The sequence below is a fragment of the Callospermophilus lateralis genome, chromosome 5 (assembly GCF_048772815.1).
Source record: "Callospermophilus lateralis isolate mCalLat2 chromosome 5, mCalLat2.hap1, whole genome shotgun sequence".
Lineage (NCBI taxonomy): Eukaryota > Metazoa > Chordata > Mammalia > Rodentia > Sciuridae > Callospermophilus > Callospermophilus lateralis.
In genome coordinates this window covers 33,859,585-33,931,673 of record NC_135309.1, presented here as the reverse complement: position 1 = coordinate 33,931,673, position 72,089 = coordinate 33,859,585, and the positions used below count along the sequence as shown (strand labels likewise).

General features: G+C 41.2%; 2 protein-coding genes and 2 pseudogenes across 2 annotated transcripts; 2 read left to right on the top strand and 2 right to left on the bottom strand.

Moving 5' to 3' along the window:
* Positions 1-17,087: 17,087 nt before the first annotated feature.
* Positions 17,088-29,203, top strand: Gm2a (ganglioside GM2 activator). The gene is made up of 4 exons (XM_076855750.1): positions 17,088-17,322; positions 22,604-22,765; positions 28,352-28,534; positions 28,853-29,203. Exons 1-4 carry the CDS (start codon positions 17,233-17,235, stop codon positions 29,006-29,008), a joined length of 591 nt encoding a protein of 196 aa, XP_076711865.1. The 5' UTR covers positions 17,088-17,232; the 3' UTR covers positions 29,009-29,203.
* Positions 29,204-30,140: 937 nt separating this feature from the next.
* LOC143400333 (SWI/SNF-related matrix-associated actin-dependent regulator of chromatin subfamily A containing DEAD/H box 1-like) lies at positions 30,141-40,618 on the bottom strand. Its single transcript, XM_076857605.2, has 2 exons — positions 40,100-40,618; positions 30,141-30,335 (listed from the first exon to the last, which is right to left on the bottom strand). The coding sequence occupies exons 1-2, from the start codon at positions 40,616-40,618 to the stop codon at positions 30,141-30,143; spliced, it is 714 nt and encodes a 237-aa protein (XP_076713720.2).
* A 6,900-nt stretch (positions 40,619-47,518) lies between these two features.
* On the top strand, positions 47,519-48,959 carry LOC143400332 (protein Smaug homolog 2 pseudogene; annotated as a pseudogene).
* Positions 48,960-48,962: 3 nt separating this feature from the next.
* Positions 48,963-49,503, bottom strand: LOC143400330 (archaemetzincin-2 pseudogene; annotated as a pseudogene).
* Between the last annotated feature and the right edge of the window lie 22,586 nt (positions 49,504-72,089).

Genomic DNA, 72,089 nt, shown 5'->3' with positions numbered 1-72,089 from the left:
GGTCATACTGATGTTATCCAAGGTCAGTCTTGGGCTCCCATGGAGGGTGGACAGAACATGCTGTCCTGGGGCTGCTAGGAGTCTACTGGAATGAATGGCTCAGGAGAAAGCTACTGAGGGTCTAAAAGACACTTGCTTCCAGAAGGACTGAAGCAGGGACGTCCTGTTCAGGCTCAGCCCTCCTCAGGAGCTCCCAGTCATCTGATATAATATGGTAATTACGGCACGTGGCAGAGTGTAGGGTGCCTGGAGTAGGCGGAAAACCGTTTCCTCTACTTTCCGCCTGGGAGACCCAGCAGCTAGCAGCCGGCAGTGTTGTGGTTACCAGGGCTTTGGGTTACAACACATGTTTGTTTTTAAAAAACGTTGCAATACCTTTTAAATCAGGGCCCTGGACAGGATCCAAGGACAGTAGCAGGGACCAGCCCCCTTGGTGCTTCTTAAAGAAGCAGCTGCTGAGGGAGGGAGACTTGAGAACCTGGATTACTATGGGACTCCAAGTTCAGGCAGAGATTGGAAGCTGGGCAAGGTTGGAAGGAGATCAAGTCTCCAGCTTCCGGTTTCCTTCTCTTCTTTCTTTAAGACACCTTTGAGTCAGGAGCATTTGGGGAAGACGGATAGTCTTCCAAACTGTCTTGGAAGGCAAGGAGCAGGGAGTAGAAGTGCCCAGGAACATGGAGCCAGCTGCTTGGGAGGATGGCAAGTCTTCCAACTAGTTAAAGAGTCAGAGGTCCATCTGGGTAGGTTGAGAGTGCTCCGTGGTAGGAGGTAGGCAAGCAGAGGTAACCTTAGTCAGGAATGTTGGGGGAGGGGATCTGAGAGAATGGAACTCAGATCCACTTTGAAAGGGACTGGGAGGGGTCTCCATTAGGGTCCCTTTCAAAAGCAGAAGTTCTTCCTTAAAGGAGTTAGACTGAGATTTAAGAGAATTTCATTCTTGTGCACTGTTGGTGAGAGGGTAAAATGGTGCAGCCACTATGGAAGACACTCGGAAGTTTCCTCAAAAAAGTTAAACATAGAGCTGTCATAGGCCTCAGCAATCCCTTTTCTGGGTATGCATCCAACAGAATTGAAATCAGGACTTGAAGAGGTAACTGTTCTCCCATGTTCACTGATGCATTATTCACAATAGCCAAGATATGAAAATAACGTAAGCCTCATTGACAGATGAACTGGTAAAGAAAAGATCATATGATAGAATATTATTAAGTCCTAAAGAGGAAGGAAAACCTGCCATTTTCACCAACATGAATGAATTTGGAGGACTGCTGAGAGCCATAGCCGAGTCCGAATGACGCATGGAGTGGTTGAGAGGTGACGCCAGCAAGCCATTGAGATGATAATGGTTATGTTAAGCTGTGTATATTAGACCCCTGCTGTCCACCTCGGCCTGCTACTTTGGAGTTCTCCTGGGGATTCCTGGAGAGTTCCCATTGGTTGGGGAGGTGCCGGAGGAGGGATTTCCGGTTGGTGGTTCCTGGAGGAGCCGCGTGGCATTCGAGAGAGTTCCCCGGGGAGCGTGTGTGGAGTGTGCTGGTGGAGTTCAGAAATAAAGTTTGTTCCTGCTTCAGTGGCTCGTGATTTGTGCCCAGCCAGACTGTGGCAAAGGACATTATGCTGAACAAAGCCAGTCATGATTTCACTGATATGTGTATCTAAAACAGTCAGTCATAGAAGTAGAGGGTAGAATGGTGGTTGCCAGGGTGGGGGGAGGGGAATGAAGAATTGTTTCTGGATGGATATTAAGTTTCTGTTATGTAAGAGGAGCAAGTTACAGAGATCCTAGAGCCATGTCAATAGTACTTTATTGTGTTCTTTAAAAATTATTAGAAGGGTAGATCTTATGTTCAGGGAGCCCTGGAAACCTGGATGAATGTGGGACCCCAATTCCAGGAAGGGCTTAGAAGCTGGGTAAGTTTAGAAGGAGATCAAGTCTCCAGGTCACTCCATTCCCTGCTTCCTTTCTCAAGACACCTTTACTGTCAAACAGTAATCAAAAAACAAAATAGAAACAAAACGTAAGTCACAGGGAAACTTTCAGAGGAGATGGACACGTCTATTACTCTGTGGTGATGGTGTCATGGGTGTGTGCATATGATTGGACTCATCAAATTGTATACACTAGCCATGCACAGTTTAAAAAATATATATCAATTATACCTCATTAAACATTTTTTTTTTGTTTTTGTTTTTGTAAAAATAGACTTTCCTTTTGATCCTCGATTTGCTTTATATTTGCACTGTGACCCTGGATAACTCACATACATTCACTCCTCTCTCCTCATGTCCTCTAATCCATCCTTTGCCAGTACCTGGCATCAAGTTAAGCTCCCACAAAGATTTATTAACATATAAGTGAATGGATTAATTGGTTGGATTGGGTTAGGAAGTTGGATGGAGATCACAGGGCTTTCGAGGTTCCATGGATCTCCTGGGAATTATATTTACAGTGTGTATGTGAGTAATTCCATTCCCCCCTCCCCTCCGGCCCTGGGTAAGAATCTCCATAGCCTTAATCACCATCACCACCACTTCTTGAGGATCTATTATGCCATGCTCAGCTCTTGACATACTTCATTACATTTAATCTTCAGGGAGACTGGATAGGTTACTATTTCCACTGTACTAAAGAAGCAGTTCAAGTTTCCAGAAGGGTAACTTGCTTAGCATCATCTCAGAGATTTGAACCCGGGTCTATCGAATCCTACAACCCTGGCTCTAAATAATCAAGATTACTTGGGCTTCTCAAAGAGATCTGTGCCCCCAGAAGATGAACCGACAGCAACCTCCTATGGCCGGGGTTCTAATTCTCTGGGGACTGTGGGAGCATGAGACCCGGGCAGAGGTGGAGGACAGAGCTGGTGAGCTGGCGCAGGACTGCGCCCACGCCGGCAAGGGATGCTATTTAGAGCCGCTCTGGAGCCCCCAAAGGAGGGTAAGGGGGCGGGTAGGGACGAGCAGTTGTAAGAAGAGCCGGGAGGGGGTGGGGGCCATCTCCTCCCCCAGCCCTGCTGCCTCCAGCTCACCCTGTCGCCTGATGTCTAAATAAGGCTTAGAGGCACACTCTAGGCAGCTAAAAATAAACTCCCGCTCCCCCTCCTGCCCTTGGGCTCTGGCGACCTCCCCAGCCCATCGGGGCTCCCCTTGGCAGGGCCAGCTCCCTGAGCAATAGAGTCGTTCCCGCAGGGACACCGATGGTGGGAAGACCTGGACGAGAAGACAGGACACCAGGGTCCCACCCTTAGCTCTGCCTTTCAAACTGGAGCGAGTCCCCCATTTCCCTCGGAACCTCAGTCTCCCCACATGCACAATGAGGACGCTAGAAGTATGATGTCAGGCTCCGGCTTTTCAGGCTGGGGTCAAACTTCAACAGAGGGTGCCCAGTAGGGTTTTTAGGGTAGGTCAGTTCTATAGACCCATTTTTAATTTTTTAGCTCATGTACAGTATTTCACAAAGATTTGAATTAGGCGCTCACCCTTACAATTTTGGAGAGGTCACACAAAGTCTAGATGCTCAGTTTTTTTTAAAAAAATCCGATTTGGCCACACAGGCTAGCGTGTCTGGCAACGTCAGCCGGAGTTGTGCAGCGGTCTCCCTCTGCTGGCAAAAGGTATGTACTACAGGTGGCAGCAGGCATCTCCCCTTTCTGCCCAGCCCTGTGGTCAACAGTCTTAAGCTGCTGGACTCTTTGCATATCTGAGTGCAGGTAGATTCTGTTTTGCATTGCAGAGTCTGGGACACTAGCAGTGCTGTGCCGGTCGAATTTTTGTTGAATGAGTCAGTGACACAGTGCCCTGTTAGTCTCTGCCTGAATCCAGGTCCCAAAGCCTAAGAAGCGTCAAGGTTCCCATACCCTCAGATCCAATCCAACCATCTGTGGGAGTCATCGGACAACTAAAGTTCTCTTAGGCATTGCCTGGCTCTCCGAAGACATCAGCGGTACCGTTCTTGGGTGGAAAATCCCTGGCAGAAACATTCAGGTCTGTTTAATGTACACAATCCTCATGAACCACGTTGGAAACCAGCAGAGGAGCAGGAAAGAAAAGAGGAGGGAAGAAAGAGAATGGGTTTCTGATCAGCTTCCTTGGATTCACCTAGTTCCTCTTGGGCAACTTATCAGAGCTAGATGCTTTATTGAGTTCAAGAATGCTTAATCTAGATTGGTCCTCAGACATAGTGGAAAACAACCCTCTCACATTCAGTGGGGTGAAAAGGCATAAGGAGAAGAACTGGGAAGAAGTGAAACCTTGCCCTTCCTGTCCCATTTCAGTAAGCAGAGAGGGAAGGAAAAGTTTCCCAGACACCTTCCTTGGGAGGAAATAGTGACTCTGTCTGTATCCCACCCCTGCCACCTAGTGACAGGGACCGTGAGTCTCCTCTGAACTCTTGCTATTGTAGGGGCTGAAAGATGGGATACCTTTCTTCCTCATCATGAGGGGCAAAGCCAACATCCCATAACGAGACAAAAGCATAGTACATATGTTTAATCAAACTTTTATGTGACTTGGGAGCCTTCAGATTGAAGAACTGAAGACCCAGTGGAAACCATCTGCTCTATGCTTAGATTCAATAGAGAATGGACAGCCATGTAGAAATGAGATTGGACAAAAAGAGTGTGACCGATTAGTAATAGATTCAGGTGGGGCAGGGCACCCAGGAAGTCCAGCCTGCTTGGATTCTTCTTGGCCTCTTTATTTGGCATCCCCCCCGACTCCCACCCCCAGGTACATGATCCCTTCTTGAATGAGGGTCTTATGATCTATTGGACAACATAGGTCCAGAGAATTGCTTTACGGCCAGCTCCTACACAAAAAAATGGGGGAATGGTAGAGTAATATTTCTAGATCTTATGGCTGGATTTGGAGGGAAAGGGATTCTGGTTTTTATGATTTATCTAGGAGAAAGAGGAATTTTTAGTTTTGAGGGACCCTGCCTTGGGAGGAAGAGAAGGAGCAGGAGTAGGAGCAGGAGAAAGAAGAGCAGGGAGTCAGAAAGAGACTTTACATCGGAGGCCCTTCCAGTATTCTTCAGTTCAAAGCACCCAGAATGCAAAAGTGTGATACTTTGGGATATCATTTCTGAGCCCCAACAATTCTCAAACTGGTGTTCTGCATGGATCTCAAGGGAGAGCTAGTTAAAAATGCAAATTCTTAGATCTCTACTCTAGACTTGATGAATCATTATCTGCATTTTAATAATCTAGGAGTTTAGCATGCCCAGTATTGCTTCAGAATTGTGGTTCTCAATATTAGTTGCACCTTGGAATCCCCTGGGGGACTTTAAAATATGCTAATTCCTGGGTCCCACCCTAATGTGCAGCCAGGAACTGAGCATTGTTTAGAGCTCACCAGGTGATTCCTCTGGGAATCACACGCTGGTGAAATATTCTAAAATGAGAGTCTTTGGGAATCAAAGCAATGTTTGCTTGCATAGAGGCCTCACATTTTAACCCCTTACACCAAGCTTGGTGGGGAAGATTTTTCCCAAGGAACCTCCCCAGCCCTGCCTGGCCTGCCTGACCAGTTCCAGCGCTGCTCCCTGGGGCATTGTCAGGCCTCCAAGTGCTTTCAGGTTTCAGACTGGTAAGTTGAGAAAGGGAAATTTTTCCTGTCTTCTCTGCAATCCTGCCCAGAGCTGCGGATCTGAGCTAGAAAACCTGAAACTTGGGCCCCCATCTCACCTTTGATTGAGCAAGGCAAGTTCTGTTTCTCTCAGAGCTTCAGTTTCTTTTTCTCTAAAGCAGAATAGACAAAGACTATTCCACTGAAGAAATTTCTAGTTTTCCCTCCACCTTTTTATTTTTCCCCTTGTGGTGCTGGGGATGTAACCCAGGGCCTTATGCGTGCTGGCCAAGTGCTCCACCACTGAGCCACATTTCCAGCCTGCTTCCTGTTTTATACGTATACAGATACATACAGACTCTCAGAGTTAGATGGGACTTTGAAGATGATCTGATTTGACCTTACCTTCTAACAAATGGAAGCACCGAGACCTAGAGAGATTACAGACTTTACCTAGCCAGTCTCAGTGGAACATGCCTGTCATCCCAGCTACTTGGGAGGCATCACAAATCTGAGGCCAACCTCAGCAATTTAGCAAGATCCTGTCTCAAAATAAAAAATAAAAATAGGGGGCTGGGGTTGTGGCTCAGTGGTAGAGCACTCGCCTAGCATGTGTGAGGCACTGGGTTCGATCCTCAGCACCACATAACAATAAATAAAATAAAGGCATTGTGGCTAACTACAACTAAAAAAAAATAATAATAAAAAAAAATAAAAAAATTAAAAAAGGGCTGTAGTTCAGTGGTAGAGTGTCCCTAGGTTTAATCCATGGTATACACACATACATATACATACAAACCACACAAAGACTTTGCCTAAAGTTAGAAACTCCTTTGTGGTGTAGAGAAAACAATTTGACTTTGATGGGAAAGTGTTCATTATCTAGAGCATACCCTTTCATATTATCTGCTTCTAGTTGTATGGGGGCTCTGTGTCTTTCATTGTCTCTGAAATTATTAGATAACGCAGATCAATGAAAACTAGTCTGCCTATAGACATGCAAAGTTTCGATTCCTTCAAGTTTAAATTGTCTTCTTCTATTGTAATGCCAGATTCGTGGGACCCCAATAGACCTCCAGGAGCCGAATCTGATGCAATCACTTGATTGCAAGTGTGATTGCAATCACTTGAGCCTGGACTCATAACCATTTCCAATGCAGCGGTCTGGAGAAGTGAGTCCCGGCCCTTAGTTCAGTGAGGATTTTATAGTTTTTTTTTTTTTTTGGATACTCTATGCATCACAACATCACACAGCAAATCATTTCATACCGTGGGAAAGTCAAACAACTCTTTTTTTTTTTTTAAACATCTTTGTATGTGGTGCTGAGGATCGAACCTGGGCTGCATGCCAGGCGAGCGCGCTACCGCTTGAGCCACATCCCCAGCCCAAACAACTCTTAACATTGATTAGTACATCCACTGGAGGGAACAAGTTGGGTAGGAGTGATTGGTTAGTACAAGAGGGGGATTCATTTGAACTGATTGGTTTAGGCCGAGAGGGGTTGCAAGAGTGTATATGCTAAACTGCAGGGTGGCCGAATCATGTTATCATTCAAACTGCTGGGAGGGTCACCTGTCATTTCAGAGATTGTCCCTGTCTCCTGCTGATTGTTGGTTGCTAGGGGATAGCTATGGGTTCTCACCTAGCGAAACTGAGTCAGGGCCACCTGGCTCCTCCACAGATCTCTCCTGTTATTTGTAGCAGACAACTCAGCAGGGTGGCTATGTGCCTAGGGGCACTCTATAGGTTTTTCCAAGGACAAGGTGATGCCCCCTCCCTCTGGATAGGCCTGGAGGTAGAAGGTGGGTTTTCAAAAATGGAGTCACATCAGTTTTGCAATTTCATGGAAGAGGTCAGTTTTGCCTTCACATTTTTAATTATTCCTGATCTAAGAAATCCGACAAATCAGGTCAGGCCACTTGCCCCCAAAACCAAAAATAAAAGGCAATGATACTTTGGATTTTCCTTGAACTGTTTGTAACATCTTACAGGTTCCCTCATTGAATGAGCTATATAAAATCTTTAATGTGTGTTCATTTTATCTCCAGATAAGAGCTATGATTTTATCTTCTTTTTGAAAACTGACTTTTAATAATGAGAGTAGCCAAGATTTAAAACCAGAGGTCCTGACTGAAGTTGGGCATCAAAGCCTCACAGAGACTAGGTGATAATAAAAGTGGGTGGTGCTCGTGGAGACAGGGTTTGCCTCAAGGGTGGTGGCAGCTCCGTTTTAAGGCTCTTTCAGGCAATGCTGGGACTCTATATTGTAATGGGAAATTACTTTAAAAATTATACAATAAACATAAGTGAAAATTCCTAAGACACAGAAGACAGACAACTGCGTTTGAAGTTTTCATTACATGCAGCCTCTACATCTGAGGTAACGGCACCCTTTGAAATTAGAAGTTCAAAACCGTTTTGGCTCTTGAACTTCCTCGTGGAGAATGGAAACAGAGACCTGAACCCCCCAGCCCTGGCGAGCACCCAGGAAACTGAATCTGGGACATACTTCTAACTAGCATGGCCTCGCTAAGCCTACAGATAAATATTTCCCCTGCTTTGGGTCCCACTGTAACCCCTCAACTTTTATAAAAGCTTTTCATGCCCCTAGGCACCCGAAGATGGAGATTTGACACAGAAAAGGCCTCTTCTCTATTCCTGGGGGCAGAATTTTGAATCAACCTGTTTTCCTTCCCCAGCTTTAGCGGAACTGTCACTAGAGCCCTAGGCAGAGACCTGACTCTGAGGAACCAATTAGTCAGGCATGGCCCCTCTCTCCAAAAACCAAAAAGAAAAGGTAATGGTAACAATATGAAGGGAGCTTTCATTGTGTAGTCACACCAGGAAAACAAGTGACCCATGTGTTCCGTGCTGTCTTTGAAGGGCTGATAATGACTTCATTTTGAGGTTTTATAAAGAGAGAAATGAGGACATTTCATATTTCGCTGGGGGTTCACATAGCTGGAGGCTTTGCACAGCTCCAAAGTAAGTGATCTTGATCAGGTATGGTCTGTCGGTCATTTTCTCTGGATGGGTCGGGTGGGGACTTGTCCATGATAAGTGGCTGTTGCCACTTACATCACAAGATCGTTATCGATCAGACTTTGTTCTTGGAATTCAAGGTGACTCAAAGCAAAGGAGACAGATGCAAGTCTTTAACCCAGTTTTTATTCACTCATTAAACATTTGCAGGCAAAAGTGAAAGAGTCTAAGTCCTTGTTAAAATTCTGCTCTATCTTTTGTTCATTTCTTGATCTTGGGGTGAAGGATATGATTACCTACCTGTCCTCCCACTCCACCCTAAATGATCCCCCCACCACCAAAACTTCTCCCAAGACCTGGTCCTGCCCGCTGCCTGCCAAAAGGGTCTCCCAAAAGTAGCTAACTTTTCCCATGGCCTGGCGCTGCTAAGGCTGCATATAAAACCCAGATCCTCAGGGTGGCACTGTGGCCATTTTGCCCCCTACCCCAAGATGTGCCCCTCCGGTGCTGAATAAAACATTTGTGGTCCATGAGGTTTGCCTTCATTTCTTCTTTTTCTTTTTTTTACTTCCTTCCATATACTTTCATGGGTAATTGGTATGGTGGCCAATCTGGTTTTGCAGGTTTCTTGGCCTTGTGGGGCACATCTTTGCACTGTAACAGGGGTTCATTTGCTGCTTTGACTATACCCTCGTGGCTTTGAAACTTACATATTTTTTTTTCTCCTGATTTTTTCCTCACCTCCTCCCTGATCTTCTTTTCCTAACTTCTCCTTCCTGATCTCCTCCGTAATCTTCTTTTCCCTGATCTTCTTTGATCTTCTTTTCCCTAAACTTCTCCTCCCTTATCTTCTTTTCCCTGATCTCCTCCTTCCTGATCTCTCCTCCCTAATCTCATTTTTCTCTGAATCACCTCTATGAAGCCCCTTGTTCCTGTGGATAGGCAGAATCACAGCCTACCCAGGAAATTGAAACTGTGACATACTTCTAACTAGCATGGCCTCTATAAGTCTACAGATATATTTCCCCTGCTTTTTGTCCCACTGTAACCCCTCAACTTTTATAAAAGATTTTCATACGCTTAAGCAATCCGAAGATGGAGATTTGACACAGAAAAGTCCTCCTCTCTATTCCTGGGGGCAGATTTTGAATCAACCTGTTTTCTTTCCCCATCTTTAGTGGAACTGTCACCAGAGCCCTAGGCAGAGACCTGACTCTCCTGAGTTCCTCCTTTGCTAGCAAAGCAATAGAGCTTCTTTTTCTTTTTTCTCAAAACTGTATCCTTGTTATTGGATTGGCACTGGGGACAAGAACTGAGCTTTCGACAACAGAATGACAGAAGTATATAAGTAGACAGCATTAAATGCTTAAGCCTAAAGGTAGAAGTACTGACCCCTCACTGTCTTCCCTTGTAATTGTCCATGTATGACCCTCAAATAGCATGTTTACCTTTGACTAGACTTCTCTGCTGGGTATTCAAGACCAATTAGGTGACCCCCAAATTAACCTCTTTCCTTCCTATTGTTAAGGTCAGCCAAGACTCCTCAGGGGTTACATTTAGGAACTTGTAGTAGGCTCTTCACTCCTTTGTTCTTTTTGATTTATCTAATTAATTAATTAATTAATTAATTTTTTTAAGAAAGAGTGAGAGAGAGTGAGAAAGAGAGAGAGAGAGAGAGAGAGAGAATTTTAATATTTATTTTTCAGTTTTTGGCGGACACAACATCTTTGTCTGTATGTGGTGCTGAGGATTGAACCTGGGCTGCAGGCATGCCAGGCAAGCGCGCTACCGCTTGAGCCACATCCCCAGCCCCATTTAATTTATTTTTAAATTGTAGATGGACACAATACTTTTATTTTGTTTATTTATTTTTAAGTGGTGCTGAGGATTAAACCTAGTGCCTCACATGTGCAAAGCAAGCACTCTACCGCTGAGCCACCACCCCAGCCCCTCCTTTGTTCTTTTTCCTCTACCAGTTGTGTGACCTGTGGGGATAGTGTTGAGTCCGGGATGCAAAGTAAAGACCACTGACTCCAATTTTAAACCAAATTAAAGCAAGCTTATATTGTGTACACAAAGAGAGCTGGTCAGCGGCTTCCTCACCCAAAATTTCAGGGCCTGAGGATAGCCTAGCTCTCAGGAAAGAAAAGGTTTTTATAGTACAAAAAGTTACAAAGGCGGGTGTGTGTGCCTTGGGCACTTACAGCTAACAGGGATCTGGCCAACGTACAAGGGCATATAGCAGATTAATGATCTACATGGCATGATATTTCAAGTTAGGAGTAAATTCAGATCCCAACATCAGAATTTATGACTCGCCACTGAGGTCTCAGACAGGGTTGTAATCTGGTCAAGGAGAGCCAGGCTTGGGTGAGTTCAGAGCATAGGTAGGAATTCCAAACAAGTTCAGAAATCTCAGTAATTTCTACTAAAACAGAAATGAACTTTTCGTGACTTTGTGATGAGATGGGGGCTCCCAATCTTAAGATAGAATTAGGCTGGGTTCATCATTGCCCTTTCAAATCTTTGTGTCCCTTTCAAGTCTTTGATAGGGTGGAGGAAGAACTCTGAAGGAATTTTGATCCCTCAGGGGACAATCTCCAACTTCCTGGACTCACTCACTCCTTGATCTAACCTGATTCGACTTACCTATTTATACTCTCTATCCAATTCTGGCTTCATTCCCCGCCCCCCCTTCTAATTTAGGAGCTTTTTATTGCTTTTGAGAACAAATTGATGTTAAGCTCCTTAATGAGATAAGCCACTGGCTGTTGAGCAGGTCCATTTCCTTGTGTGACCATTCCTAGGGTTATTCCTCCTTTCTCAGTTGCAAACAGGTTAAATCTTGCTCTAAAGCCTGTTCATAACTCAGGGGGAGTAAACCTTTTTGATAATAGTCTGTTTAGCTATTTCTAAGAGGTCTAAGGTAAGAGGTGAGAACAGAAAAGCTGGTGCTGGTATTCAAGGGGAAATTGACCTCTTGGCTCCCTATGGAGAAGCAGGAGAAGCATACCTGGGGCATTTGAGGCTAAAGCTTGGCTAAGTAACAGCATAACATCTTTCCAGGTGAGGTCAAACATCTGGAATAAGTTCTGAAATATCTCAACATAAAAATATATTGAGTACACCCAAGCAGAAGAACAGTAATGGGAGATTTTAAACTGTCTTGTGAAGGCTAACTATGTGAACAAAGGGAAACCGGATGTTTTCTTACCAATTATCCCATGTCTCTCTTTTAGTCCTACAATCTGAATTGCTAGTGTTTCTGATAATTCTTTTTTTTTTAATCTCTGACAAATCAACTCCCAACTGTAAGATTGTACAGTATTTCAGAAAACCATTCAAAGACCAAATTGTTACAGTAGAACATCATCTTTTTTTAGTCACATTTACATCTATAGGTGACCTATTCAGCCAAGATCATGCCCAAGAAACAATCTATAAGATCAATACAGTATTGCCCCCATCTTAAAGGGCTAGAAACAGATACAAACAAAAACACAGTGACAGATAAACAGAGAGGAACCCCAAACCATGGTCAACAGACGGGAACCTTTAAAACAGACAGACCAGGTAGGGGAAAAATCTCCCCAATTTCCCATCTCCCACTTAGTCGTGGCTCCTACACTAGATGCCTCAGATGTCTCCACAAGGAGACCGGATGCTCCCACAAAGGGGAACCAGAAGTGAAAAATCAAGGGTCACTGTGTGGTGACTTTACTGCATTCAGTTTCCTTTTTTCTCAAAGTAGACAAAAATAAAGCAATCCTTACAGTGCAGGGAGGAAGATGGGAGTTCCCCATAGCAAAAGGGGCTTCAGCAGCTGCTGGGAGTCCCTCAGTCCCTCCGTACTTACAGGAATAGCTCCTCTGGTTTGGTTCGACTTCAGGCACATTCGTTCTTCTCCTTACTTTCCAATAGTCAGCTCTTAAAAAGTTCCCCTTACATTCTCAGCATGGAAGTGCAGTTGTTTGGAGGGCCAGGCCTGCCCAAGAAAGCAGAGTGGAGGCTGGGGTGCCAAAATCTGTAAAGTTCAGCCCCTGTTCCCAAAGCCAATTAATGCCAATTTAATAATGAGGACATGGTTTTGAGAAAAAGGAAAAAGAAGGTTTATTGTTTTTCTAGCAAAGGAGAAACAGGATTACAAGCATGCACCCCACCCAGCTGTTTGTTGTTTTTGATACCAGGGATTGAACCCAGGGGCACCTAACCACTGCCCATATCCCAAACCCTTTTTTATATTTTATTTTGTGACAGGCTCTTGCTAAGTTCCTTAGGACCTTGCTAAATTGCTGATGCTGACTTTGAACTCCTGATACTCCTACCTCAGCCTCCAGTGCTGCTGGGATTACAGGTTTGCACCACTGTGCCTGGCCAGCAGCAGGTTTTAATTTGAACTTTTATAATTTTACAGTTACACCTTCCATCTTATTTGGGTTGTAGTATTGGGAATCAGTGTCATATTGAACCGTCCTGTAGGTAATGGGTTACTATCTCAAATTAACCCAGGTTATTCTGTTAGAAGTTGTACATCTGGCAAAATACTAATGGGAAACAGTTGTGAAGTTTTAGAAGGAAAATACAAAATCAAATAAACAAGTGCAAAAACATATTCAGTATGCATAACACTTCTGAACCAAGTGATGTATATTTTATTTTTTTTGGTAGTATTGGAGATTGAATCCAAGGCACTTTACTAATGAGTTACATCCCAGCCCATCTTATTTTATTTTATTTTTTTTAAAGAGAGAGTGAGAGAGAGAATTTTTTAATATTTATTTTTTAGTTATCGGCGGACACAACATCTTTGTTTGTATGTGGTGCTGAGGATCGAACCCAGGCTGTACGCATGCCAGGCGAGCGCGCTACTGCTTGAGCCACATCCCCAGCCCCCATCTTATTTTTTGAGACAGGTTCTTGCTAAATTGATGAAGCTGACTTTGAACTTGCAAACCTCTTGCCTTAGCCTCCCAGGTCACTAGGAGGAAACAAAAATTTTTTTGAAGTATTTTTTTAGTTGTTGATAGACCTTTATTTTATTTATTTATGTGTGGTGCTGAGAATCCAACCCAGTGCCTTATACATGCCAGGCAAGTGCAATACCACTGAGCCACAGTGCCAGTCCAGGAAACAAATTTTATAATGAAACGAATGTAGCTTTTATATCTGTTTATTTTCTATAAAAACCAATAAATAACTTGTCACTCAATCACATACAAAATCTCTTTAAAATTCCATTAAAAAAAAACTCTTTTGCAACCTTTAAATACATTTTATAATTTACCCCCAAACCTTTAGCTTTTGCATTATATCTCTTTCTATTTTGGGATCACAGTAATCTTTGCAACAAAAATTTATCCACCAGAACTTTACTTGGGTTTCATTTTAGCCTACTTTGAAGCCATCCTAACATTAAGTAGGCCAAGAGTTAAGAGCCTCATCTCTCAGATGAGGCTGGCCTTTGGGCAAATCTTAAAAGTTTTTTTTTTTTTTTTTTTTTTTTACTTCTGAAGCTAATATGCATCTCCTTTCTAAATGTCATGCTATTTAGGAACATAAGAAAACAAGGTTCTCATATATTGTTTCCTGAGCATATATGGATGTCAATTAACATGTTAATGTCTGAAACATGACTCAAACAGAAAGGCTAACAGAGCTCTTAGTTTCCTTTCTTTGCGGAAAAAGTGGCAAAACGTTTCTATGTTCCACATTGCCAACCTTTAAATGAACTAGGTTGTCTTTATTATCTTTTCAAAAATCCATTTAAATTTCCACCCAGTGTAAAGAGTAATTCTCTCTATATAATTCGTTGATAATAGGTTACTTTAATCTAATTATAAAATATTAATTGACACAAATAAATCCCCATCCAAATTAGCTATCCTTATATATGCCTGAAAAAGCCCATCACTACTAATAATTTTAGACTGGAGAATAGCAGCTTAGTAAAGTGCTCTCCTCAACTTTACATTGAAAAAGGCTTATACATTTAAAATACAAAGAAGCCATTAATAAATAATTAGCATCACAGTTACACAGATGTCCTTTATATACTTATTAACTTAATTTTAAATCTTGAAACAAAATTCAGAATTCATGGCTTCATAGGACAACTACAATTAAAAGTCCATAGAGGTTAACAGCATTGACAAAAATCCAAGGATATTAACCTCTTATAAGTCAATGAACACAAACAGACATAGTACCTGATATACAAGTGCATCTCATATGTATAATAACAAAGTGCTTATTCAGTTAAAGCAGATGCAGACCAAATATAAATGGCAGAAATGCCAAAAGTTTCATTGACCATTTTGAGTGTTAGGATTCAGATATAATGTATATTGTAAAGAAGAGAGCACTTATGGGTTACCTTGCTTATATTAAAACTATATAGCTTTAATTATATGAACTTTTGCATATCATTTAGACATTTAACTCTCAGATGTAAACATATCTCTAGTTACATATATTTAGGGTTCAAATATACCATAATAGACTAAAATTAGAGTTATTCATGTAACCAGAGTTTTGAAGTGATCATTTAAAAGACTTTAAAACAGACAGGTACTTAAATCCTAATTCTTTTAAGACTAAGTTTCCTGACTGGGGATGTGGCTCAAGGGGTAGCGCGCTCGCCTGGCATGTGTGCGGCCGGGGTTCGATTCTCAGCACCACGTACAAACAAAGATGTTGTGTCCACCGATAACTAAAAAAAAAATAAATATTAAAAAATTCTCTCTCTCTCTCCTCTCTCACTCTCTCTTAAAAAAAAAAAGACTAAGTTTCCTTAAGTAATGAAAAGTAGTAGACATAAGAAATTATCTTAATAAAATACAAAATCCTTGTTGTGTGAATGAGAAAACTGAGGTAGAGGGGTTATGGTTCCTACCCAGTTTCTTCCAGCAGCAGGCAACAGGCCCAGGATGCAAGTTTTCGTCTATCTGACTCAAGCAAAGCACTCTCAACAAACCTCTGTCCTGTCCCTCCTTCCATCTATGTTATGGTCTTGGTTTTTAGTCACTGGGTATGCTAACTTCTGGAAGCTCTTCATATGGCGGTGCCAGATACACTAATCTGAAAGGAATGTGCTCACTCACTATGCAGTTTTCCAAGGTGGCTGGGAGAATGAACCTTTTACTGCTCAAGGCCGTTGACCTTGATGTGATGATGGAGAGTGTGATGATGGAGAGAATCTGGGACTAAGAGAATGGAATCCGGCAGCTACCAAGATGAAGGAATGATGCTGGAAGTACTTCTTTGCCTAATTCTGGGTGATGCTCTAGGGAGTTTCAGTGCTGACATTATAGCCCCCACCATCCACCAAGGAGCACGCCCACATGGGCATCTCTCATACAATCTACAGGATCAGTTGATTTCAAGTAATGCTTCTGCCATGTACCATTTGGGCAAGTCCTCTTGTCCCTTGGACCTCAGATCGCACTTGTGTGTAATGAAGAGGTTCCGTAAAATGGAAGAGGGGAGAGTTTATCATAACGAGAGGATCATTAGAAAAATCTGGAGCCTAGTTGACAGTAAAGTACAGATGACAAGTTCTTAGTTTTTGGAAAAGTGCCATGGCATTTTAATGTTAACAAGGGAATTGGAAGAGAGTTTCGAACTATTTCCGGAAACTTTTCTAAAATTTAAAATTCATTTCAAAATATGGTTTATTAAAAAAAAATTAGGTGACTTTTAATTTTTACTTACGCACTCATTTACCTAACAATGACTATTATGTGTCAGGCACTGGGTATCCATCAGTGACTAAAATTTATGGTTTTACCTCTTGTGAAGTGTACAATCTAGTGGTTATTTGGTAGAAATAATATTTCTATTGTTTTTACTTAAAGCAAACTTCCACTAGCAGAGTCAGGTTGTTTCATCTCTTAGCTGCGTGACTTCCGCAAAGCTAACCTCACCGCATTCCCTCTGTGCTAAACGGGGCTAAAACCTAGATGCTCTCCATAAGGCCTTAGCCTGCCTTAAAGCGTTTATAATAAAACGACAGTGATTCGTAACGAGAGCAGTTGTTGTCTATGCAGGGAGCATGTCAAGTTTGAGGAGAAGGACTTGGTCGTGATAAAACTGGGTACGTGGGTCCTTAAGATGCCCGGGTGGTGACGGACACATCCCTGCCCCCGCCCCCCCGCTCCGGCCCCCCTAACCGCCCTCAGTTCCTCCGCACCTCACGCTCAGCTCCGTCCCGCCCCGGCTCCCCGTCTCGCCCCGCCCTAGTGCTCAGCTCCGCCCCGCCCCGGCTCCCAGGCTCGCCCCGCCCTAGCGCTCAGCTCCGCCCCGCCCCCGCACTGGGTCCCGCCCCTCCCTCACGCTCGGTGTCTCCTCCCCCCCTCCCCAGCTCTCAGCCCCGCCCCTCTCTGGAGCTCGGCCACGCCCCTTCCTCGCGCTAAGCTCTGTTCGGTTCCTCCTCCGGTTCAACCTCTGCACATTGGAAGGAGGCGGTTTACACTCGCGCTGGGGGGCGGAGCCGGGAAAGATCCTTCCAATTCCTACCCTAATATCTCCCACTGGGCGGAGCTGGACAGGGCAGGGCCAACCTGCTGGTGGCTGAACTCAGCTTTTGCATAGCGAAGCACAGCTTTGCATACCCAATGAAGGCAGGCATTTAAAGGCGCCGCTGGTGCTTCAATCCTTGTAGTTAACTCCGCTCGGATCCACCCTTCGCAATGCATCCCTTGATGCGTGGTCTGCTCCTGATCTTTCTGGGCTTGCTTCTTGCCGGCCCTGCGGCCCGGGCGCGCACAGTCCTAAACCGCGTGAGTTCCCCCTCCTTTTAGGAGGCTGCCTGCAATCTCCTGGCCCTACTGGGTTTGTACGGGTGGGTGGGATATGGGGCTGTGGTCTCACTGTCTCTTAGTGTTTCCTTTTCTGCAAGCAGAGCCTCCCAAAGCGATCAAATATGGGACTCTGTGCAGTGATGGTGTGGTGCTCCATACTCTCTTGGAGGGAGTAATCTCGCTCCCGTCCGTACTCCTGCCCTCTCCTAGCGCCTGAGCTGCACAGACCCGCAGAGTTAAAGCACTGCTCCAGGCCCAGAGATTTGGCCCTGTTACTCTGCTCCATACCCATTATCCCTGCTTCCCGTTTCCCTGTGATGGGGCCTGGTGCCTCATGCCTTCTCTTGCCCAAATTCTCTGAATTCTTCCTGGGGAGTGGGTGGGAGGTCTATACTTGTCCAGACCTGTGACCCCGCTGGTTGTGGGCCACCGAGAGGACAGGCCTTCCCACCTTCCAAACTTCCCCCTTCACTTCTTTTTTATCCCATGCTGCAGACCCCTGGAAAAGGGAAGTTCTGTCATTCTGAGACCTAATTAGTCCCGTTCCATTGCCTCTTTGCTTCACAGCTGTGGACAAGACACGTCTGTGGGAGCAAAGGGACAGGTCAAATGCAGATCACTTCCCAACACCACCTTGGAGGTTTGTTCCAGAGAGAGGAACAGTATGGTGTGGGGGAAAGTGGATAGGACCCATCGGAGGAGGCCTGGCTTCTGATCCCTCTCTGTTCCAATCCATGACTCCCTGAGTCTTGGTTTTTTCATTTGTAGAGTGTGATGTCTGGGTTGTTGTCACGAAAAGGAAACTGCCTTCTCTTGATCTCCTTTGCTCAGAGCAGGAAGACTATTTTGCCTGTTTCTTTTTCTTTTTTAGATGTTGCTAGACCTTTATTCATTTTATTTTATTTTTTTAATATGTGGTGCTGAGAATCTACTGCTCACACATGCTAGGCCAGCACTCGACCCTGAGCCACAAACCCAGCCCCTATTTTGCCTGTTGAATGAAAAGTGAGGACCTTTTGGCCTTATTTACACAAAGCCTTTGCACCTTGTCCCTGAGTGTGGTTGAGAAGCTACTCCGGGCCTCAGGCATGGCCACCCACTGTGGGGTCTGGTAGAGGCTCTGAGCTTGCTCTATATCCCTGTTCTCTTGTATTCCTTGTGTTTGGGTACCATCCCAAACCATTGGGGTCTTAGACTGGCAGTTTTAGGAGGCTCTGAGACATAGAGATCACCCACTTCACTCAGACCTTTAGGGGCTCACTCAAGATCACACAGCAAGTGGCACTTTCAGTTTATATTTTCTTATCATTTATATATTTTCACTGGGCTCATGTGATTCAGAGTCCTGGCAGGATTCTGTGATCAAGGGCCAGATAAAGGTAGTGGGGTGACAAGTCAGTGTTTCAGCCTCTGGAAACCTGAATTCTAGTTCTGGCATTAACCCGACTCAGTGACTCTGGGCTATTAAAAAGTCTATTAAGCACCTTAGCTCTGTGGAGGCACATAGTAGGTGCTTAATAGACTTTTTAATGCTATACAGTGTTATTTATTGTATACAAACTAGGTGTTATGCATTGAGTCTTGTGCTTTTTTTTCTAATACATTTTTAAATTTTGAAATAATTTTAGATTTATAGAAAATATGCAAAGATAGTATAGAGCTTCAATATTCACCTAGTTTTTGTTGTTAGCATCTTATATTATCAGCATACTTTGTCAAAACTATGAAACCAACATAAGTACATTATGCTTAACTAAACTCTAGATTTTATTTGTGTTTCACCAGTTTTCTGTTAATGTCTTCTTCCTGTTCCAGGATCTGGATCAGAACACCACATGGCGTTGTCATGTCTTGCCACTGTCTTGTGGCCTGTGATAGTTTCTCAGTCTTTTCTTGTTTTTTTTTTTTTTTTCCCCCACGAGCTTGAAAGTCTTGATGAGTTTAACTCTGTGCTTTGTGTATACAAATTTCTTACCCTCTCGATAACCCTGCGAGAAGATATAATTATGCCCATTTAATAGCTGAAGAAATTGAACCTTGAGGGATTCACTTACCTTATGGTCTCAGCAGTGAGAGCGGCTGAGGTATGATTTTAACCTATGTCTCTGATTTGCACAAATATTTCTGCCTCCATTGTCAGGTCTTTCCCATCTTCCATATGCTGCCTCTTCCCATGTGTTGGTCTAGGATGGGGATGGCAGATGCCTGGTACTCAGCCTGGCCCTGGGTGGGCATTGCTAATCCATCATATTTACTTTCCCCAGGGAGCCTGGATGCAGCTGCAGAATTCCTCCCCATAGCTGCGGCTAGCCAGGTGGTACCTGAAAAGTACCTTGTTACATCTCCCCCAGGACCTAGAAATAGGGAAGGAGTTTAGGAGAGGGGAGAAGGATCTAAAGGGGTATTCTGGAAACTTCCCTTGGAATCAATCCTCAATGTGAAATCAGATTTCTTTAGAGTTGGGAAAGCAGCCTCAGAGAATAGTGAGTCCTCCTACCTATTTCTTCAGCCCAAATCTTAACTCCAGGCACTTTTTCACTTGATAGTGACCTCCCAAATGATCCCCCCTTTCAGGTTGTCTGTTTACAACTATAAATCAGAGACTGGTGTTTTTCTTCAGTGGGTTTTATTGTACCATGGTCAATTCAGCCTCCTGATTATAACCTATGAAGTCCTATATTAAATGACCTTGCCACCCCTCCAGCCTCAGCCATGTTCCTCCTCCAACACATCTAGCCTGTTGGCTTTGTAGTGAGTGCCTGGTGCAGCTAGGCTTCTTCCTGCCGCAGGGCCTTTGCTATATTCTCTCAGCACACACATGGCTGACTCCTCATCCTTCAGGTCTAGCTTTTTCCCACCACCCTACTTAAGTGGGTCCTTTGTTACTCTCAACGTCACCTTCTGTTCTTTTCCCTTGTGGCACTCAAAAATTTTAGTGCTGTTTATTTATATTAGACTATAAGCTCCACAAGGCAGGGCAGGGGCCATGTCTGATTGTTTACCACTAATTGACACAGTCCTTAGGGCCTGTAGTTGTTGCTCCATACATATTTGTGGAATGAATATTGAAGGAAACATTTGCTGTCACCTATTCCGTCCTGCCTTTCTTAGTCACGGTGGGACTAGTCATTCCAAGGATTAGAAACCCATTCCAAGGAGCTCAAGTAAAGGGAAGTTTAACAGGTAAACACGGAACTCAGGGCAGGAAGTGGAGGCTGGGATGTCTCATGGCTGTCATTTAGTGAGCCAGCGTGAATTTTGGCCTGGTGTTATGAGCTTGACATCCATGCTCGTCCTCTTGCGACAGCCTTGAGAGGGAGATAAAAATGCCTTCACATAAAAGATGTGGAATTTGAGGCTCCAGGGGGTTACTGACCTATGGAATCACATGAGAAATATGGCCGAGCCGTGATTTCGGCCTGGGTCAGCTTGACGGGAGTCTTCCTTTGAAATGCGTCACTCCAAAGTCATGTCCCTCACTGCTTTATACACAGGGTAGTCACTTTGTCTTGTTCCCTTTCCCACAGACCAGCAGAATCCTTCATTCTTTTTTTTTTTTTTTTAGAGAGAGAGAGAGAATTTTTTAATATTTTTTAGTTTTCGGCGGACACAACATCTTTGTATGTGGTGCTGAGGATCGAACCCGGGCCGCACACATGCCAGGCTTGAGCCACATCCCCAGCCCCTGAATCCTTAATTCTTATTTCTTCCTCATCGTCAGTTTGGTCATGAGTCAGGTCTGGATAGGAGAATATCTTTGCCAGTTACTCTTCTAACAGAAGATTTATATCTATAATATCTATATCTATATCTATATATATATCACATATATCCATATATATGAATATTAATATATACTGTATTAATCTTTATATATATAAAAATTTAGGAAAATCAACACCAAAATAAACCCATATAACCCAATCAGTAAATGGGCAAATGAATTAAACAGACATTTCTCAACATTAGATGCTTTGGCCCTAACCCCAAACTCATGACCCAAGAGCACCAAGCCCCATGTCCCAGGGGTGATTCAGCCTTTTGTGTCCTCATTCTAAAATCAGAATCTGTCAATCTTTGGGTTAGGTGTTTCCTCTCTCCCTCTTTGGTGCTGGGGATTGAACCAGATGTTTTCTCTTGTCCAGTCAGTTGTGGGGATGTTGAAGATGGAGGTCAGCTTGGGAGCATGGGATTGGCAGGTTTTCTTTTTAAGACTCAGTGTGGGGGCTGGGGATGTGGCTCAAGCGGTAGCGGGCTCGCCTGGCATGCGTGCGGCCCAGGTTCGATCCTCAGCACCACATACAAACAAAGATGTTGTGTCTGCCGAAAACTAAAAAATAAATATTAAAAAATTCTCTCTCTCTCTCTCTCTCTCTCTCTAAATTCTTTCTTTCTCTCTCTCCTCCTGGGGGATCTGGAGGAAGAATGAGAGAAGTGGCTCTGCAGAGGAACGGAGGGTGACTTAAGTAGGGGGACGTGGCATGAGTGATGGAGTGAGAGTAAGAAAGCGGTACCTGGGGTGGGGCAAGTCTGTTCCCTGGGGATTGTTCATCAACAAGGGGCCCATGGGGGATCTTTGCACATGTTTCCTTGTTCTCTTGAGAGTGGGGCTTGGGGGTGCTGTTATGTTTCCCATGTGCTTTGTGTTCTCTGTTGTTCCTGGCCCTGGATTGAGCATGGGTTATGATGTGAATAGGGTCCTGGGTATGGACTTTAGAGGTGAGTCTTCTAGGAGCTTGTCATCTACTGGGATCCCAAGGCTGGCTAGAGAGGAGTGGGCAGCAGGGAGGGGGCAGATTGGAGAAGGTATCTGCCAAAAGACAGATAAGGTCTATTTTGAAGTTCAAGGTCTTTTATATTGTGCCCTATAATGTTCAATATACTATATAAGGGCTATACTCTTTTATTATAGTCCTCCCTATAAAATGGGTAGGACAAATGTAATCCCAAATTTAAGAAGGAGAGTTGCAGATAGGCTCAAAGAGGGGAGGTGCCTCATACAAGGTCATACCATCGGTGGACTCACACTATCAGCAGCCTGTTCTGTCAATTCTTCTGACCTGAGATGGTTCCATTATTTTTTTGAGTTTAAATATTTTATGGGATTCATGTGTGTAATTAAATAACAAGTAGCAATGACAATCTTTCATTTCAAATGCATACATATCGCTCAGTGTTTCTCATAGGTTGATTCATAAAAACCAAAATAATCTGTCAACTTCACTTTTTTCCTCTTTCTTTCTTACCTGACTGTCCCTAGCCCCCCCAGCTTGGTAGCTTTTCCTGGGATAACTGTGATGAAGGGAAGGACCCTGCTGTGATCAAAAGCCTGATGTTGGAACCTGACCCCATTGTCGTTCCTGGGAATGTGACTGTCAGTGTGGAGGGCAAGACCAGTGTCCCCCTCACTACACCTCAGAAGGTGAGTTGGGGTGGGTGGGGAGAGGGAGGTGGTGTGGGCAGCCATCCGAGGCCCTGAGAGGCACTTGCTCAGGGAACTGAAGAATTTTCGAATCCAGCGATCCAAGAGCAGCACATGAGGCACAGATCCAGTGACGCTTATTAAGCTTTGTGAAATCTCAGGATCACAGGATTGCAGGGAATCCCTGATGTCAGCCCAACGACTTCCTGAAGGGGGCATGGGTGATTGATCCATTCTCTGGATGTGATGGTCCACTCTGGTTGGCAATTGCGTTTTGTTGTTTTTGTTAATTACAAAGTAGTGACATATAAAGTTATAAAACCATGTTAGAAACTGCAGATGGTTAAAGGTCAGGAAATAATACAATCAATAAGTTGGGTGGCATCAATTAAAAAACTTCTGCACAGAAAAGGAGACAAGAATGTGAAGAAAGAGTCTACTGGATAAGAGAATATCTTTGCCAGCTACTCTTCCAACAGAAGATTAATATCCATAATATATATATGAATCTCAGGAAAATCAACACCAGACTAAACCCAAATAACCCGATCAATAAATGGGCAAATGAACTAAATAGACATTTCTCAAAAGAAGAAATACAATTGGCCAACAAATATAAAAAGAAATGTTCAGCATCCTTAATCAGCAGGGAAATGCAAATCTAAACTACACTGAGACTTCATTTTACTCCAGATAGAGTGGCAATTGTCAAGAATACAAATAGCCAGGTGTGGTGGTGCATGCCTGTAATCCCAGTGACTGGGGAGGCTGAGGCAGGAGGATTGTGAGTTCAAAGCCAGCCTCAGCAACTTAGTGAGACCCTAAGAAACTCAGTGAGACCCTGTCTCAAAATAACATACTAAAAAGGGCTGGTGTGGTGGTGTGTCTCAGTGGTTGAGTGCCCCTGAGTTCAATCCTCAGTACCAAAAAAAAAAAAAGAAATAATGCTGATGAGGATGTGGGGAAAAGGAACATTACTTTGTTTGTGGGACTGTAAATTAGTATAACTGTTATGAAAATCAATACGATGTTTCCTCAAAAGACTAGGCATAGAGCCACCATATGACCCAGGTACACCACTCTTTAGTATTTATCCAAAATAAGTAAAGTCAGCATACTTTAGTGAGTGATACAAGCATACCTGTGTTTATAGCAACACAATTAACAATAACCAAATTATGGAACCATTCTAGCTGTCTGTCAAATGGATAAAGAAAATGTGGTATGTATACACAAGGGAGTTTTTTTTTTTTTTTTTTTTGCATTGAGGAGATGCTCTACCATTAAGTTATATCTCTAGCCCTGTCTATCTATGTGTCCTTCTCTGTTTATTTAGAGATAGGTCTTGCTAAGTTGCCAAGGCTGGCCTTGAACTTGTGATTTTCCTGCCTCAGCTCCTGACCTGCTGGGATTACAGATGTGGGCCATGGTGCCCGGCTGCCCTGTTTTCTATTATTTTACTAGTCATAAATTTGGACCAAGACAATGATGCCTAGCCTGTGAAGGAAACAGAGGTCATTTTTTTTTTTTTTTTTTGAAACCACAGGAAACTTTGACTCAGATGTAGGTCTCCTTGCAATCGTGAGATCCACATAACCTCACTGTCAAGGTGGAGAAACAAGTCCTCAAGAGGGGAGAGGGCTTGTGAAGGGACCCAGCAGGTACTTGCCAACTTAGGGCTGGAACCCAGGATTCATCAGTGCCTCTGTGTCATGGAAGTGCCAGTGAAGTTGTGGAACAGAGAGGTTGATGATACCTTCTCATCCAGCCCTGCTTGCTTCTCTGAGCAAATAGATTGAGAACTAGAAATGAGTCATAGAACTAGAAATGACCCAGCTACACCACTCCTTAGTATTTATCCAAAATAAGTAAAGTCAGCATACTATAGTGAGTGATACAAGCATACCTGGGTTTATAGCAACACAATTAACAGTAACCAAATTATGGAACCATTCTAGCTGTAATCTCCAAGTGGTAGGCATGGCTGTGACCTCAGATCTGGCTGTTGACTTAAGTTCAGTAACTTGTGCTGCTTGTCTCCAGGGCCTTGCTGGTTTGGGGTGGGGGTAGGAAAGGTGTAAGGGAAGCACTGCTCCTTCTGGCGAGTGCAGCCCCCTAGGCTGCCAGCTTGGTGGGAGGAGCCCAGGCAGGATCTGCTTCCCCGACCCCTCAGCTGGGTGTTCTTGTTCAAGGCATAATTGGCTCAAGCATTTTCACTGGGGTATTGGAGAAACAAGGAGACAGTGTCAGCCGAGGGAGAAGTCAGGCAGGCAGGAGATAGGTGTGTCCCATTCCCCTGCCCCACTCTACTGGGGATTAAATCCAGAGGCTCGAAAATGCCAGGCAAACACTCTACCACTAAGTGACATCCTCAGCTCACTTTTTTTTTTTTTTTTTTTTTTTTTTTAATGATTTCCATTTAATTTTATTTTGAGTCAGGATCTTGCTAAGTTGCCCAGGCTGGCTTTGAACTTGCAATCCTTGTGCCTCACTCTTCTGAGTAGCTGGGGTTATAGGCCTAAGCTGCCGTGCCTGGCAGGAGACAGCTTTTGCATTCCAGGCATGATGCTAAGTGCTGGGCAGCTATTGTCCCACTTAGGGAGACCTTGTGAGAGAGACTGGAACTATAAAATACCCCACTTTTGAAGGTGAGGGAATGGAAACTGAGAGAAGTAGAGTAACTTCCCCAAAGGCATCCTACTAGAAAGGGGGAGAACTAACCTTCCAACTCAGGACCTCTGTCTGGCTCTTCCTGGTCAGAGGAGTAGGAGCAGGCTTGTCAGAGAGGAGGGAGGGCTGGTGGAAGGGCTACTATGTAACTAGGGGTTTAGATAATGGATGTGTCATAGAGCAGTTAAGGCCAGCAAAGGAATTCAGTTTGAACTTGTCCATACAGGTTACAGGGTGTTCTGACTTGTACATTCTTGCTGGGCCTGGAGGAGAGGAGCCAATATTCTGATACTTGGAGCAGTTGGAAGGCTTAAGTTGGTAGCCTGAGAACCAGCCTGAGCCTAGCAGACTGTGAAGAAATAAGTACCTCTCCAGCATCTGTCTCTTAGAAACAAAATCACCCCGAAGCAAGCCTGGGATTCATGAGTTGCTGGAATGTCAGAGTGGAAAGGGATTCTAAAAATGAGGCTTCCTGCCATAAATCTACAAAAAGTTGGATGTTTAAGAGCTAACTTCCTGCTGCCTCTTCCTTACCATTTCCCTTGATAGCTTTGGTGGAGCATGAATGTGGGGACAACTCATTTTGGCACTGGTGGAGCTCATGTAGAATTCATGCTCGATGTGTGCAAGGTACAGCTGGGCTGACCGCTTCTGGGTGAGCTCTGTCCTCTGGAACGGGAGCAGGACCATGACAGCACTGAGGTGTGAGACACATTCTAGATCTTCTCATTCAGCTTCTCTCAGGTTTCTAGGATCCTTTTGTGGCTTCCCCAACTGAGTCTGGAGAGCCTGCCACTTCTGCAGATAGTTTCATCTGTTGTAACCCAGCTGTGATTAAGACCTTATCATTATTATTTTTGATTATATGACAACAGAATGCATTATGATTCATATTACACATAGAGCACAATTTTTCATTTCTCTGTTTGTACACAAAGTAGAGTCACATCCTTCTTGTCTTCTTACATGTACTTAGGGTAATGATGACCCTCACATTCCACCATCTTTACTACCTTTATGCTCTTTCCCTTCCCTTTTCCCCTTTGCCCTATCTAAAATTCATTTAATCTCTCCCCCCGCCCCGCATATTATGGATCAGCATCCTTAAATCAGAGAAATTCTTCAGTATTTGGTTTTTTGGGATTGGGTACTTTCACTTAGCATTATATTCTCCAGCTTCATCCATTTACCTGCAAATGCTATGATTTTATTCTCTTTTAATGCTCAGTAATATTCCATTGTGTATATATATACCACATTTTTTCTATTCATCTACTGAAGGGCATCTAGGTTGGTTCCACAGTTTAGCTACTGTGAATTGTGCTGCTATAAACATTGATGTGGCTGTATCCCTGTAATGCTGATTTTAAGTTCTTTGGGTATAGACTGAGGAGAGGGATAGCTGGGTCAAATGGTGGTTCCATTTCAAGTTTTCAAAGGATTCTCCATACTGCTTTTCATATTGGCTGCACTAATTTGCAGTTCCACCAGCAATGTATGAGTGTACCTTTTCCCCCACATCCTCACCAACACTTATTACTGTTTGTGTGCATAATAGCTGCCATTCTGACTGGAGTGAGATGAAATCTTAAGAGTAGTTTTGACTTGAATTTCTCTAATTGTTGAATATTTTTTAATGTACTTGTTGATTGATTATATATCATCTTCTGAGAAGTATCTGTTCAGTTCCTTGGCTCATTTATTGATTGGGTTATTTGTGGGTTTTTTTTTTTTTTTTGGTATTAAGATTTTTTGAGTTCTTTATATATTCTAGAGATTAGTGCTTTATCTGATGTGTGTATGATACGAATTTATTCCCAATTAGTAGGCTCTCTATTCACCTGATTGTTTCTTTTGCTGTGAAGAAGCTTTTTAGTTTAAATCCATCCCATTTATTGATTCTTGATATTAATCTTGCACTATACGAGTCTTATTGAGGAAGTGGAGATTTGGGCCTACTTTTTCTTCTAATAGACACAATGTCTCTGTTTTAATTCCTAGGTTCTTGATCCACTTTGAGTTGAGTTTTGGGCATGGTGTGAGATAGAGGTTTAATTTTATTTTGTTGCATATGGATTTCCAATTTTCTCAGCACCATTTCTGTCACAAGTATAGCTGATAGGCTTCACCTTGATCACCAACTCCAGTCATTGCTTAAAGCTGTCTGAAGTCCTGTGTAGAAGAGTTCTGCAGACAAGATGGCCTTAGAAGGAGCCAGGAAACAATGCCACAGTGAAGCCAGTTAGTGCAATTTCAGTGCAAGTGTTAGTTTTAATCGATGGGTAGTGACAACCTCAAGAATTCTAAAATTGAGCCATGCTCAGTAGAACATGCCTTTAATCCCAGCCATTCAGGAGGCTTGGGGTAGGACAATTGCAAGTTTGAGGACAGTCTCAGCAACTTAGTGAGACTTGGTCTCAAAAAATAACAAGGGCTGGGGTATAGTTCAGTGGTAGAGCATCCTTAGGTTCAATTCCCAGTACTGGAAAAAAAAATTAACATTCAATTTTTAATGCCTACCATGAGCACAGGAAAGGATATTGTGCTGGGGCACGTACCACAATATTGTCCTTCTGGGATCAGGCGTGGTGGTGTACACCTGTAATCCCAACAACTTAGGAGGCTGAAGCAGGAGGATTGTAAGTTCAAAGCCAGCCTCAGCAACTTAGCAAGGCCCTAAGCAACTTAGTGAGACCCTGTCTGTAGACAAAATATTAAAAGGGATGGGGATGTGGCTCAGCAGTTAAATGCCCCTGGGTTTACTCTCTAGGACCAAAAAAAAAAAAAAAAAAAAATCCTGTCCAGTTAAATATTCTATGATTAAAACTTAATACTGACCTCTAAAGAGGTTGGGGAGCTGGTGTGTTTGGCACCAGATTTACCCCTTGTAACCTTTTTCAAATCCTTTCTCATCAGGTAGAATTAACGGTGGAGAAGGAAGTGGCTGGCTTCTGGGTCAAGATTCCATGTGTGGAGCAGCTTGGCAGCTGTACCTATGAAGACTTCTGTGATGTGCTTAACACTGTAATTCCCCCTGGGGAACCCTGCCCAGAGCCCCTGCACACCTATGGACTTCCCTGTCACTGTCCCTTCAAGGAAGTACGTACTTAACAAGGTTGGGTGGTGGGGAGCGTTACTTCTGAGGCTGGAGTAAAGAGGGGGTTTGGAGAGGAGAGTCTTTGCATTCTCCTCTTAGATGTGTCGGTGTGGGGATATGTAAGGTTGCTTATCTTGGGTGAAGTGGAGGACTTGAACTTAGCTGTGACCTCCAGGTCCTTCCGATGCTATGGTAATCTCTGAGATTGTGGGGACCCAGGAGAATGGGAGAAGGAGTTCATGGCAGTCCTCGAGGTGGCTCCAGGAAGGAGAGTCCTATCATTGGGTTCCCCTGACCCGTGCTCCACTTCTTTCTCACAGGGCACCTACTTGCTGCCCAAGAGTGATTTCACAGTGCCTGACCTGGAGCTTCCCAGCTGGCTCAGCACCGGGAACTACCGCATCGAGAGCGTCCTGAGCAGTGGCGGGAAGCGTTTGGGCTGTGTCAAGATCTCTGCATCTCTAAAGGGCAAATAAAGTGGCAGCAGCCACAGCAGAATGAAGGGATAGAAGGAAGGGCTTTGTCTTCCTTCGTCTTATTTGCCAAGGCCCAATTCTGACTCTCTGCCGTGTCTTCAAGCTCTTTTCTGTGATGATTCTGCTGCCCTCACTGAATATCCTTATGTGCCACTTACATTTCAAGCTGGGACAAGCAGCTCTGAACTAAGGGAGGGTGAGTGTGGCAGTTCCCAAGAGCCCAGGATGTCTGTGGGCTAGCCACATCATTCTCCTCCCCATCCAGATAACTTTGCAAGAGCTTCTTTTATTTCCAAGGAAAGGAAACCAACATGTTTGGGGACTTTTAAGTTCAGACTGACCCAGTCTTGGCCTCCAGAAGTACCTTTTTAACTTTCTCTTTTCTTTTTGTCACTAACTGAAAAGCAGAGTTCAGGGTATTAACATTTTTCATCCTACTCCAAGCCCCTCCTATAGGAAAGGGGCTGAAGTAGTTGATCTCCATCTGTTCCTCCATTAACTTCTATAATTAATTTTGCATTCTTTTCTAGGTTTGCCTGACACTGGGGCACAGTGTATCCTGGAGAGGCAGGGTGTATGTGGTTGAGGTTTCCTTGCAGGAGTTATTTTAGGAATGCTGAGTTTTTTACAATCAGTCACCAATTCTGGTGGCTTCAGGGCCAAGCAAGAGACATCCGTGAGCAAGAAGGAGCACTAGAAGCATGCTGCTTCTAGGTGTGACCTTTGGATAAAGGTAATACATGCCATGGATGCAATAAGCATTCCTCATACTATACAAAATAAACAAACAAGTAAATAAATAACTACACTGATACAAGGCAGCTGAGCTCCAGTCTGCAGTTGGAAATATGATATAATGGAGGATGTACTTCAGTCCATAAGGGGCAATTGCATTCTAGCTGATGAGTGCCATATAAAAATGTTCTGGGTCCAGAAATGCCAGATAGTCACATTTTTTTCCCCCCTAGAGAGGCCAAAAATGCAGATTTTTAAATATGAAATTTTACAGTTTTTATGTATTGGCAACTACTTGTTCTTTTTTATATACTGTTGGGGCCAAAGGGGCCAAATGTACTTGTCTGGGGAAATCTGGCCCATGGAGGGCCAGTTTGCAACCTCCAAGATAAGACTGTCAAGACAACTCTACTAGCACCATTTCTCCCTCCATAGGGCCAAATCCATAGTGGCTGGCCCCAAGGAAATCTGCCAGTGCTGGAAGAGGTCTAGGTGGCCTCTCAGCAGTGACCTGCATGGATCTTGAGCCTTCAGTTGAGGGACTGATGCTGAAGAATTGAGCACTCTGGCAGCTGCCTTGTGCAGCAGAGATCTGATGAAGAGAAGGTGGATTCTAGGTCAGGCTGCCTGGATTTGTCCACTACCCTGTTGTGCTGTGATAGCTTTCTGAACCATGGACAGCCCCACATGCCAGGCTTATTTGAAGCCTGAATTGGCAATAAATCTTTTTTAACTTGCTAAGAGTTCCTCCTTTGTCTCGGCCGTATGTTTCTTTGGGTATATCTGGGGATTTCAGATGCTTGCTTGCTGTGGGCTGTTTCTGCTGGAAGGTTGAGCTGAGTTGAGGCATCACTGGGGACTAGTGATTCTGCTGTTGTCTGGAGCCCTCGTTTCCCGCTGTTAATCCCTGCGCAGCTTCCTAGGAATGCTGTTTTTCCTTCCCGTCACATCATGACCTCAGCAATCTTTCCCCCTGTCCTTGGATCTTTCTCAGTTGTTTACTGGTCCACATTACTGGGATCTCATTGGCTCAGGTAAGATTTGTGTTTGCCTTGCTCGTGGCTCAGATGCTCCCTTGGGGTTTCTTGGGGGTGAGAAGTGAGAGGTGGCTTCTCAAATCATAAGACAAAGTGGACTTTTTAATAAATGTTGCTTCGCCTACTCAAAAGTCATTTGGAAAAAGTTGAAATTAGATCCATACTTTATAGCAGTGCAGGGTTGGACTCCCAAATGGACCTGGCTCTGTACGAAAATGAAACCATACAAATACTAAATGAAAACACCTGAAAAATCCAGTGGCACTAGAAGGTTGGTAAGTAAGTCTGACTACATAAAGAGAGGAAAAAAAATATTTGGCAAAAAACACCATAAAGTCAAAAAGACTTGGAGAAAATATTTGCAGTGTATGTTCTAGACAGAAGGTTAATATTCCTACTACAAAAAAACTAAAAATTAAGGAGCAAAGTAATTTTTTTAAAAACCTGATAGAAAAAAAATGATCACACTCAAATATATAAAAATGAACCATAAACAATGAAAAACATATCTAAACTCATGGGTAGAGAAATCCGAGCTAAAATGATACTGGGAGGGGGCTGGGGATGGAGCTCAGTAGAAGAGCACTTGCTGGGCAAGTTCAAGCCCCTTGGTTCAGTCCCCAGCACCATGTAATACCATTTAGTATCTGTTATTGGGCTGCTGAAAGCTAAGAAAGTATTTTAGCATGTCCTGTTAAGCAAGGCTGTAGAGAAGCAGGCCTTCTCATTGCTGGTGGAAATGCAAGTGGAAACCACCTACCACAGTTAAGATCTTGAATGTCCCTCAAAGGCCTGTGTTTTAAAGACTTAATCATCAGCCTGTGGCACTATTGGGAGGTGGTGGAACCTTTAGTAGGTGGGTCCTAGTGGACAGGAGCCAGGTTGTGTGCCCTTGAAAGGGCTATTGGGACCCTGGTTGCTTTCTGCTTCCTGGCTGCTAGGAGGTGAGCAGCTTTCTCTACCACATACTCCCTCCATGACATACTGCCTTGTCATAGACCCAAAGGAATGTGACCAAGTGACCATGGAATGAAACCTCTGAAGTGATGAGACAAACCTTTCCTCCTTAGAGTTGATTATTTTAGCTGTTTTTCACAATGATGAAAAACTGACTAGCATAACTCCTTCTGTAGGGGAATTTGTATGTTACTTCCAGAACCCCCTGGGATATCAAAATTTGTAGACGTTCAAGTCCCTTATATAACATCCTCTTGCATTTTTAAAAAATCATCCTGGGGATTGAATCTGGGGCCTTGAGCATGTTGAACAACTGCTCTGTCATTGCCCTATATCCCAAGTCTTTTTAAAAAACTTTATTTTGAGATAGGATCTTGCAATTCTGCTTCAACCTCCTGAATAGCTGGAAGTATAGGTATGCACCACCACGTTGGCTTGCTCTTCCATATTTTATTGTATTTATTTTTAGTTTTTAAATTTAACATGTGAAGACATTAAAATGATAGGGTAGCACAGTTTTTTTGATACATGTGTACATTGTGTAATGTTTAAGTCAGGTTAAACATTTATCACTTATTTATTTTTGTAGTTGTAGGTGGACAGCATGCCCTTATTTTATTTGGTCATTTTTATGTGGTGCTGAGGATCCAACCCAGGGCCTCACATATGCTAGGCAAGTGCTCTACCACTGAGCCCAGCCCCAGCCCCCATTTATCACTTGTTTATGGTGAAAACATTCAAACTCCTAGCTTTTTGAAATATACAGTGTGTTATCACTAGCTATACTCATCTATTTATATAACAACATAACTGAAGTTCTTATTCCTCTGATTTTTTTTTACCCACTGATCAATCTCTCCACATCCCTTCCTCTCTCTTTCTCTTCCCCAGCTTTGAGTAAACATTCTATTCCCAAGCAATCAACTTTTTTTTCTACATTCCTATGAAATCAACTTTTTTCCTCACAATTGAGATCATGTAGTACTTGTCTTTCTGTGCCTTCCCTGCATATTTTAAATAATCTCTAGATTGCTCATATTGCCTAATACATGTAAATACTACGTAAAAAGTTGTTATCATATATTATTTAGGGAATAATAACAAGAAAATCTGTATATGTTCAGTACAGACAAAATTTTCTTTTTTTTTTTTTTTGAAGAAAAATGTAGATATGCAATTGAATCCATAGATATGGAACCCATGCACATGGAGGGATTGTACTGATAAAATTACAAAAACATCCTTTGACCCAACTTCTGGGAATTTTTTCTGAAGATATAACTCCAACCATAAAAAGTACATATGCATGCAGTTATTCATTATCATGGTGTGAGCACAAGTAGTAAAAACAACATAAATGTCCCTATATAAGGGACTCAATAAATCTTGACAGGTCATTTTAGTTGCAAAGAAGGAGAAAGATCTTCATGAGTTCTTTTCAAGATACATTGTTAACTGCAAAAACCAAAGTGTAATAAGTATATGTTATGTTTTGTGTAAGAAAGACAAGGATATAAGACAAGATACATGAATCTGCTCATCTGTGCAAAGTAAACAAGCACAGATTACCCAGAAATGAATGAGATTATTTACCTATGGAGGGTGGGTGGGAATAGAGGGGAAAGAAGGTGGTGTGTGTGTGTGTGTGTGTGTGTGTATGAGTGAGAGAGAGAGAGAGAGAGAGAGAGAGAGAGAGAGAGAGAGAGAGATATCAGGGTATAAAGGAAGAAGAAGAGGGGCCCTACTCAGTATATCTGTATAACTGTGAGTCTTAGAGCCATAGTAATGTTTCCATATATTACTATGCATTTTTATATAGCATTCATGTGTGCTAAGTATTATATGTAGAGAAGATTTAAAACATACAGGAAAGGCACAGAAAGATAAGTACCACAAATCTCATTCACATGGAATATAGAAAAAATCAAACAGGTTTTGAGAAGAGTTCAAAATGAAATTCAGTAATGAATGAATGAGCTGTATTTCAAGTGAATAATACAACCAGACCGGCGGGGGAAGGAAAAAATAACTCAAGTTACAGCATTGTGGTGGGCTGCCATACAGGAACTGCACACACATATTGAGTCTGGTTAGTCAATTTGTTTTTCACAGCTGTAGGGGTTAGTGGTTTGGAAACTATGTTATGTGTACATGAGGAATGAGAAGATAAATATATTGTGGATAAGGGGCATCTTGAAAGGATTCAAGAACCAACTTGCTTTTGATGGCTAAATCTTGGGCAACAAAATTTGAACAACCAAATAATGACAAAATGTGTTCTACTCCATTAAATAAAAATACACAAGAGACTCCTGTATGCAGTGGAATCTCTGTGAAATGTAGAAGGAATGGTAGCAATGGAAAAAAGATCAGTAGGCAACACCATAGGAATAATTTTTATAAGAATTATAAGAAACATTTTTGGGTGCCAAATTAGTGGATACAAGTGTGATAGGAAACCTGATTTGCTTGGTTTAAAAATATTTCCTCACAGGATACTCACCAATGGCCAAAGGAAAACTCATCTATTTATGGTAAGGAAACCTGGCACATACCACCTTAACCAAGTGACCAAGTTAAAATTACCAGTAATAAGACATATTGACCTCGTGTATCTCCTGATATGATAGACGAGGGCAGAATGTCACTTCTGTGGATTCTTGTCGATAATGCATAATCTCAATCTAATCATGAGAAAAGATCAGACACAAAATAACTGTTAACTACTTTTCAAAAGTGTCAGGGCCATGAACAAGAAGACTGAAGAACAATCACAGACTGAAAGAAAATAAAGAAATATAACATATGGATGCATTATGAGTTCCTGATTTGAATTTTGGATTAGAAAAAAGGACCAGAAGTAGCATTTCACTGATGTTAATTAGATGATCTGAACAGTTGTACTGTGGTTATAGAAAGTGTGAACATGAGTGCCAGGTGAAGGGTACACGGAAACTTTTATTTTTGCCATCCCTTGTAAGTTTAAAGTTTTCAAAGCAAAAAGGGTGTAAAAATACATCATGGAAGTTCTGTTTTGAGGGGGATGGGGAACACGGTGTGAGCCAGCTTTTACGTAACTTCAGTTCAGGAAGGGAGATAATATAACTGATGTGTTATAACAATAGAGGCTCAGGGGCTATGGAGCCTGGGTCAGTGGGTGAGGTCAGAGAGGGTTATCCTGAGGAAGTGGTGGTTGAGATCTGAAAAAGGGGAATCAAGTAGGTGAAGGGAGGGGAAAAAGGGTTTTGAACTGGAATAGCAGAGGTGGAGGCCCTGTGTCACGGGAAGCATGGTGCCTTGGGGGAACTGGACACAGGCCAGTGTGATTGGAAGGAGAAGGTGCTACTGGTTTAAGAGGCCGGGAAGATAAGCACAGACACTTCACCCAGAGCCTTTTGGTTCATGGTTGATTCTTCCTGACCAGCAAGTCCAACTTCCTGTTTGAGGTCACTTGAGAAATTTCCCTTGACAGAGCCATATTATCAGAGCAATTCCACTTCTAAATGGGGTTTGTGTGCCACAGAGATGGTTTTTCTTTCCTTTTTTTTTTTTTTTTTTTTTGGTAATACCGGGGATTTAACCTAGGAGCTCACTCATGCTAAGCAAGTACTCTACCATTGATCTAGCTATCTATCTATCTACCTACCTACCTATCTATCTATGTATCTATGTATATATAAAATATAACTCAAGTCAATCCACTTGAAGAAAATTTCTATGACATTTTATAGTCTGTATTTTTTAAAAATTTCTTTATTTCTTGGTGGTGCTGGGGATAAAACCCAGGGCCTCCTGCATGCTAGGTAAGTGCTATACCACTGAGTTATAATCCCCAGACCCTGTTCCACACATCCTTCAAAATCATTCAGTTATATGGATATGACTTATTAAGAAAAGCAAAACAAAACAACAACATGGAACCATCCTCCATATTTTAAACAGTTTTATTGAGATACAATTGATATACAGTAAGCCACAGGTATTTCAAGTGTTGTCCAAGTTGGTAAGTTTTGACTTATGTACACGTCTGTAAAACCATCTCCACAACTGAGATAGTGAACAGAGTAACCATCACAACCAAAGGTTTCTTCATATCCCTTTGGAACACTGCCTTCTCACCGTCTGCTTTCTGTTATTACAGATAATTTTTCATTTTCTGAAATTTTCTATAAGCAGAATCACATAGTGTGTACTCCTTTATTGATCTAGATTATGTCACTCAGCATAATTATTTTGAGATTAATTCATTTTATTGTGTGTAACATGTTTGTTTCTGTACATTGCTGAGTAGTATTCCATTGTGTGGTCATACATCACGATTTGTTTATCCACTCCCCGGTTGATAGAGTTTAGATTGCTTTCCACTTTTTACTATTATAAATAAAGCTACCACAAACACTTGCATACAGGTATTTTAATGGGCATATATTGTTCTCTTTTAAAGATGAAGATCTTGGAATGGAATAATTGGATCAAATGACAAATATATGTTCAACTGTTTTTGTGTATGTTACTGAACCTGGGGTGCTTTACCACTGAGCTACATACCCAGACCTTTTTATTTTTATTTTATTTTTTAAAATTTTGACACAGAATCTTGCTAAATTGCTGATGCTGGTCTTGAACTTGGGATCCTCCTGCCTCAGCTTCTTGAGTGGCTAGGATTATCAGTGTGTGTCATAGTACCTGGCTTATGTTTAATGTTTAAAGAAACCATAAGCAGTTTATCAAAGTGGTTGCACCATTTTCCACTAGCAATTGCAACATATAGAGTTTCAGTTATTCTGCATCTTTACCCACACTAGCATGGTCGGTTTTTAGAATTTAAGTTTGTCTCATCAATGATGGTTTTAATTTGAATTTCTCTTAATGGCTAATGATGTAAAATATTTTTTTTTAAATTTTCTTATTTGTTTTCATTAGTTATAAATGATAATGAAATACATTTTGACCTATCATACATAAATGGAGCATAATTTCTCCTTTTTCTGGTTGTACATGATATAGATTCACACTGGTTGTGTAGTTATATGTGCACATAAGGTAAAGTTATGTGAAACATTTTTAAGAATATGCTTCTTGGGCTGGGGTTGTGGCTCAGAAGAGGGGCGCATACCTAGCATGCATGAGGCACTGGGTTCGATCCTCAGCACTACATAATGTAAAATAAAGACATCGTGTCCACCTATAACTAAAAAATAAATATATATATATTTTAAAAAGAACATGCTTCTATATCACCCATATATTTTCTTTGGTGCATTTTAAAAAGTTGAGTTGTGGGCTGGGGATGTATATCAGTGGCAGGGTATTGCTCAGCATAGGTGGCCCTGAGTTTTGATCCCTAGTATTGCAAAACAAAACAAAACAAAACAAAACAAAAAGTTGTTTTCCTATTGTTAGAGCTAAGGAATTTAAAAATATATTCTGGATGATTCTTTCATTAGATAACATGCTTTGTGAAGATGTTCTTTGATTATGGCTTTTCCTTTCATGCTTTTGGTAGTACTTTAAGAAAAGAAGTTTTAATTTTGATAAAGTGAACTTTAGCAGTTTATTTTATGACTGTGCTTTTGCCATCACAGCTAAGCAATTTTTGCTTCAATGAAGGTCACAGAAATTTTTGCTATTTTTCTTAAGATTTCATGGCTTTAGATGTTAGTTTAGGTTTGGTTTCATCTGGAGTTGATTTTTGTGTATGATATATGATATTGATCCAAATTATTTTTATGTGGATAATCTGTTGCCCACATGTATATAGAGTTAATTTCTGGGCTCTATTCTGGGCCATTGATTCTTTGTCTACGTTGGAATCAATACCATGGGGTTTTTTTCTTTGGTTTGCAGTGCTGGGGTCTAACCCAGGGCCTGGTGTATGCTAGGTAAGCACCCTATCACCAAGCTACACCCTCAACCCCTGCATAGTTTTTTTTTTTATTTTTAAAATTTGTTCTTTTAGATAAACATGACAGTAGCATATATTTTGAAACACTATCCATATGTGAAATATAACTTTTTATAATTAATATTCCATTCTTGTGGTTGTACATGATATGGAGTTATACTGGTCGTGTATTCGAGTATGAACATAGGAAACTTATTCTACTATCTTTTCTATTCCCATCTCCTCTCCCTTCCCTTCATTCCCCTTTTTCTAAACGAAAGTACTATTTTTTTTTAATCCTCCTCCCTTTTTGTGAGTTAGCATCTGCACAGCAGAAAGAACATTTGGCCTTTGTTTTTTTTTTTGGGGGGGGGAATTGGCTTATTTTACTTAGCATGATATTCTCCAGTCCCATCTATTTACTGGCAAATGCCATAATTTCATTTTTTATGGCCGAGTACTATTCCATTGTGGAGATATATATATATATATATATATAAATTATTGCATCTTTGTTATAATTTTTGAAATGAGAACTCCTCCAACTTTGTTCTTTTTTCCAAGATATTTTGGTTATTCTGGGTCATTTTCATTTACATATAAATTTTTGAATTAGCTTATACAAAAGAACCTTCTTACATTTTTTATTTTTTATTTTTTTTTTATTTTTCAACTGAGATTTATTCTTTTATGGTCAATATTTTAAATATTCCATCAAGTTTATTTGCTGGAAGCTCTTTCCTTATTATTTCTTTCCAACACTTACAAAAAGCCTCTGTAACTACTAGCAATTACATCAGTTTTGATTTTAGAAAAAATTACATGAGCAGGCAAGTAATACTGTTGGCAAGGAAAAATGTAGACTACAGATGTCACAGAAGTTTCATTTAGCTAACAATAAAGTATCAAAATGATTTGGGGGAGGGAATCCAGTACGTTCATATTAAAAATAACAGAAAAGATGGTAGTAATTTAATTTACTTTAGTGTTCTTCAAACTGGTAGGCACAAGCCAAGCTTTTTCAGACATGTTTTGTTTGGACTAAACAGCATTTTAGTTTGTCTTTCTTTAAACTGGTTAGTACTAAAAGGAATAAAATGCATGCCATAAGAGAGATAACCTCTAAATCTGCTAAGTAAAAGGAGCCAGTAAAAACTATCACATAATATATGATCACTTTATATGAAATGTCCAGAAGGGGCAAATCAATAAAGATCAGACCAAAAGAAAAAAAAAAACCAAAGTGGAGTAGGGTTTAGGATGTAGTTCAGTAGTTGAGTGCATGGACTCTGCGTCTGAACATATACAAGGCCCTGCGTTCAATCCCCAGCACCTCATACACACACACACACACATAAAAGTGATTTCCCAGGGCTGTGGGAGAGGGGAAGGAGTGACTGCTTATGGGTAGGAGGCTTCTGTTTGAAATGATTAAAATGTTCTAAAATTGTAGTGATTCATTGCACAACTTGGTAAACAAACACACAAAAAAACCCCCACCAAATTATACAAAATGATCTTTAGAGAATACAAAGTATATCTCAATAAAACTGTTAAAATGGTGACAGCACTAAATAAAAATCAAATCTTTTAACTTTAGTTGAAAAACATGACTATCTAGTAACAATAGTTATCACTCATAGCTCACATGGCCATATCCTGCTACAGATAAGAAGTAATTACCCCTTTTAGAAAAAGCACATATTCCACAGTATGCTAATGCCTACCACTTCAAAGATACCTGCCTAGCCTATACAGATATAGTAACTTTTAGCCTCAAATTACAAGAAGGGAATTGGTGCAACAGATGAAAAGATAAAAAAATTGAGAATTTGCAATTATACCATACTCCCCTTCAACTAATAATTGGCAGAGCTACTTGTTTACTAATAAATTATTTACTAATATTTAGACATTTATTCCCTATCTGATACATAATCAATTGGTCAATTTTTATTTCTCTTATAACAAGAGATACCAACTACAGATCAAACTTTATGCAGTCAACTATAACTACTTGTTTCTACAGTTAAATCAGTATTTCTCAGCAAAGGTGTGAATACCAGGATAATCCTTTCTTATAGAAGACTCTTCAGTACTGTAGGGTATTTAACATTATTGGCTTCAGGGCACTAAATGGCAATACCAACCATTTATTATTATGGGGGTGGGGGTGGGGGTGGGTTCTGATCTTTTCTAGTGGGAGGTTCTATTCAAGCACAACTAACAACTTACAACCTACCTAGGCTAGAAAGGTCTACATTATTTTAATAGTTATAGGTGAATAATCACACCTATTAACGAGTTAAGAATCATTTCTGGTATTCACCTTTATTAAATAAAATGATAACTAATCATTTCTTCAAAGATAAAGTATCTTTAGCAAACTAACCACCAACCACTAACTATAACGTTGGACTCAGGAGAGATTTCATCACAACTACAGCTATAATAGCTAATTACTATAAAAGATATAACCTTAAGTAAATCATCGTCACTTCTTTGTGGAAAAAGTTCCTTCAAGGTCTGAAGTTCAGCATCTTTAAGGTCTTCCAATTCTGAAATATCATCATTTCTTTGGGCCACGGTAGGAAGGCCCTGGGACTCTTCATATTCAGATGGCTCAGACACTACACTCACTGTGTCTTTGTTGGATTTCTTCTCTTGAATGGTACTGGAGCAATTTGGGGAAACAACATCTTCACTATCAGAAGACGAATCAATGTACTGTATTCCTCTTTGATTCTTGAAATACGATATACTTGCTTTCCTTTCATTATCTGGAGTTTCTGGAACGCTAGAATCTTCTGTTTTTTCAGTTAGATCTGAATCAGGGGTGTTTGCCCTGCTAACTTCCCCTTCAGCCTTCTCTTCTTCAGCACCAAGAGAAACTGGTGAAGAAGGTCCGGGCTGGGAGGGCTGGGGGGTTGCTTCGGGAGCTTCCTCAATCTTACTCCTTTTCTCAAAGCGAAAACGGTCCACATTGAAAAGATTCATTTGGGTGGAAACCACCACGCTGAGGGCAGGGGACTTTAAATGAACCATTGCCTTGCAGCCTCGGTGCGATGTAACAAAGGTTGAAAAGAAAGAAACAATTCCCGGCGGGAGGCGACGGTAGCCGGTAGCCGGGCTGGGACCTTCCAAAACAGCACCCTTCTTACATTTTTGATTGGAATCAGATTGAAGCTATAGATGAACATGGTGAAAACTGACATCTTAACAACCATCCTCCTTCTCGATGATGAGAAGGGTGTCTCTTCCCATTTATTTAGGCTTTGACTTCTTTTAGCATTGCTTGTAGACCTATTGTATTTTGATGCAGTTCACTTTATTGTGCTTTGTGGAGTTTGCCATTTCTTGCACATTGAAGGTTTGGGGTAACCCTGCGTCAAGCCAAGTCGATTGCTGCTCTTTTTTTTTTTTAAGACAATGTGAGGAAATTTGAATATTGATATAGTTGATATTATTAAAAATAATACTCAGTTTCCTTTTGGCATGTTAATTGCACTGCAGTTATGTTTATTGAAAGAGTCAATTCCATTTACAGATAAACACTGAAATATTTATGGATAAAATAAAAAGTATTTATAGCAATAATTACTATTTAAATTAATGCATTTAAAGCAGATCTGTTTTGACTCCTGGCTCTGTTATCTTCTTCTTCTTTTTTAAAAAAATTTTATTTGTTCTACTTAGTTGTATATGACAGCAGAAGGCATTTCAATTCATCATACACAAAGGGAGAGCAATATTTCAATTCTCTGGTTGTACACGGCATAGAGATGCACCATTTGTACAATCATACATTTTCCTATCCTCATAACCCCTCCCCATTTCTAGTCTCTGGCACATTTTGGCAATGGTTGCATTCTTTCAACCTTTTCCAATAATTATTATATCTTTTATGGTGCTGTGCAACTGGAGATCTTTTATATTATTATTTTAATTGTTCTGGTACATCATGACTTAAATGATAAACGTGTGTGTGTGACTGTTCAATTTACCAGCCATTCCTCTTTCTCTCCCTCTTTGGGGACCTCTCTATTCTCTGAGATACAACCGTGTTGAAACTGGACCAGTTGTTATCCTCACAACAGCCTCTAAGTGTTTAAGTGAAAGGCCGAATTAAACATCTCTCACTTTAAATGAAAAGCTAGATATGATTAAGCTTAGTAGAAGCCCTGCTGAAAACCAAAATAAGCCCAAAGATAGGCCTCATGCCCAATGGTTAGCCAAATTGTAAATGCAAAGAAATTCTTGAAGGAAATTAAAAGTTCTACACTAGCTTTATTGGTGATAGGAAAAAGTTTTTGGTGGTCTGGATAGAAAATCAACCCAGTCAGAGCAATCCCTTAAAAAACTTAATCCACAGCGGGACCCTAATTTCCTTCAGTTCTACAAATTTTGAGAGGGGCAAGAAAGCTGCAGAAGAAGTCTGAAATCGGCAGAGGTTGGTTCGTGAGGTTTAAGAAGCCATAGGAAGGAAAATGTATTTTTTAAAAAAATTTTTAGTTGTAGATGGGCCCAATACTTTTATTTCATTTATTTTTTATTTTTATGTGGTGCTGAGGATAAAACCCAGTGCCTCACACATGCTAGGCAAGTGCTCCACCACTGAACTACAACCCCAGCCCGAAAATTATTTTTTTCCCCATAGCTGGAAAACATACTGGAGAATCCTGGAACCATCCACAAAACCAAAGAGGAGAAAATCCCCCATCAGAATCAAGACTTCAGAGACTGACACTGAGATTCAGTGCTACCAGGAGTCTATCTTTAATCTCTGTAAATTTTTTTAATAAGATATCATTTTGTGGATGAGGCTTCTCTACATTACAAGAAAAGATAACTAATGAAAGCCCTATAGTTAAGATCTAAGGAGATGAAAATCCTTTCTTCCACCCTCAATTAAAAATTATTAGTGACTAAAATTCCATTGTGTCTATGTACTGCATTTTCTATTGTCTGTTGATGAATATATAGACTGGTTCCATAACTTGACTATTGTGAATTGAACTGTTATAAGCATGATTATTTAGCCATAAAGAAGAATAAAATTATGTTATTTGCAGGAAGATGGGTGGAACTGGATAGATCATGTTAAGTGAATGTTAAGTGAATGTTAAGTGAAATAAGCCAGACTTAGATCAAAGACCATCCCTCATATGAGGAAGCTAGAGAGAAAAGAGGAAAAAAGGGGATTTTATAAAAATAGAAGGGAAACTAGTAGAATAGAGGAAGGGAATCAGGAGAAGGGAGGTGGAGAGGGAAATGGGAGAGGAAACCAGGGAAAGAAACTGATGAAATCATGTTATGTGCATGTATAAATATGTCAAGCTTGTCATGAGGCATAATTATGATATAGCAATATTTTGTATTATTATTTTTTAAATGGGAAGGGCTCATTGAACAAGCCTGCATTACCATGTGTCCCTACAGTGGGGTTATGAAGCACAGAGACAGGACTCTAGGAATACTTAAAGTAAGAAATGGGTTCTCTTTGGCCTGGGGGTGTAGGTCAGTGGTAGGGCATTTGCATAATGTGCATAAGGCCCTGGGTTCAATCCCTCGCATTGCAAAAAGAAAGAAAAGATTTTTTTTTCTGAGGTAGGTTCAGGGTTCTCACAAGAAGAGACATTTAAAAAGTGTTCTGGGCACTTGCATGTGCGAACACCGAGTTGCCTATAGACATGCTGATGTGTGGCAGTCACCACCGCTAGCTCACTCCTGATTCCCTTATATAAACCTGGTGTTTCCAGGGTGGACTGGCACGACAGAGGCAGCGTGAGCAGCGGCATCCAACACCAAGCTGAAGAGCAGTGAAATAGGGCCATGTGATATCTTCTGGAATACATTCTTTTGATTTTTTTTTTCCTGATTGGCAGCAGCAATGAAAATTCTCAATTCTCAATGATGAAGAGATTGTTCAGTGGATAGAATCAAGGAGAGAATATACACAAATGGGCTTTATGCCATACTGATTATAAAATAATGCCACGTGTGTACTCGGAATGAATGAGTGCATGAGGTTGTAGGCTTTTGTGTTGGAATCCTTCATTCATTCAGTAGCGTTTTTGACATTCTGCACTTTCCCTGAGTGGAGGAGCATATCTGATAAAAAACAGACTCTACCACCTCCCTAAAAGGGCAGGCCTCATCTTCAATTCAATTTCACACATACGTAGTAACACCTATGGATATGGTTTTGTAGGGGGAGCAAAAAGGAAGATGTCTTCATCTTGCCAGGTCCCATGATCTCATCTGTCAGCCTTTCAATCCCATTCCACTCCCAAACATATAAATAAGGTACCATGCAGAGCGGCAGAATGTTTAGGAAGCAGCATTGAAATGTTAACCAAATGTGTGTGCATACCTGTATGGGCGCGCACACACCTGTGTAGGGACTACATAGGGTAGCTTTAAAAGAAAAGGGAATATTTGAGGGATACAGTAAATAACAATTTCTGAATCTTTCCCCTTCTCTAGCCTGTCTGGTGAACTTCTGTGTGTTTTAGAAGAGAGTTTTTTGAGACATAAATTGAATCAGTTCTCATAGATTTACCATTGGTATAAGGATGAAATACAGTTTCATAGGCGCTTAAAATGTACTAAAAAGTACTTAATTGGTTTGACTTTTGCCACAGTTTAAGAAAACCATCATCTTGTATCAAAGTAGTAAACAACAGCCTACTTTCAGGTCCACTAAATTTCATCAGAGTCCTAACTGTGCATACAGAACAAGCTTGTTAATAGAGTCCCTACTTAAAGAAAAAGGGGGTTTTCTTTTCATGCTGAAACTCCTCTCTGGGATCAGTGATTTTTCATCAGTTCCCCTTTCTTCACCAGTTTTCTCAAGGAAAGAAGACACATTATCAGAAGCCAAGAAGAACATAACATGACCCACACCATTTCAAACCTAAGAGCTAGATGTAGGAGTTAAGACCACCAGGCAATACTGAGTGGTTACTATGTAAGTGAGGACTCTGCTTTTTGGTGGAATAAAAGAAAAACATTATGATAAAATTTCTCCTGGACATTTTCTCAATGACTACCTCTCCCCGTAAAAAGTGTTTTTGGCTAAGCCAGTATTCAGTGAGTCACAAAACCAAAAGGCTGTTGGGGAGCAGCAGAATTCATTAGGTAGTATGAACATTACTACTTCAGAATGCAGATGTTAAGCTGTCAAGAATTTTGGTGCACACTGTATGTGATTAATGAAAAAAACACTGATACACAGGCTGTGCCATATGATTATGATATTAAAAAGATGTAAGTTTCTCCAAGGGTAAGTAATGTAATCTGTTAGGAATAAGGCTAAAGTATTGAGAATATAAATCTCCCTGAAGAAGTGTTCAGGGTTCGTGTTGAGTTTTGAATTCCATTTTAAAATGTGTTAATCATTATGACATAACCTACTTCCAGGGAACGAATAGAGCTTAGGAAACAATGTCTCAGAAAATCATTGAAAATAATTTATTTTTATATTTTTTAAAATTTCATCTAATGATGAGTAATTGAGATACTAAGCATAAAAGTGACTTACAACCACTGAGCCTTGTAATATTATTATAAGTCAGTTTGGATCAATTAGATTCAATTAGTCCCTAATTTTAAAATTCAGCAAATAGCAATAACTAGGTTAATTCTATAGTTTAAAATGATCTTTGCTTTTAAAAGTATTATCAACTAAAATACTCTATATTAAATGACAATGGTATATACATTTTTTTACTTTTTGTTCCTAGAGATATCTTGATTATGTATTAATACAGCTTGAAAATAATATATTTAAATAACATTTCATTATAATAAAGCAAAATGATGCCATTAAATATTTTCATATCCACATTCAAAGACATTCCTCTAGTTTTTTTTGTTTATAGTGTTTTTCATTTTGCATATAGTTAGCATGTAGGAAAGTTTTTTTTATATTCAGATTGCACAACTAAAACCTAGACTTCAGTTACATAAACAGAGGACAATTTTGTAACATCGTATGGTCCTTAAAGACAGAAGTCCAAGGGTCTCCTTGCCTGAAGCACCCAGATTGAAAACAGCCAGGCCTCTGCAGAGGCCAGGCCTGACTGAATTCTCACAGTTCAGGGGAGAGAGAATGTGTTTTTTAGGCAATACTGAATAGTTTGACAATATAATCTCCTAAGTAAATCAAAATAATATTAGAGTATGAAAACCTTATTTTAGCTGTGTGCGGTGGCACATACTTGCAATCCCAGTGTCTCGGGAAGCTGAGGCAGGAGGGTCATGAGTTCAAAGACAGCCTCGAGGGGCTGGGGATGTGGCTCAAGCGGTAGCGCGCTCGTCTGGCATGCGTGCAGCCCAGGTTCGATCCTCAGCACCACATACAAACAAAGATGCTGTGTCCGCTGAAAACTAAAAAATAAATATTAAAATTCTCTCTCTCTCAAAGAAAAAAATTAACTTAAAAAAAAAAGACAGCCTCAGCAACTTAGTGAGGCATTAAGCAACTTAGTGAGACTCTGTCTCTAAATAAAATATTAAAAAAAGGGATGGGGAGGTGGCTCAGTGGTTAGGCACCCTTGGATTCAAACCCTGGTACCAAAAACAAACAACCTCCTCATTTCTACATTAATATCTGTATTTTAGTATCTGAATAGCTTAATTACAAGTGTCCATATTTTTGAACACTAGAGGGGAGTATATATAAAAGAAAGAAGAAAGGAAAGTCAGCATTGACATTATCGCCTTCCTCAGAGTCTTGTACAACATTAGGTTTCATCAAACTGCTTATTTCTTAAGTGGAGTGATTAGAATGCATTTAAATAGTGTCCAGCATCCCCTTTTGAATGTCATTTTTCAAAAATTTGAAAGGACAAATGGCAAAAAAGACAGAATATTTAAGCAGGAAAAAGTGGGCAATGCTGTAAGTAGTGACATATTCTGCCCTCGTCTTAGTTTACATAGAAGAAAGTAGAATTATACCTGATTTAGGAGACACCATTCTACATAGTTAGATATCCCTGTGTCTAAAGAAAAACAATAGATACTTTCAAATCAGAGCCAGACTTTTCCTGATGGTGAAACCCTGAGATTCTCAGGCCAAATTTTTGTTTTCTATAGACAGAAAGTCTCCAGAATTTCTTTATGGGAGAGACAACTCGGAAGCCACTGGATGGGGAATTAGAAAGGTGAAGATTTCATGAGTTAATATATATACTTTTGAAACTCAGAACTCTGACACATGGTAGGAATTCTCTGTATTCATTCTTTTTTTTTTTTTTTTAGAATGTGCAAATATTTATTTTAATTGCTCCTCTCTGAAGGTACTTATTTTTGAAGAACAGCAAGGCATTTTATTATGCACTCTTTCCATTCCTTAAAGGCTTCTACAGGTTTTGGTAAACACACATTATTTTCATCACTATGTTTCAGAGCTGTTCTTGGTGTGTCTGCAGACGCATCATCAATCCCCTTTACCAGTGCTTTGTGTCTTTCTGCAATATTGAAGCCAATGGCACACTGTATCTTGCCTAAATAGATAGGGCAAAGGTTTAGAGGATAGAGGTCAGCTTTCTCCAAGTGCTTGGGGCCTTGCATTAGGCATGCGAGCCACTGGAAGAGTTGCAGTTCAGATATGTGTCCAATCGCATGGGTTAAAGTCTTATAGGGGGTGGCGGCGGCGGTGGTCGGTGCGGGAGGAGGGAGGGGAGCTCGCGGGCCAGAGAGGGCTCGTCGGAGGCGGCGGGGGCGGAGGCCGAGGCGGACCAAGACCTCCCCCCATGTGGAGAGGCGTGGCTGGACCAAGACCTCCCCGCTATGTGAGCAGGCTCCCTCCTCCCCTAACCACCCATTGCCACCACGCCAGGGAACGTCCTCAAGCCCTGGCCCTCAGGGGAGAGCTAACAGGAGTCCAGAGCCGAGACCATGTGACGGCGCTGGCCCTTGCCACCGCCGTCCCCCCCACCCTGGCCCCAGGCCTGGCACCATGATGTTCCGAGACCAGGTGGGCATCCTCGCTGGCTGGTTCAAGGGCTGGAATGAGTGTGAGCAGACAGTGATCCTGTTGTCGCTTCTGAAGCGGGTCACCCGTACCGTACCCAAGCCCGCTTCCTGCAGCTCTGCCTGGAGCACTGGCTGGCGGACTGTAATGACATCCGCCTGCTGGAGTCGGAGGCCAACAGTGCTGCCATCGTCAGCCAGTGGTAGCAGGAGTCCAAAGAGAAGGTGGTGTCCCTCCTGCTGTCCCACCTGCCTCTGCTTCAACCAGGCAACACGGAGGCCAAGTCGGAGTACATGAGGCTGCTGCAGAAAGTGCTGGCTTACTCGATTGAGAGCAATGCCTTCATCGAGGAGAGCCGCCAGCTGCTCTCCTATGCCCTCATCCACCCAGCCACCACACTGGAGGACCGCAATGCGCTGGCCGTCTGGCTGAGCCACCTGGAAGAGCGGCTGGCTAGTGGCTTCCATACCGGCCAGAACCCTCCTACCACTCTCGCCAGGGCTCAGATGAGTGTGTGTGTGTGTGTGTGGGGGGGGGGGGGGACTGCAGAGCTGGGCCCTGGAGAGGCAGGGCCAGGCTGGCGGGACAAGCCACACCGGGAAAATGGACATGTGCCCTTCCACCCATCCACCTCGGTGCCGCCAGCCATCAACAGTATTGGGAGCAATGCAAATACAGGTCTCCCCTGCCAAATCCACCCTAGCCCACTGAAGCCTCCATGTCACTCATCCCTACCAGCCCCCAGGCCCCTGGTGAGTGGCCAAGTCCAGAGGAGCTCTGTGCTCGGGCTGCTTTCACCACACCCAACCACTCACCCCTCTCGCCCCAGAGCAGCGTGGCCTCCTCTGGCAGTGAGCAGACGGAGGAGCAGGGCTCCAGTTGGAACACTTGCCAGGAGGACGGCAGTGGTATGAAGGACGTGCCCTCGTGGCTCAAGAGCCTCCATTTGCACAAATATGCAGCCCTCTTCTCACAGATGAGCTACGAGGAGATGATGACACTGACTGAGCAACACCTGGAGTCACAGAATGTCACCAAAGGTGCCTGCCACAAGATAGCCCTGAGTATCCAGAAGCTGCGTGAGAGGCAGAGTGTCCTCAAGTCCCTAGAGAAGGATGTCCTAGAAGGTGGGAATCTGCGGAATGCTCTACAGGAGCTGCAGCAGATCATCATCACCCCCCATCAAGGTCTACAGTGTCCTTCAGGCTACTGTGGCTGCTACCACTACCACCCCTACTGCCAAGGATGGGGGCCGGGGCGGGGGGGGAGCCGCTGCTGCCAGGTGCTGAGCCTCCCCTAGCCCACCCTGGCACGGACAAGGGCACTGTCTTTGGACGAAATTCTAGGAACCTCTTGGATAAGATCAATCATTGTTATTTCCACAACACAGAAGGCATCTTCAAGTTTCTTTTTTTTTTTAAGAACTTCAGGATATGCCCTGTATAAATTTATAAATTGCGTGTGTGATGGTTCACTCTAAGAACACTGTGTGGCAGAAACAGAATCCGGTTCTAGGAGTTTCATAGTCAGTACACACACACACACACACACACACACACACACAGAATGTTTCATAGTAGCCCTTGAGCCATTTAATATATTCTTCATTGATAACTCTGGTGTTTCCTAGAGATTCAATGGCCAGTATATAAATACCATGCTTCTCTGGAGAGGGTATCTTTCTGTAGGGATTACTGAAAAACTGTTCAAAGTCTTGGGAGCCTCAGAATGGGAGGGGATCCAATATGATTGTGAGTGCAAAGTAGTAGGTCCAAAGAGATCACTTAATTGCTGTTCCCTAGCATCTAATTTCTCATAGTGTGAGACAAGCACTGACTGGGTTCTTAGAGATGAGAGCCGTTTTTAGTGTCTGTTCAGAGTGACGTAATACTTGCTTGTTCATAAACAAAGGCTCCCAGTGAAATTTTTATATTACCAGGACAGGCTTGTCTGGAATGTGCTGTGGAGGGTGACTTCACCCCTGACAGGTCTCGATGCTGCTGCCCCAGCTGTATTCACTCTTATTGAAAGATTCTTTGATCATTTCAAAGGATAATACTATGGATTGGGTTTAACAGGTTGGGTTTAAGGAGGATAATAGATTATGAAATCAAAGTAGGGAAAACAAGAGCTCCCTCTAGCAAACTCACACATCACTGCATACATAATAGTCAGAACCCACATGAAATGTGCCTATTATATGTTCATTCTCTGCAGATAGTGGCTATGCAGTGACAAGTGAGAGGTGATAGTTTTGGACCTTTAGATCTTTCAGATGATAAGTTTAAAGTTGGAAAAAATCCAATTATTTATTAATTCATTTAATGAGCACCTGAGGCATGTCAGCCACTGCTCACGAAAGTTAGATGCAGGAGAAAACAAAACAGAGGTCACCAACCTCCAGGAGCTGAAATTCTAGAGGTGGAAAACCATACTTAACATGTGAAATAAGTTGTTCAGAGTATCAGAAGCTGATAAGCATCTTTTTCCATCACACAGTCCAATTATAACTGATTAAATAACTACATCTAAATAACTATATTGAAGTTACTAATCATAAAAATATATTCATAATAATTACACTTGTTGCTGGATAGATTTTAGTTTTGTTACTAACTATTCAAGTATTTCAAGCAGCTACTACTAAGTTCAAATCCACCTTACTCTCTGAATTCAGATAACTGAAGTCTGGAAAACTACAAAATACAACTTTAAAATAATACAAAACTTTAAGTATTATTGGTGCAGGGCTTATGCAAAGATAAAGAACAGAATATTATAAAAATTGAACTTAATTACAATGAAAAAGCACAAAAGAAAAACAAATACCACAATGGTGACTGACATAGTGATCTGGTCATAGCCAATTTTTAATTTTTAATATCGACTCCAAGTTAATAAAAGGTCACTATTAATTTATATAAAAATATTTATGGTCTAAAGTATAGCATTGCCAATAAAGGAGTTAAAATTCTGACTATAACAGTTTATAGTTTCTATATATGATACATATCATATATATATATTCAGATTAAAAGTGTCAAGTGACAAATTAATAGTAAAATTTATATTTACAAGTTAGAGTCTAGAAAACATCAAACTTTGTAGTTTATAAAGCTTTGGTTCTTCAGAACTAAATCAAAGGCATGTTTAGTCACATATGCAGTATTATCCAAAAAAGATAGATGTTGGACAGCTGCAAGATATCATAGGTTAAACATGCTATATAAATACTTTGTTCTCAGAACAACTCTCATTCATATTAGATAAACGGCCAATGTTTCTAGAGTCAGTCATAGAATATAACTAGCATGTTCAAACCTAGGATGATGTCAACACCAAAGTAGACAACAATTGCATTGAATTATTTATCATGTACCATCCTTTATCATTCATAAATTTCAGTTTCATGCTGAGATTTTTACCTGAACAGGCCCTGCAATCAAAACTTCCAAACAACCAAATAAAAACTTTATCTCCAGATCTGCCAGATCTCTTAATCTACTTGTTTGTGTATTACTTATGATTTTCTTTTTCTTTTCTTTTAGGCTTACTTACAACCATGCAGTTTTAAAGAGTTAGAAATCCAAAAGCAATTTCATGTAGCAAAAATTTAGGTTCCAGTGGGGCCACACTCCCTCCAGGGGTACAGGGGAAAATCTGTTTTCTTGACTTTCCCAGTACTTAGAAATGTTTTGCTTGCACCCCTTGTAACTTATTATTTTTGGTTCCTTTGTGAACTACTGTTTCCCTAAAGAAGAGGGATAAACAGACTCCTTGAGTTACATCTTTTTGATTCTATCCAAGAACCAGAGGACCTTAAAGTTTCCCCATAAATCTATTTGATCTACTTGTTCTCCAAACTTAGATTTGTGAGCAAAGCAGAAACAAGGTCATCCTAGTTAATTGCCATTTATTCTGTCCAAAATAGTGAGTGGACTGACACATGATACCAAAAGGACCTATGGTCCATAGACACAGATCTTGACTTTCTCTTAATCTCAGCCTGGAGAAGACAATGAGTATGCTACTGTGCTGCTGTAGGTTTTTCTCATCTCCCACTTTAAAACCTCAAAAACTATAAGCACATTTGTAATAAAAGAAACAGGCCAGATTTGTTCATTTTTATAAAGTGCCACAATGTTGCAAATGAAAACACAATCTGTAAACAAGTCAAGTAAAAGAATAATAAACCAACAGTGAACATTTATGTGGGAGGACTTAGCACTATGTGACCAGCATTTTCCTTTCCTGGATGGGTTGAGGCTCTGTTGGTCACTTCCAAGAGATCTGGCTACATCAAAGTGGCTGTAGATGGTAGCCCCATCCTGAAAGTTGTAAAAATGTAGCAAAATGTGTCCTCATGCATAGACATGCCTTCTTGCAACCCCATGGGTGGAGCTACACTCACCTGATCCTTTGTGATATTACCCCCTTGCCCTGTTTGGCATATGAGTGCGCTACTGGCATAGAATACTTTGTGGAAACGCCCTTTGTGTGTCCCCTTCTCTTGCATTGCCTTTAAGTGTGGTCTTCCTAGACATCAGTCAACTTGCTAACAGCAGACATCATTAAGCTAGACTCAGCCCCTTGAAACCTGACCCTTTACCTCATTTGAAAGGCTTCTCCTCCACAGAAGGGGCTCAGCAGCTTGCTCCCTCTCTCTTTCTGCCAAACCATAAGGTTGGAGAAGCCGTCACAGGACCCCCAAAGAAAAAAGGTATCTCTGTCTTTTGTGTAGTTGTTTTGGGTGGCCCAGTTCCCCTGGAGTGACCCTGAGTGGTTTAGTCGCTGGGAATTTGACACATTTAGACTTGAATTTCAGGGCAGAACCCCTCCATCTGTCAACCACGTGTGAAGCAACAATCCTAGAGCAGTCTTGCAAACCGGCAAGTTTTCTGCCCTGCGGCATCTGTTTCCATGGCCACTCTAAGGACCTTAGTAATAAATGTTCTGTTTGAAGAGCAGCCTACAGTTTGAATTTGCAATGGGCAAAACAGACCTTGGTGATAAATGGGCCATTTAAAAAAAATTTAAATATCTTTATTTTATTTGTTTATTTATTTATTTTATGTGGTGCTGAGGATTGAACCCAGGGCCTCGCACTTGCTAGGCAAGCTCTACAGCTGAGCCCCAGCCCCAGCCCTAAATGAGCCATTTTAACAGACCTAAATTTGGTAAACGTGGCGTTCAGTTCATAGAGGGAGTGGGGTGAAGGAAAGGTAGGGGAGACTACTCAAAGGATTACAAATTAGGGAGGAGAAACTCTAGAAGCCAATCATCCAAAACAATCCTCAGTCTCCTCCCCCTTGGCTTCGGAAACAGAGTTACATTTTGGAATTTGATTTGAATGCCCAGCCCCTTCTCTCTGCACTGCCTGCATTACCACCTTGGATGTTACAGCTGTCCTAGCACAACTGGAGCTGCGCACACCCTCATCAAGAACCGCACCAGGAGTCCATTCAGTAGAACAGCGTCCTGGGTCTCCAACACCGGCTCTGGGACGCCACCAGCAGCCAGCCCTGCTCAGGGGAGACCCTCTCCCACGCCTGTCCGGCCCCGCCCCCGCCAGGTGCCGCCGCAGAATTGTGCAGCCTCAACCCAGACATCCCCTTTGATTTTAATCTGGATCATTGGGTGGGGTGAGGGTGGAGTTTAGGAAGCTGTGGGAGTGGGTTGGTGGGAGGGAAGCATCAAAAAAGTTCCTGTTCCAAAGAGCCAGGAGGAAAAGTAGCAAGACCCCATCTCCGGGGTAGACTCGCTTCCCTGTCCCCCGCTGCCCAGTTCCCCAAGTTCAATGTCTAGTAGTGACAGAATGAAAGGGAGGAGGGAAGGAAGGACAGGCAGGGGGCGGGGTACGAAGATCCAGAGTTACTGGGAGGGGCATTCGGAGATGAACTGGGAGGAATGTTTTAGGAACTGTGAAAATGAGAACGTCCCAGGCCCTCTCCACATCCCATAAGCTGGATTCTCCTGTTGGCAGTCCAGGTCGCCTTCCTTCCACTGGGGCTCCAGAGGTTGGGAGGACATCCTGAGCGGAGACTCTACACAATGTCTTCCATGTCCTGGCCCAGGACCCAGAACCCCGTCGCCTTCACTCCAGCTTAGGGAGGCTTCCAGGTTTCTTGCGGAAAATTCTTAAAGGGAGCAAGGGCGGGAGAGAAACTCCTTCCAGAAGGCTGTCTGGTTCCCCATGTCTTCCTCTGCTGACACCTCCCACCCCCGCAGGGAACCCCTTCTTCCCAAGCTACACGCGCTCAGATATAGACACGCTAACTTCACCCTCCCACCATCCCAGGACCATTCATTAAAACTCTAGTTGATTTTTTTTTTTTTTTTTCTGATTGAAAAAAGGAAGTGCAGCAACTCTTCTCAGGAGTCTCCTGAGCAAAGAACATCCATCTGCAGACGTTTTTCAGCAATTTCCCAGGAGCTGGGAAATCTGGAGGTCTCAACCAAAAACAGACCAGAAAGCCCTAGGAGAGGTATATTCCTGCTTCTCTCACTTCCTTAGGTTCTTTGACCACGTCCTTCCAGTTGCCTGGGACTAATTCGGGATCCTCCACGATGATCTGATCATTTCTCTCATCTTGGTTTTAGAGGGTCCTGCGCATCCCAGTCTCTGATGCTGCTAGAGCAGCTTTCACCCTGGTGCCCCCACGTTTTTGGGTGCTCCAGGGCGGATGGCCAGCAGCCGCACTCGCACTCTGGAGGTGTGCTCACCTGCTCAGATGCTGCCTTCCTCACGGGGCTGCGGACTGGCCGGCCGCGTACCTGCCCCTTCTGCCGCTGCCGGCATCTCCAGCTTTCTCATGTGATCTCCGGGTGGTGGGGATGGCGCAGGTTAGCCCCCACTGAGTGTGAGGAGGCTGAAATATCGATGATGGTCCAGACAGAGGACAGGAACTAAGTTGATGGCAGCCAAGAAGCAGGGAAAGAGGAACCCTGGACAAGATATAGTCCAAGACCACACACCCAATGACCTGCTTCCTCCAGCCGCGTCCCACCAACCACCGTTGGCACCCAGCTGCCCATTCATTTATTGATCATTCAAATGGACTCATCCAATAATGAGGTCAGTCTCATGACCCAATCTTCACCTCTGCACATTGCTACCTTGCCAACACATGAACTTTTCAGGGGTATTCTTAGATCCAAACTATAATATTAGGTAATGCTATTGAATGTGTTTTTTTAATTGATTTTTTTGGTTGAAATTTACATCGTTATCACCTAATTAATCATCACTTCAAGTTTATCTTTTGATAAGAAGAGGAAAAGCAAGATAAACATCTTCATGAGAACTATTCTACCCCCTCAATAAATAGGAAACTTTTGGCAATATAATGACATATAATTAAGCAAAGATATTCCCCCCCAAAAAGATAGTGCTGAGCAAAAGAAATGCTAAACAATGCAAAAGTTTCTTCCCCAGAAAGATATTTGTACTATTTTCTTTTGCACTTACCATGAAGTAGTGACTTTGTACAATTGATACATATTAAAATAGAAATTTTAAAGTTATTAAAATTGTAAATTTAAAAATTACTCCAGAACTTCCCATTCAAATGCAACCTTTCTGAACACCAGTTAGATGTCATCCCAAATGAATATCATAATTGTACCTATGTATAGAAGGCAAAATGGAGAACTGAACCAGACTCTGCAAACTGTTTTCATGAAATATATAGATTTTATGGATTTTAATTACACATTAATAAAATTGTTACATTTTATGTATGCTTGAAGAATAGATGATGGAAAGAGAAATATGTTATTTTCTGAAAATTGAATCATACCATAAATATTGATATCACACATCAAATTCCATAATTCCTGAATTCAGAAAAAATAAAATGGAACGAAACAGTGTTGTCAAACTTCAAATGTTTTATAGATACTAGATTATCAATACTTTAAATCCCCCCTGTAATTAAGAATAAAGACTTAAAATGCTGAGATAGGTCTAGTGTTAAGTTTCATTCTCAGTAAAATTAAATCTTGATACTGAAAATGAAGAAATTAACACATTTACTCTTTTCCTCTGTCCCTAGATCATAGTTTTTGTAGCTACTTCTATTTGTAAAACTTTTGAAAATTTACATTCTCTTCTCTGATAATTTCTACATTTGTCTTGTTTTTGTATATGCATAGATTCAGTGCACACTCCAATCCTTTGGCCATGTAAGATGCTTTTTAAATCATTTATTAGTTGGCTGGATTTACAGTCAAGGTATTTTTTTGGATGCATTTTTACATGAGACTCATGGGCACTGAATTGTTTTGGCTCTTTCAATTTTATGATGATTCCCTTATGTCCATTTTGGTTGAAAAGGACACTGGAAACTCAGAACAATGTGCAATCAGGTATACAAAGATGCATTCATCAGAATTCTTGGCCTATAGAACTTTTAAATTGAGCAGTCAACACATACTGCACCCAATACAATAATAACTCACCTCAGGATGTTAGGTGAGTTTTCCAGACAGAAAGAATAGATAGGACAAAAGTCCAGAAGTGAGAAAAATTATGTGGCGAGACCACTGAGAACTGAGATGGTGCTGGAGCCCCTGATAAGACAGAGCAGGATGGAAGAAGGGTCTGCAGCAGCTGTCCCTGACCAGGGCTTAAAGGACCTGAAGACAGAATGTTATTCCTGAGAAATTATATAATGTAATTGGATCCATCAATTTCACCCTGTCCCTTCTACATGTATTCCAGGTTGGTTCTGGTCAAGGTTCTACTGTCTTTTGGCATTGAAAATTGGGTTCATATTCTTTCTTGACATTACCATTTATTTTTGAATTGGTATCATACAAAGTTGTTAATCTATTTACTTCAGAAATAGCATTTATTAAATTCTTGCATCATTTGGTATTTTTTTTTCAAATTTATCATCTTTGAATTAATTATAACTTGGTCTTGTTCCTTCCTCTTACTTTATATGAATTTATATGTCCAATATTAAATTTTTAAGTTCCATTCTATTTCTTTCTGATTCTAATTTATTCATTCAATTATGAATTTTACTACAGGGGAAATCACTTTGATACACTCTTAATATTGGTGTCATAGGATGAAGAGTAAACCCACTTCACCTACTGACCCCTCACCCTGCCCCCCATCCAATGTCAACTTCCTAATCCCTGAAAGATATGAATATGTGACCTTGCATGGTAAAAGAGACTTTGAAAATGGGATTAAGTTGATAATTTTGAATGAAAGATTTTCCTGGATTATCTGGGTTCAGCCAAGGTCATCATAATGGCCTTCATGAGAGGCAGCTAAGAGGCTGCTGGACAGAGTGGAGCTGTGACATGAGCAGGTGTTGGACTGATGCCTTTTGAAGATGCAGAACAACAGCTAGGAAGGCAGGCAGCTCTGGAACCTGGAAAAAAAGTAACGGGAAAGATCCTCCAGTAGAGCTTCCAGACAGGGCAGCCTGCTAACACAGGGAGGGCTGAGATCCAGGGAGGGCTTTTGACCTTCACAATAAATTTGTATTTTAGGTTTCCATAAAATTATAGGAGACAAATGTGATAAGAATAACCTTTTTTTCCCCTTAGATCTAGGCTTATGTGAGTCATTTTAATCTTGGGTGAGATTTTTTTTTGTCCTGTATTAAAATTGTAGATGATTGAGATAGTAATATGCTTAGTACATTCTAACCTGTTCATGAAGGCACTGGTGCTTATTTCTTGGAGTTATAATTTCTTTGATCCCTGATCACCAGTCCCTTCCTGATGCTCAGGAATAATTTACTCACCATGACCTCCATCTTCAGACAAGAATTCTACAGCAATCATCCACCATAATTTGCTTATTCATTCTTTTATGTAGGAAAATAAAAATTCCAACTCCTAAAAAGCAAACATCATGTTACAAATATCATCCTTGTAAATGTCCCTATTCAATGTGAAATTGTAGAGTTGTAGGTTATGTATTTTACTTTATGAAACATTGGGGAATTTTCTCTAATACATTAATAGAACAATACTTCATTTAGTTCATGAAGATTCCTTATTCCCTTATATCTAAATCACTATTTGGTAGAGTTTGACCTATAAGTTTTAACAATTTGCTACATGAAAAATAGTATTTTAAAATTTTTATTTCTGTAAAACTTACAAAGCTGAATATTTGTTGATAAATGTGCCTGTCAGTTAGTGTTAAGAGAATACCCAGAGTAATGGGATTATTATGGGTAAAGAAGATGGAAGAAGGCTGGGTCATGGTAATTATTAAGATTTAAAAATAAAAATATGTTCAACTTAAAAGATTAAGTAGAATGTACATGGCATGGAAGGTTCAATACAGCTCCCTCAGAGCTGATAATCTGTATGGGATCTAAATGTTTCCAGAAGACAGACTGGAAAGTCTAGGTGCGGTGAAGCCCAGGGTTATCATCTCCCTACCAACATGGACCTGATGAGGAAGCGTGGCAGAAGAGACAAACCTTGCAGTGAAGATACAGGAGGCTGTTGCCAGCAGCAGGGGAAATAAAGTAACTGCTGGGGGTGTATGAATGGGGTAGATGATCTCAAACCCACACCTGCATTCCAACATGCCTCTCACCTAGGTTTCTATATAATGTAAACAGTACTAATGAGATAAAGCCTTTACAAAGCCTTTGGGCCCAGGTTCTGAGCCTGACCCTTTCTGACACAGCCATATCCTTACCATTTCTGCCCAGGTTGCATAATGTGATATCTCTAGACATAGAAGAATTTCCTTTGTATAATCCACACTGGCTCTTTAATTTTGGTATCAAGTGCAATGTTGGAGAGTTCAAATTAATGACAGAAAGTTCAAATTAATGACAAATATATGACACTCTATAAATGGTGCCTTCTGAGTGATGGGCTTTAGCAATTCTGCTGTACTGTGAATATTGCCTGGGTCCTTGGAATGTGCTGATGTCATCATAGGTCATAATACACTGCTGAGGCTTTAGTGAGAGCTGGTCTCTTAACAACCTTGATGTTGGATTGAGCACTGCTCAAGATAGCAATTTGGCAAAATAGATAGACTTTCCTCATATTTGTTGTTTTTTTAAGGTATAGATTTCATTCTCAGTTATCATCAACTAACTCCTCTAGAAAGTTACCTGGTCTGCGTAGCCCCCGAGAGTTGCACCATGAAGAGAAGGTAAAAGAGAAGACAACAAGAAAACACCTTTATCACCTGGACATCAAAAAGTCAAGGGGTATGTGTTGGCATCTTGTATGGGCATAAAGTAGCCAGGAACTGCCTTCTAAGGAAGAGAGAAGGGAGCATTGCTAGATTGTGATGGATGATATGAGGAAAGGAGAAAGCCCAAGACAGGTGACTGAAGAAGTTACAAAGGGTTGTTTGTAGAGTTCTGAGGTCTTCCTGAGGGCCCAGTTTGTCTGAGAGTGAAGAGAAGATTGAGATGATCCAGGTCTTGTATGTGTGGCTTTGGGCCCAGGCCTCACACACCAAATCACTGTGTGTCACAGACATAGTGGCTGGTCCAGAAAAACTTGCGTGGGAAATGGGTAAGTAAATGTTACAAATTTTTTATAGTACTTTTTCCTGCTAATAAAGATGAAAGTGTGTCTCATAGAAATGAGGGAAACATTGAAAAACATTTAAACCCTTAAGAACTGGTTGTGCATAGATGAAGATAAAGTCATAGAGAATGTGTATGCTCAGGGGCTGGGGATTGGCTCAGTGGTAGAGTGCTTGCCTAGCATGTATGAGGCTGTGGGTTTGATCCTCAGTATCACATAAAGATAAGTAAATAAAGGTATTGTGTCCATCTACAACTAAAACATTAAAAAACAATAAAAAAGAATGCATATACTCAGAAGTGAAAAGTAATTGTTCTGTTTCAGTCTATGAAGATACAAATGTGGGACTCCTATGTGAAATGGAAAGAGTAAAAAAACAGATACACACAAAACCAAAACAAAACACTATTATGATTGAGGTGATCAGTTTTGGCAATTTATGGGAAAAGAGACAGTTACGATCAATATAGAGATTAAGAGTAAACAAATCACTGCTAAAAATCACCAGTGTTCAATGATGGTTGTGGGAATTTCGAGACCAATCCTAACATTTCAAATTATATCTCTGAGGATAATCTGTATTTCCAACAATGTTTGGGTCTTGTGTGTTCTGATGGTCCCTTGTACAGAAACCTGGAGAGTGAAGTTGTCCTTATTCACCTTCAGTAAAATCAATTCAAGATGTTATTGAGTATAAGCTTGACATGTCCAGCACATACACCTATTCATAACCACTTGTATGTGTGTGTGTGTGTGTGTGTGTGTATCACACACATACCTACATATATATATATATATACAGCACATAAATAAGTCAGGGGATGATATTTATTTACATCTAAGATAATTGTACATGTATGGTATACCTGGAAGATTCTTTGCTCTATAAAAAAACTTAAGAAGTCTTGGAAGATGGCAGATAGGAGCTAGGCAGCAATTTCCCATCCCCGTCACAACATAGAAAAAGACAGTGAAGAAACAATAGCTCTGAGAGGTGGGTGAAAAAAATAAATGTGCTAAGACCTAATATCACAAAGTCTGAGACAAGGAGAGACTTGAAGATTGGTTACCAGAGTAGAAAATAAGGGCAGAGTTCCCCAACCCGGAATCTAGACCAGGCTGGGGAAGGGCAGTGAGACCACAGAGAGAAAGAGCAAGAGGGAGCAGAAAAGCACATGAGCTCACCCGCTTAGCAACACTTGGAAAGAAAAGGAGAAACAAATGTGTCTGGGACAGTGGTCCTTGGAGCAGATCAAGCTCTATAAAACCAAATTTGAACAGAAATCCCTGCCGGGCACTGTAGGGAGTCTACATTTTGGGGAGCCCACAGTTGATCAATTATCCCCTTAAATCAACAGTGCATCTTCTACCTCCAGACAAGCAGCCCTGCAGTGGATTCTCATTTTTCAGCTAGAGAGAGGGCAGATGGCACAGTAGAGGATAGCTGCAGCCCAAGTCAGGCACGGCCTAGGACAAAAACAGTTGTAGACAGCTTCTCATGAGATGGATGAAAGGAATTTCACTAAAATTCAATATTAAATACTCAAAATGGCTTAGGGAGTCAGAAATTTGGATACAATAAACAGAAAAAAAGAATACTTTGGAGCCTGCCCAGGTACTACACTGCACCAAAAAGCAGCAATAGTGGCACTGATTCACCAGAGGGAGGGAGAACACAGATTTGGTATGGAAAAACCTGAGATCAAAAATGCTGCCTAAACATAGCTGATCCAGAGGCACACTGTACACTGGTGCTTGAAAAGCACTCTCTCACCGTGAGGATCTGAGGTTGGAATCATCTTGGGGCAATCTTGCTGCAACAGTGGCCCAGGAGACAGATCAGAGCAAGCTCTGTCACAATATCCCAGCAGGTGCCACCTGGTGGCCTAAGCTGTGCCTAGAAGAACATGAGTGAAAGAGGAGCAGAGAAACTAGGTTAATTCATGTGGGAAGGGGAGCCCAGCTTGCCTCTCCTTTGAGTTGGCTGATGTGACCTGCTGAAGTAGACTGGGAGTCCAAGCTGATGGAGTGAATTCACTCAGGGACTAATCTCAGGAAGGCTGTGCTTGGGGACAGCAATGAGTGGAAGATTGGCCCCCATGTCTCACGAAGGATTTCCTTGGAGGCTGCTGAGAACAAGACCCACATCAGAGATCAGCTCTGTCCTTCCCTAGAGGCAGGTGGATCTAATGTCTCCAAAGCAGACACCATCCAACAAAGCTTGATTAGACCTGAGGCCTGATTAGCCCCCAGCCCCACCTGCTGGAAGTCCCCTCCCAGATCCCACAGAAGCAGCACCCTGAGAGTGCACCAAACTGGCCTGAATGAACAGAATGCCAACTGACAGTCCATCCCAACTCACCCCGCCTCATACTGGTGAGAAGGGAAGCTGAGTCTGACATCAAACAGCTTCAATATTAGGCTGCTCCAACTGGCAGCTCAGAGAGCAGCACAAACACAGGAAGGGACCAACAACCCCACCCCAGCTCTATCAGTGTATGACTCAAGAAGGACTGGAAAGGAAGAGTATTGGACATGGGCATGACCACCCAATCTGGGCAACTATTGTGACCATCTCTGTGCAGGTGATTCCTTCATTCTTTAGACTTTTTTTTCTCTGTGTTTGTTCGTGTGTGAATTCTTCTGTGCTGATTGGTTCAGGGACATCCTTGCCTTGTCTTTTGAGGGTTCAGGTATTTTGCATTGTAGGTCTTGGTTTGATTTTGTGTTATTTTTACTAGTTCATTTCTGTTGTCTCTTTCTTATCTTCTCTTGCTAATGACTAAATTCTATTTCTTTCCATAGCATTTGCACCAATTTGCAGTCCCACCAGCAATGTATGAGTACACCTTTGTCCCTATATCTTCATGAACATTTATTGTTACTGTATTTTTAAAAAAATATTTTTTGGTTGTTTATGGGCCTTTATTTATTTATTATTTATATGCAGTGCTGAGACCCAAACTCAGTGCCTCACACATGTGAGGCAAGTGCTCTACCACTGAGCCACAACTCCAGCCCATTACGGTATTCCTGATTATTTTCAATCCGACTACAGTGAAATGAAATCTGAATGTATTTTAAATTTGCATATCACTAATTGCTAGAGATGTTGAACATTTTTTCACATATTTGTTGACCATTTGTATTTCTTCTTCTGAGAAGTGACTGTTTAGTTCCTTTGTGTGCTGGTTACTTTTACTCATCATTTTGTGTGATAATTCATCCATGCCAACTGGGACTCTAGGGTGTTCATTCTCATTACTTCCTGTGCTACATGAATAAAAAATACCACATTCATTACACTTATACGTGTTTTGAAAACTCACATTTTTCTTTACACACATTGATCTTCACATCTTCCTATTCTTTGATTTTTTTCATTAGAATTCACAAGTGCACAAATTGCTCTAGTCTCAGATATTTCATTAATTACAGTGAACAGATAAACCACTTAAAAATGCACAACACACAGAAGTACGAACACCAACTGCACACACAGAAACAAGTCCTCCATCACAGGACAAGAAATCAATGCACATAGATATGTGTCAAACCAACAGACACAAACTGTTTATTCTCACCCAAACTATACTCCTCCCATATTCCCATTTGTAAACACATTAAAGCAGGATCCAATTTTAACCTACATGCTATGCACTCACTCACGCCAAGCTCACTCATTCACCACACACCATCTGACTGTGATGTATGCATAACATACGTGCCAGATGCATTAATGAGAGATCTTGATAATCTTGGACAGTTAAATACTGGCTGGGGTGCTTGGTTAGCATAGTAAACAACGACATAATATTTAATGTCTTCAAAAACCAAATTTTACCAAATGTTTGATTTGAGGCTGTCAATCTGTAGGATGTGACATGGAGAGAATGGAATTTTAGCAATGAGGGAAAGGTGAATAGTTCCCAATCTTCACCAAGGTTGGTGGGTATGAGGAGTCTTGAGGGCAGGGTTCAGGTGGAAGCACAGAGTATTGGAACCTATGTTCCCTGTTCGAGCCAGAGGTAACTGTATAGAATAAAATAAGAATGTATGTGTGTATGTGGTGGTGCTGAGTGGTTGGAGAAGGATGGGGATGTGAGCAGCTGTTTTAGCTGCAAGTTCTCATCCCTAATGGAGTTTGCCTAGGTATTTTGGTTCTTCTGGGTATGCAACTGTGTCCTGGAAACCAAGAACAGGAGTGTGTGAGCCTGCAGGCTCCATGTCAGCAGAATTTTCAGAGCAAAATTTAGCAAAATAATGGAAATCAACCATTCTTCTACTTCATGCACTCTGACACCATGAGGAATAGAGCTTTAGTGGATGGCATGGCGTCCAAAACAAATGAAGGAAGTCTAGGGCAAACCCCAATGTGCAATGAGAATATAGTGCTCATATAGGTTTGCTCTTGGGAAGGATATACAATTTGTTTTCTATAAAGTTGTGAACCATATCTATTCTTAGGTCTAGCACATGATATTCAGATATTTTTTGTTTGAATATATGAATGCACTAAATTTCTACTATAGCTTCAAGATCTTTTTCTAAGACATTATATTTCTATATCTATATCTATCTCTATCTATCTATCTCTCTCTCTCACAATACCTTTATTTTATTTTTATGTGGTGCTGAGGATTGAACCCAGTGCCTCATGCATGCTAGATGAGCACTCTACCACTGAGCCCCGACTCCAGCCCCAAATCCATGATCTTTATTCCCTTCTCTAGGAGTTTCAAACTTACGCACGTATTATCCAAATTCTGCATACTCATTGGAAGACTATGTTCTGGACCTTGAGGATAAAAGTTCATTCTCTGATTTGGATAACTTCTCCTATGACTCCTCTTTCTACACACACACACTTGCAGAACAGCAAAGTCTAGGTCAATAGAGTAGGAATCTGAACACATCTGAAGAAACCGAGCTCAACATCTCTGCTCACTTCCTGAAAGAAAGGCATAGTTTGGACCCAATCTTAATCTTCACCTCCTGTGTACTTTTTTTGGGGGGGGATTCTGGGTCTCTGTTTTTGTCCCATGAACAGGATCTCAAAATGAATAACTTCCTATTTTTTTGGGCGGGGGGAAATGGGAGTTTCTCTGTGGCTACATTCTGTGAAGAAAATGTTGAATATCAGAGGAGAAGAGGTGAATTCATGAGAAATGTCATTTCAACTTGTATTGTCAACAAGACCTAAAAGCAAAGAACAAACATGAAATTAAAACATGACTAGTATTAGCCTAGTATGTCTGGCATGTAAAAATGTAGAACTCTGAATTGTCAGTCAACCATCCTTAAGATGATACTATAAATAAAGACCTGTGAAAAGGAGTTAATGATATAAAACTACAGAACACATAATTTTAATTAAATATTAATTCTTCAATCAAAACAAACAATATATTTTAAGTTGTAGGCAGACATATTAACCCACAATTTTATTGTGATCATTCTTTTTTTTTTTAAGAGAGAGAGAGAGAGAGAGAGAGAGAGAGAGAGAGAGAGAGAATTTTGATATTTATTTTTTAGTTTTCGGCAGACACAACATCTTTCTTTGTATGTGGTGCTGAGGATCGAACCCGGGTCGCATGCATGCCAGGCGAGTGTGCTACTGCTTGAGCCACATCCCCAGTCCTGTGATCATTCTTAACTATGTTTAAATCTACTGAGGATATAAAAACATAATCAAAATGCTATCATGAAAGAATTTGAAAAATAATCAGTGGTTTCAGAAATGAGTAACATCCTAGAAAGTTTAGTTTGTTTTATAAATGAATGAAAACACTCTGTGCCTCCTGTATGGTTGGTTTCTGTGTCCAAATGTGCACTACATGGGAGTTCAGAGATAAAGTTCTGTATTTCAATTCTAATTTAATTTTGTGAATTCAAAGATATAGCTGATCCCATTTGGCAATATATTTCCCATTGGAAATATAGATGCACAAAAATAAGAAAAACTAGAGGTTTTTATTTTAAATTTGTATTTGTATTTTAAATCTTGGATGCAGTAGAATAAAGCATGCAAGAAAAAAAACACTCAACCTTTCAGAATGTGCTCTGAAGTTGGAAATCTTCCAAGACAGGATCTAGTGTGATTAGTAGAGATGACAAGCTGAGAACACTATGTAGGCAGAGTGTAGTCTGAGAGGGGTGCACAGTTGAGCACTAAATACAGTTATTATACAAAAGATGTACTCATACACTTATATAAATATGAACAGATACAGATATACAATGATACATACTCATCATGTTCTCCTTTAAACAGCACTAGACATATTCACCCGATGTGTACCAGGACATACATAAAATTTCGTAAGACATACCACAACCTCATGGCCCACATATTTATGCCAGGTTCATGTTTCAGACAAGACACACCACAAACACAATTCTCAATTATGACAGATATATTTACCCACATTCCTCATGTTCACACACAAGGACATTCTGATGGCCATTCTGTCTCCTGTCACCTTTCCTAGAAATCAATAAATTACATCAAAGTTCTATAACCTGGTCCCTCTGAGATGCCTCTAGTACAGAATTTATCAGGATCTGATTTTTCCTCCACTTTTCCACATGTTCAATATTCAACAACCTTGGCCAGTGGAGCTTTTCCATCCTCAGGGTAAGTGAAAAAGGAAAGAGTTATGAACGTTTACTGAATCTGTGTCCAAATGGAGAGGGGCGTGTCTGTCTAGTGAGAGACAAAAGGAGAGAAGCCCTCCAAAAAGAAGCCAAGAATGCAAACCATTGCCTTTCCTGAGAGGTGACCCTGTCCCATGTGTCTACAAAGAATACTAATGGGCAGTGATGTTGGCTTGGACGGTGTAGCACAAGACGGGAGAAAGGGTGTGGACAGACCAACAGAGCTGCCTCCTCCTCTGGGAAAAGTCCAGGCCTAGATCCCCTGAGTGGCTGGCTGGTGGGTCTGCAGAGCGGCTACAGGTGTATGGGCTGCTGGGTGGTCCCAGCTTGGAGGCCCTGAAGGATCACATGCAGCATGGGGACAGCGAGGCCTTTAGCTGCCAGTCTTTCCATCTCACCTTTTACCAGAACAAGGAGCCAAAGTAGAGGAAAGAGAAATAGGAGAGGAGGAAGCAGAGGAAAATGGCCACATTTAAATGTGACCTCTGGACACAATAAGTAATAACCATTGGAGATGCAGACAGGTTTGTGGAGTAGTGAGTCTAGGTGGAGAGACCTGAGTCCCATGGGAAACATGACTTTCACGCCTACAGCTGTGAGCAGCAGAGAAGATAGATGACAACTTGTCAGGAGTTGGGGGAAGAGCATACTGGTGACAGAGGAGTTAGAGGGATATTGTATTTTGGCTTCTCACTCTTCAAGTCTCCATATCTTATCTACTGTGGGCGTAAACACCTGGCTCTTCATGTTACCTCCCAGGTCAGTTTGCCTTCATTTCATTCAATCTATTAATTGTGTGTACTTCAAAGGATAATTTTAATTTGTTTGTTACCTCACTGTCTCCAATCAGAGGAACAAAAAATAATAACATGATAATTTAAAATGTGCCAACACACAGTGTCCTATCCTTATATATGTTATGTATCACTCTTCGCTTTATCAGTTCCCCTGTATGAGTATAGAACTGTAAATTGTCAGTAATAATACTTCTTAAATTTTCATTTTCTTCTTTTTGTCCCTTTGATTTGAGATGGCAAAGTAAGAGACAAAAGTTAAAATTTGTTTTTGGAATGAAACACAATTATATAAATTGAATGGAGTGGAACTTGGTGCTAAAACAGTAAGGTATACCCTTAACCTCAGTGGATACAATGTGTCCTTGATGGATTAGGGACATGCATTAAGTATGTTGGAGGTGAAAACAAAATGACAACTTCAATACAGCAATCCTGTGGGTTTAAATCCTTTATTACTGTTAAGCATCATTGTAACCTTTCTAAGTAAGTCTTTTTATCTTGAAAGTGGAGACTGTGCTGCTGAAAGTGACAGTATTTGTGAGGGTAATAAGACATAGGAAAGATGACCTGAGTGTGATTATTCTATGAATTTTTTGACTCTTTTTTTAACTTTGAGGCATTTACCTGTGAATTGGATATATTGCAAAATTTTTCATCTGTTTACTTCAGAAACCAAATTATTACCTATGACTTTGTTCCATTATTTGGCTTTTCTTTTTTAAAATCTCTTATCTTTGAATCACTTATAACTTTGTTTCTTTCCTTCTCCTTTATGTATATTTACATACCAAAAATTAAATTGTAAGCCGCATTCTATTTCTTTCTGATTCCTAGTCATTTATTCTGTAATGAATTTGTTCAGCATGTCTATTTTACACAAATCTAAGTTTTCCATATTCATTTCTTCACAGTGACTTTCTGGTCTTGGAGTTCTTATTTATTCAATCTGGTTGCCTAAGTTCTGTAGCATTAAAATTTTTTTGTGTGTCTACCCTTCCATTCCTGTGGTTAAAGTTTAATTTTTAAATATATTTTTTGTTTCTTTATTCCATGCTGCTTTGCTCTATTTACTATGTTTATACAGTTGCTGTGTCATTTATTCTCTATTGTTTAGCCCGATATTGCATTTCTACTTTCATACTACTATATTTACCATAGATGAATTTTCTTTCATATATTCTGACTTTATTTTGGTATAGAAAAATGAAGAATGAAGATAACAACATATCACAGTGATGCAGCCACATCAATGCTTATAGCAGCACAATTCATAATATTTAAATTGTGGAACCAATCTAGATGCCCTTCAGTAGATGAATGGATAAGGAAACCTGTGGTATATATACACAATGGAATATTACTCAGCATTAAAAGAGAATAAAATCATGGCATTTGCAGGTAAATGGATAGAGTTGGAGAATACTATGCTAAATGAAGTAAGCCAATCCTAAAAAACCAAATGCCGAATGTTTTCTCTGATATGAGGATGCTGATTCATAATGGTGATGGGGGAGGGCGGAACATGGGAGGAATTGGAGGAACTTTTAGATAGGGCAAAGAGGAGGGAGGAGAAGGGAGGGGGCTTGGGGGTAGGAAGGACGGTAGAATGCAATTGTCATCATTACCCTAAGTTCATGTATGAAGACACGAATAGTGTGACTATATTTTGTGTACAACCAGAGACATGAAAATTGTGCTCTATATGTGTACTATGAATTGAAATGCATTCTGCTATCATATATAACAAATTAGAATACATAAATAAATTTTAAAAAAAGAATGAAGAATGAATCTTCTCCACCTACAAATGTCAACCTGCTAATCCCTGGAAGCTATGGATATGTGAGCTTGCATGGCAAAAGAAACTTTGCAAATGAGATTAAGATAATAATTTTTAATGAGAAGATTTTCCTGGATCATTTGGGTAAAGTCAAGATTGCCACAATGGCTTTTATGAGAGGCAGCTAAGAGGGTGCTGGTCAGAAAAGAGGGTGACCAAGGAAGCAGATGTTGGACTATTGATTGTTAAAGATGAAGAACATGAACAACAGCTAAGGATTGCAGCCAGTTCTGAAAACTTAAAAAATAAATAAAGAAAGAAAAGATCCTCTAGTAGAGCTTCCGAGACAGGAGCAGCCCTGATGCACATGATTTAGACCTGAAACTTAGAGTGGACTTTTTATCTCCAGATTGTCGAAATAATAAATTATATTTTATCTCATGAATTTATGGTAATTTTCTATAGAAGCAGCAGAAATTCAGTATGATTAGAACAACCTTTTCCCTTAGATCTAGACCTAATTAATGAGAGCCATTAATACTTTGGGTGAAATTAATATTTTTCTGTCCTGTTTAAAAATTATAAATCAGGGGGCTGGGGTTGTGGCTCAGTGGTAAAGTGTTCGCCTAGCACGTGTGAGGCCCTGGGTTCAATCCTCAGCACCACCAAAAAATAAATAAAATAAAGGCAAGTGTCCAACTATAGCTAAAAAAATAAAAATAAAATAAAAATAATTAGAAATCACTCAGTTATCAGTACCCTTAGTGTTATATACTAGCCTGGTCATGGAGTTACTTGTGCTTAGCTCAAGGAGTTATATTTTCTTGTTGAAACTTGATCACCAGTCCCCTCCCAAAGCTCCTTTCCAGGGAATATTTTACTCAGTTTGACCTGTATCTTTGGAAGCAAATTCTAGAGCATTCAGCCATCATAATTTGTTTATTCATTTTTTTGAGTAAGAAAGTAAAAAATCCAATTCCTGCAGAGCAGAAGTAAAGTTACTGATTTCATCCTCCATATTTCCAGAAGATAGACTAGGCCTTCAGAGGAGTGAGATCTTCAGGATTGACCAGAACTGAATTCTTGAGAAAGGCTCAGTGTGGTAAAGTCCAGGATTATCTTCTTCTACCAATGTGAACCTGGTAAGAAAGAGTGGTAGAAGAAATCTGGCTGTAAAGATATAGGAGACTGTTGCCAGAAACCGGGGAAATTCTGTAACTGCTGGGGGTTTCTGGATAGATGGGATGTTCTCCAATCCACACCAACATTCCGGCATGCCTCTCACCTAGGTTTCTACCTAATGTAAACAGTACTGATGAGACATAGCCTTTATTTTTTTCTATCAGACAAGCATGGTTCTCAGTCTGACCCTAATTGAACTGCTATATCCTTACTACTGAGGAGACTGAGGAATGCAGTATCCATAGACACTAGGATGAGTTTCCTTTGTATAATCCCATATCATCTCTTTAATTTTGGTATCAAATGCCATGTATGAGAGTTCAAGTTCATGATAGAATATTCACTGTATAAAAGTGACCATCTCCAGTGATGGGCTTCAGCAATCTTGCAGTACTGTGGACACTGCCTGGACTGTGCTGATGTCACCAATAGGTCACAATACACTGCTGAGGCCTTAGTGATAGCTGTTCCCATAACAACCCTGATGTTGTACTGAGCACTGCTCAGGAGAGCAGTATGGTGAACAGGTGGCCTCTTTCCATTTTACTTGTTGTTTTTGAAGGTATGAATTCATTTCTTAGTCGTCATCTACTAACTTTTTGAGAGCTGAGCTTCAGAGTGAAAGTTACTTGATCTGAGTAAGCCTCCAAGTGTTGAACCCCAAAGAGAAGCTAAAAGAGAAAACATCTGAAAGTACATTCATCCCCCAGCCTGCTAAGAAGTCGAATGGTATATGTTAGGATATTCTCTGGGCCTAAGATGACCAAGAACTACCTTCTAAAAAAGGAGATGTGTGGATTTCCAGTGAGTGGCAGAGAAGGGGGAGACAAAAAGAGGAAGAGAAGTAACTGAAGGAGGGAAGAAAGAAGAAAGGAGTGTTTTTCTCTATAGTTCCTGAAGTTTCCAGGTTGTCTGAGAGTCAAGAGAAGATTCAGATGATCCAGGTCTTGTCCATGTGGTTTTGGATCCAGGCCACCTACACAAAGACACTGTCTGTCACAGGCATAGTGGTTGGTCCAGATTATTTTTCTTAAAAAAAAAAAAATTGCATTTCCTTTCATTAGACTTCTTTTGAAGGCAATTGGGGAAATAAATGATGTGATGTTTTTCTAATAGTATTTTTAGTTTTAATGAAGATGAACATGACTCCCATAAATGAGGGAATCATTGAAGAGACCCTACAAGCTGAGTCCAGAAACAGACACAGAATAGCTTTCAGGAAATTGTCAGGGCTTATACCAGTGGTCAGCAGGAACTGAGATGTTACAAGCACCTGAATTCTCATCTGGACCTCTGTTCAAAAAAACTACCAGTATGTAACTAGCTGCAATGGTTTAAGATTCAATGTGGTGAGTATGCATGTCTACAGGAGGTGGCCTCACTCAATAGTCTTTAGTGTTCACTGGAATGTCCTATGTAAACACTTGAGAGATATAATTAATATGTGAAGTTATTGCACTTGTTTGATTATACATATGGTCAAATTATACACTTACCATAAAAATAGGACAAGAGTTCTTTATGTTTTTATGAAAAATAACTCTTCCAAATATAAAATATCTGCCACCTATGTGATACAATAAGAGAAAACTAATATACGCTCACTGACCACAAAGTTAATCTAAATCATTACGTCATTTTCTTAGTACTGCTTTTCAGGGCCAAGTGGTTTCCTAGAAACCACATTCGTAGGTGACTGGGTTACTGTGGGGAATGAGGCAATGCTTGTGTGCTATGGAAGCTTGTCGGGGAGGCTATAGGAAATCAGTCAACAATTTTTGGAAGAAGTAACCTGGCAATATAAAATTCAAAAGCGCATGCTTCCTGGGCATGGTGGTTGAACTCCTGTAATCTTAGCGACTTGGGGGATGAGTAGGAGAATAGCAAGTTCAAGTCCAGACTGGGCGATTTAGAAAAACTTCCTTTCAAGGGAAAAAATAAAATGTAGTGGGGATATAGCTCAATGATGGAGCCCCCCTGAGTTTAATCCCCAGTACCACACACACAACATAATGCATGTTCCTCAATAATTGCACCTATAGATAAATAGCTTTAGGAGTATTCATCATGTCCACAAAAAATGAATATTCATTGTCTTAATACTGAAATAAGATGCCAAGATAAAAAATGACCTACAGGGGACTGGTTAGGTAAATGGTGGCCATCTGTTCTTTGTGGTTCTAGGCAGCATGAGAAACAATAAAGTAGAGCCAGCTGAACCAGCAAGGAGAGCTCTATGAGGCACTAAGAAGGGAGGAAATAGCTAGTGAGGTGAACACCACTGATAATTTAAAAAAATTGTTTAAAAATATAAAACAAAGCTGGTGACTGTACTGCTGAAAGAGGCTCCTGACTAAAGGTCAGTGCATCCACTAGGCCCTAGATGCACCTGTGGCTGGTGAGATCTCCATGGACGTCTTCATGGTGGTTGTTAGCAAACCAACTGTCTGAGCTGTGTTTGATCCATCTGAGACAGAAAAATGGAGACAACATCTTGAGGTTTTCCTACACCCTAGGTCTTCAGATGAGAACCCAACC

What these genes read in the sequence shown, in the direction of transcription:
- Gm2a (XM_076855750.1), top strand. Translation starts at nt 17,233, where the DNA reads ATGCATCCCTTGATGCGTGGTCTGCTCCTGATCTTTCTGGGCTTGCTT. An exon ending in CCCTCACTACACCTCAGAAG is followed by an intron (nt 22,766 to 28,351) that starts GTGAGTTGGGGT and finishes CTTTCTCATCAG; the next exon opens with GTAGAATTAACGGTGGAGAA. An exon ending in GTCACTGTCCCTTCAAGGAA is followed by an intron (nt 28,535 to 28,852) that starts GTACGTACTTAA and finishes TCTTTCTCACAG; the next exon opens with GGCACCTACTTGCTGCCCAA.
- LOC143400333 (XM_076857605.2), bottom strand. Translation starts at nt 40,618, where the DNA reads ATGAATCTTTTCAATGTGGACCGTTTTCGCTTTGAGAAAAGGAGTAAG. An exon ending in GTGACGATGATTTACTTAAG is followed by an intron (nt 30,336 to 40,099) that starts GTTATATCTTTT and finishes TCTCTTCATCAG; the next exon opens with ATCTCTGCTGCACAAGGCAG.